At 44.7% G+C, this 59252-nt stretch overlaps 1 protein-coding gene across 1 annotated transcript; it reads right to left on the bottom strand.

Moving 5' to 3' along the window:
• Positions 1 to 15689: 15689 nt before the first annotated feature.
• LOC120977694 (cdc42 effector protein 2-like) lies at positions 15690 to 38191 on the bottom strand. Its single transcript, XM_040405739.1, has 2 exons — positions 38102 to 38191; positions 15690 to 17781 (listed from the first exon to the last, which is right to left on the bottom strand). Exon 2 carries the CDS (start codon positions 17624 to 17626, stop codon positions 16928 to 16930), a length of 699 nt encoding a protein of 232 aa, XP_040261673.1. The 5' UTR covers positions 17627 to 17781; positions 38102 to 38191; the 3' UTR covers positions 15690 to 16927.
• Positions 38192 to 59252: the final 21061 nt, after the last annotated feature.

The following is a 59252-nucleotide window of genomic DNA, read 5'->3' as shown; positions in this document are numbered from 1 at the left end:
CACTCAGTCAGGACAGATGATGCAGAAAGATACAGCTCCCTCTAGTGGCAGCTGCAGGCAGCCAGTACGTTGTGTTTTATATAAATGCCAATGCAGAGGTTTTGGAGCTCGGCATCAGAAAAATGAGGATCGAAGCAACGATAGAAAGATATAGTATTAAATGAATCAGCATAATATGTTAAACATGAAAACAACATTGCTTTAAAACCAGGCATGCTCAACCTGCGGCCCTCCAGCTGTTGTAAAACTACAACTCCCATCATGCTCTAATAGCTGTAGGCTGTGCAGGCATGCTGGGAATTGTAGTTTTGCAACAGCTGGAGGGCCGCAGGTTGAGCATCCTTGTTTTAAAAAATAGGCTTTCAATTTAGGGTTCAGTTCCTTATATATCGGTACCTAATGCTTGTACTGAGCCACATTGCAGCTAGTGTATAAACTGTTATCTGCAGGATATTTCCAAAGAAATCAGAACTAATTTCTTAGTCTATAAAAATCTACTGATTAGGGGTCCGGACTATCTTCCATGAGAATTAGAACTGTTAGTCATGGATTTACGGCCACGATCAGTCCTGGGGAATGTCTGGTTATTAATGATCCTGCAGATGGTTCACAACAGAGGGGTCCATATTTGGTAATGACATTAAACTATGTGGGATTATCGAAGAACAGGACTGAACCTTCCTACAGAAAGTAAGCAAAAAAAATTATTTGACTTCAATTAAAGGGGTTTTCCATACTTTTAATATTGATGACCTATCCTCAGGACAAGTCATCAATATCAGATCCCCGGGGGTCCGACACTCGGTCGGCACCCCTGCCGATCAGCTGTATCAAAATAAGGCACGAGCCGTGTACGCATGCTGCCTCCTGTCTCTCTTCTTAGAGCTGATCAGCAAGGGGGGCCAGGGGTCAGAACTCCGGTGATCCTGTGGATAGGTCATCAATATTAAAAGTCTGGAAAAAAACCTTTAAAGCAAGAGACTGAAACGCAGCAGCACAGTGAATCCTGACATTAAAAAAAGAAATCACATACTGTATGCATTTTTGTCTGATCCCAGCATTTACTGTGAGCTGTAAAATGATGACAATTACCACCAGAATAATCTAGTCAAGCACCGCCAACCTCATAAAAAATTAACGGACGCATCAGTTTTTTTTACACAAACGTAGAAAAAAATTGCCTATTTTTACGCACATGCAACAGGTCAGCCAGTTTCATAGGTACAAATCTGCTAACAGATGGCCTTTAATAGCCACATAAAGGAATCATCTCTAGTCTACTGAGATTTTACACCATACATTCACGCAACCGTATGTATTTTGTGGTCCGCAAAACGCGGATGATGTCCGTGTTGCATCCATTTTTTTTGCAGACGCATTGACTTCGATTGGTCCATGAACAGCATTTTGCGGTCAAGTAGAACATGTTTTATCTTTTGCGGAACGGGCTTACGGATGCGGAAAGCACACAGATGTCCATTCTGCAGAAGATAGAACATATCCTATTCTCGGACCATGGACCCACTGAAGTCAATGGGTCTGCAAGAAATGGATGCAACGCAGACGTTACACAGACTTCATCAGCATTTTGCAGACCACAAAAATACAGTCGTGTGAATGCAGTGTATCACGTTAGGAAGCTATTGCGAGGGTTACATTCTGAATTGGATATCACAATATAGTTTCCATTTCCACACTCCTCTCGTACCCCTTGGGGATGGTTCCTATTGTGCAAATCCCCCCCCCCCCCCCCCCTCACTCTGCAGCCGTTGTCAATGTGTCATTGTTCCTTCTCCAGGGATGGACATGTGGCCTCAATCAGTGTATGGCGGTGACAGCCAGCCCCGGCGCTAATCGGCCTCAGGACAAGTCTTCTACAAGAAGCATTCCTCTATACATGTAAACATCTTGAGTTTGTTTGAGGCAAACATCACATGAGGGGTGCGGGGGTAGACCCCGGTGTGATTACAGCGCTCATCTGCCTATATACACACCCTAATTCCTTGGCTTCTGTTTCAGCTACTCAGCTATTACATAGACAAAGCACGCATGAAGTTCAAATAATGTGTCCAGCGCTACGATGTCTCCAAAAAAACTGAAATTTATTTTAGCGGGGGTAAAATACAAGAAAAACTGACGCGTTTTTAGCCCTTTCGCAAAGCAGTGTAGGCCAAAATGCGTCAGATATAATGTTCTGGTTTTATGGAGACATCGCAGTGCAGGACACACTTTAAACTTTGTCTAGGAGCTCCAACTTGACTTCAAGACAAGAATGGGACTGGCCCACCAGGGTACCCGAGCTTCCTTGAATGAGCCCCAGTGACAACAGGACCTCCATGGTTCGGTGGCACTTGTCACTAGGGTCTCTTTCTTATGGGATGATTTACTAATAACCTACTAGATCTTACTGATAACCCTCCGCTCAGTATGGTGCTCTGAAAGCAGCACCACGCTTTGGGGATATATTTGAACTAAAATGGTAGGTGACTGCATGTCTCGGTCCCTCCTGTGACAGAGGTTAGAAGATCTGAGAGACTGGCTGCATGTTAGGATATCTGACAGCCTATCTGTTTTCACTTGTTGCAGTGTTGTTGGTCATTACTGCTCCTCTATTTAGTCTGGACTCACACTTCATACCATGCGGTTGATATTCTCTGCCTGGAGTTGGAAGAGCTGGTGTGTGGTCCTCATCTGAGTTCCTGCTCCTCCATTTTCTATTGAAGATAAGTGTACTTCCCTTTGTATTTTGTTGTTCCTATTTGCTCGTTGTTTACTAGGCCTCAGAGAGACGCTGGTTCGTTCATCTGGGAAGGAACCAGTGGTCTCGGACCCAGTCACTACTCCTAAGGATATTCATGGTTTCTAGGGCCTAGATTTACAGTGTATGAATACTCCCACCTTAAGGGTCTATTCATACTGACAGGAGTCAGGGCTAGGTTTAGGGTTTCCTAGGTGGTGACCTTTTCCCTTTCCCTAGCCGTGAGGCCTAGTTTTTGGTTTTTTTCCTTCTGTTGTCATTCTATGTACTTCCCCCCCCCCCCCTACATTGTGACACTGCTATTATGTGTGGTTACCTAAAATATTTCTACAGTGCAAGAGCTGAAGGACTTGTGATGATGTCACTGTCATGTGGTCAGTGCAGGTAGGGGTAGAGGTAAGCAGTGTAGAGGAGAAGTGGTAAGGACCTGTGATGACATCAACATCAGGTGTTCAGTGCAGGAGGGGTGGAACTCAGGAGTGGTGAGCCTCAGAAACCTTGGAAGTTGTAGTCCTCTCCTCCTATACTCCCTCTCTGAATTATCCTCTGATATCCCATAATAATGGCCTGGACACATTGAGAGTTGTTCTCTCCTCTCATACCTCATCCCTGTAATGTCCTCTAATATCATATAACTGCCTGGGCATGCTGGGAGTTGTAGTTCTCTCCTCTTATACTCCCTCTCTGAATTGTACTCTGATATCCCATAATAGCGGCATGTACGTGCTGGGAGTTGTAGTCCTTTCCTCTTGCACTCCCACTCTGAATTCTCCTCTGATATACCATAATAACAGACTTGACATACTGGTAGTTGTAATGTCCTCTGATGCTGGCGTATAGATTACTATTTCCATTCTATGTGTTGTGTCATCACCCAATGTCCTGGGTATGGTGTTGCAATGCACAAACACCAACCGTGGGGCAGCCGCAGCGGATCGCTGACCCATTCACTTTAATGGGTCCGCGATCCGACCGTTCCGCAAAAAGATAGGACATGTTCTATCTATTTTTTTGCGGAACGGAAGTACGGGACGAAACCCCATGGAAGCGCTCCGTAGGGTTCCGTTCCGTGCTTCCGTTCCTCACCATTGAAGTGAATGGGTCCGCATCCGTGATGCAGAATGCCCAAGGAACGGCGCCCGTGTATTGCGGATCCACAAATGCGGTCCGCAATACGGCAACGGGCAGCACACTTTTGTGTTCAGGGGGCCTTAAGCAATAAGGTAGATGATGGAGGTAGATGGGGACCCCCTGACCATTACTTATATGGGGTCTAGATACTATATTTTTGATGGTAGCCCTGGTTGGGGGTAGCCAGGCGAATTTGGCCTTACTTCGGAGCAGTCCTGAATCATCTAGCACATGTTCTCGCTTTCAGTATTTATTTGTCTGCTTTTACTTAGACATTTGTATATAATGGTCCAGATGCAGCCGGCCACCACCACATGGAGTCATTACCGTAGAAGGGAGGGGGCTTTATTTTTGTCTAAACAAAACGAGGAAGAATCTGGACTTTCCTCTAAACGGGTGAATGTGGCCCCTACTATTGTGCAAACACGAAAAGGAGGAAAACAAGTTACGGTGTATTCGGAGGGATATCCTTGATTGGTGACATGCCGCTTCTTGGGTGCATCCTCGTGTTTTGTCTCAAAAACTGTCATTTTTGTCATGTTTCCCTATACAGCCACATACCATTCTGCTTGCTAGCGGGGAAATTTGCCTAAAAATTCATAAGTCAGAAGAATATGGTAGATTGCAAAAGTTTCCTCTATTGCTTAATCCGTAGCAACCACCTACCTCCCACCTACCAGATGCAATACATAATACTGGTCTCGTCTTATTCAGTACAGGGACATGGGTGTGACTGCTGCCTCTGCACCTCTGTAGCTCATCCTGACTGTTTAAACCGTTTTCCTCTTTTTGAAATTCCGATAATACAGCAAGGCGGGCTCCCTGCCAGCCCATCAATTAGACAATGGTGGGGGTTAAATTTAATGCACTTTCTGGGTCCCTATTAGTCTCTTCTTCCTAAGCCCAGCTTGACACACAGGAAATAGCAGGGTATGCCCTATCAACCAATCACTGGCTGAGACGGGTCACTGCTATGGCTCATGATTGGTTGAGAAGGCATCTCCTGCCATTTCCTGTGTGTCAAGCTGGGACCAGGAAGTGATGCTCTGCAGGCAATTGGTCAGAAGCTGCAGGGGTCGGAAAAGTTAGTAACACTCTTTAATTTTTTAACATGTTCTGCCCCTTATTTAACAAATGTTGTCTCAACCTCTCCTGACTTGTCTGTTCTTAGCAACTGCTTGCATTCATAGAATAACAATTCTGAAGTAACTTACTGTACAATTCTACTTTGTACCATTCGTCTGTTATTCCAATTGGAACTGTATGAGTTAGGCTACTTTCACACTTGCGTTTTGGGCGGATCCGTTACAACCGCATGCATCCGTCATGAACGGGTCCGTTTGTATTATCTGTAACATAGCCAAGACGGATCCGTCATGAACACCATTTAAAGTCAATAGGAGATGGATCTGTTTTCTATTGTGCCAGATTGTGTCATAGAAAACGGATCCGTCCCTATTGACTTACATTGTGTGCCAGGACGGATCCGTTTGCCTCAGTTTCGTCAAGCAGGCAGCGTTTTGGTGTCCGCCTCCAAAGCGGAATGGAGACTGATCGGAGGCAAACTGATGCATTCTGAGCGGATCCTTATCCATTCAGGATGCATTAGGGCAAAACTGATCTGTTTTGGACCGCTTGTGAGATCCCTGAACGGATCTCGCAAACGGAAAGCCAAAACGCAAGTGTGAAAGTAGCCTAAATTGACGACTGGGTGCTACCATTACCCTTGTCAATAGGGTGTCTCTACACTGCCCAATCAACGCTGTGACACACAGGCGCACACCTGTAACACCGAGTTATCTATTTATTCAAACATTTCCAATAGGAATAACAGAGGAGCAACACAACACAAGGTACTAAAAAATATTCAAAAGCTGTTATTTTATGGGGTACGCAAGTATTTACTAAAACAGACATGGGATGATCTATTTTAGGATCAGTAGATGAAGATGCAATCCTGGGGGCAAGATCGTCCCCATTACTGTCCCCTAATATTCCATCTATCCCAGTAAGTGCATTCTGTTGGATCATATACTGTACATTAATCAACCATTCAGGGGGTATAAGGAAAGCTGGCGGATACCCCTATGGAAGGCAAATAGGGGCAATACTGGTTGTCACCCAACTTTCCAAGACACAGATCTGAATCTAATTTTACCAGAGGAAAGATGACGACTTACATTCACTGCTGGTTGTTTTTGGTTCTGCTGTGGGTTTTTGGGTTGGGAAGGGGTCAAATGAGAATATTTATTTTCTTGGTGAGCCAAAGTCTCGTTTTTTTAGCCTTTGCCTCTCATGTCCTGTTCTCTATTTATAGAACACCTAATAACATTCAGATGTTGGTATGTAAGGAATTCTTACTGGTAGCACTGGTTCTGCTGGAATTTGCCTGTTAATGTGAGGTACAAGATCTGGTGACTACTTTACTGTTTCCCCATATGCGACAATATTTCAAACATCCAATTATCTAGATACAGATATAGATTGCTGGACAATTTCTGAAATATTGCTCGAGTAATATATGGTGGTATTACAGTATATGAGCACTATATGGTAGTATTTTTAACCATTGAGTACTGTATGATGGCTTTTATTTGAGCACTGTATGGTGGTATTATTTGAGCACTGTAAGGTGGTATTATTTGAGCACTGTATGGTGGTATTATTTGAGCACTGTGTGATGGCTTTTATTTGAGCACTGTATGGTGGTATTATTTGAGCACTGTGTGGTGGTATTTACTCGAGTACTGTGCGGTGGTATTATTTGAGTACTTTACAATAGTATTTTTGAGCACTGCGTGGTATTATTTGAGCACGGTATGGTGGTATTTGTTAGCACTATATAGTGGTATTTTTCACCACTGTATGGTATTATTTGAGTACTGTATGATGGCATTTATTTGAGCACTGTATGGCAGTATTGTTTGAGCACTATATTGAGGTATTATTTGAGTACTGTATGATGGTATTGTTTGAGCATTGTATGGTGGCATTATTTGAGTACTGTATGGTGGTATTATTTGAGAACTGTATAATGGTATTATTTGAGAAGTGTATGGTGGCATTATTTGAGTACTGTATAGAGGTATTTTTTGGAACAATCTAAGCACTATTTAGCCATAACCTATTGATGGCGGTACTATGTATGCACTGACTGACATTATCATATAGACTGTTTATATCTTCTTACCATGATACTGAGACTGGTGAATAGTTGACACCTGAAATGGATCCTTAATAAAGAAGGATATCCTCTAGATTTTTAGAGGCGACCCTTTTTTATTCTGGTTCATACTGTTGGCAGTAAGGAAGTTTCCGTGCACCCAGACACATATAAGCCAGGATCTCATCTGTTTGATTTTTGTCATTACACCTTAGAAAACGAGAGTTGCTGACTATTGTTTATGTGGTAAGTAAACTACGTGCCAGGTCCCCGCACTCCACTTTGGGTTCATTTATTTTTTGGGGGGTAACTGCCCTTAAACAGTGTTTCTTCATCTGCTTTTGCTACAAATACAATATTTAAATAATGTCGCCCTCTACTGGATACTTTTGATATTGCAATTGTTGAAATACAGTGTATTCGTAGGCTACATTGAGATTTTGCAGCAATTTTGATGCAGATTTCAGAATCGGCATCATGCCCTAACATCTGCACTGTGAATAGGGATTTGAAAAAGGTATGTTTTTGAGAATGGAGCAATAGGGTTGTTACTACTATCTGTTTAGCAGAGGTCCAACATCCTGTACACCTCATATTGGCAGTTCTGCAGTAGCTCTGATGCTGGAAGTTTGGGACAGAACAACAAAGCTTCATCTATCGTGTAGTGGGCAAACTTGGTTACTGCAGCACTGTTCCCATTCACTTCAGTGGGAGCAGTACTGCAGTAACCAGCTCCATCCACTGTGCAATAGATGAAGTTGTGTGGTTCTGGCACCAATGCTACTACAGAACAACTAATCTGATGAAGGGTGTAGGGTGTCAGACCCCACCGATCAGATAGTAATGGCCTATCCTGAGGATAGGCTATGTTCTGGCAATGGATGTGGAACCACTTGCTAACCAACAGATTTGACTTTGGGCTAAACCTAAGGGCATTACTCTGGCAGGAATCACTGCAAAAAATGCACCAAAATGATACGCAACTGACAATACTAGCTAATTCCTCAGGCCGATGTTAAAACCTGAGAACTTTGCCAATATCTTCCAGTCAGGAACATATCGGAGCCCCTCATGCACCACGTCACGGTGTCTCAGCACGCATGGGGTCCTACCACTCAACTGCCCGTGGTGTGTGAACAGGGTCTGAAGCAACTCACAGCCAGACCCTCACAGGCCTCCATAATGGTATCACCAATGCACTGTGAGGTAGGATAAAGCTGTGAGCCGCACCCACAACAGAACATGAGACACAGAAGCTACCAGGTGCAAAAAAACGGACCCCATGCTTGCTGAGACACCGTGACGTGGTGCATGAGGGGTATGTCCGATATGTTCCTGACTGTAAGATATTGGCAAAGTTCTCCGCTTTTAACATCGGCCTGAGTAATTAGCTAGTATTGTCAGTTACGTATCATTTTGGTGCATTTTTTGCAGTGATTTGTGTATGTATATATTTTTTCATCTGGACAATGTGTCATTTTGTGCAAGATGTCCTTGTGGTGCATGCATCCGGCCCGGTATCCTCCATTGTACGCATTTTTTGCTGGGGATTGCCGTTATCTGCGGACCGCATGCGGAGGAATTGCTCCCCTGGTTATAGACACGCTACAGTGTCTGGGTTTGGAGCATTTCCACCCGTTTAGGCCACTTTTATCATTACTCTGGCAGGCCCTTGGTATTCACCCTTTAGCCCCTCTTTAGGGAACTGGACTTTGCTGCAGGGGAACCACCAGGCTGCTACCTCCTGGAGTAGGCTCTCTGTGGTTTATAGCTGACCCACAGAAGGCAGAGACACCAATATCGGGGCAGTGGGGGTCAGCCAAAACCGCAGTGGAGAACAGTCCGAGGTCAGGGCAGGCAGCGAACGGTCAATACGGAGGTCAGGCAATAGAGGGTAAGAGTCCAGTACACAGGCAGAAGTCCGTACATGGGCAGAAAAATACAGGAACTAGCAAGCTAATGAACATATTGCTCTGGCACCTTCCCACAGGGGAAGGTGCCTAAGGTACCCCAGGGTTTCCAGCCATGGGCTGGTAAAGATTAGAATGCAAGCACGCTGGCCCTTTAAAGAGGACCTTTCACCTGCCAAAAAATTGTGAACTAAGTGTCATGATCTGTACAGCGACGCCCAGGGATCTTACTGCACTTACTATAATCCCTGGGCGCCGCTCTGTTCTCCCGCTATGCCCTCCGGTATGTTCGGTCACTTGGTTATAGTAGGAGGAGACTTAGGGGACTTGGTTATAGTAGGCGGAGACTGCCCTTGTTCTCCTGGGCGTGTCCTTCTCCCAGGCTATGAGCTCTGCGCTGCGATTGGCCAGCGCTACAGCCTGGGAGAAGAAGACGCCCACGAGAACAAGGGCAGTCTCCGCCTACTATAACCAAGTGACCGAACATACCGGAGGGCATAGCAGGAGAAACTGAGCGGCGCCGCTGTACAGATCATGACACTTAGTTCATAATTTTTTGCCAGATGAAAGGTCCTTTTTAAGAGCTGGAGGAAGCACGCATACGGGTAAAGGATGAGGTAAAGAGCAGACCCGGCATGAACAAGACAGCGGGATGCAGGTCTGGGCCGACGGGCAGGGTACGCGAGGCAGCAGCAACTTGTGTCTGCCTCTGTAACAAGCCATCACTTGTAAAAGAGTGGACAACTCCTTAAATGTAGAGGTCCCTATCTCACCTCTGAGACCTCATCTGATTCTACGTTGCAGAGTGCATTCATGACCCTATCTAATGATGTCTACTGGAGTATCAGAGCCAGCCGCTCTCTTGAACTTATATACAGTAGAAGAAATCACATGCACGGCCAGATCTCCATCTCTTCTTGGGGGCATAGGTTTATCATAGAGACATAGAAGATTGACGGCAGAAAAAGACCACCTGGGTCTATCTAGTCTGCCCTTATGTCGAACTTCCAGGTGAACCTTATTAGGGTATTTTCACACTTGCATTGCTAGATTCCGGCAGGCAGTTCTGTTGCAGGAACTGCCTGCCGGATCAGGCAATCTGCATGCAACCGGACAGCATTTGTAGACGGATCCGGATGCAGATCGGTCTCACAAATGCATTGCAAGAACGGATCAGTCTGTCCATTTGATATACCGAAAAACGGATCAGTTTTCATTTTTTTCCCCACATTTTTACCGGTCTGTGTGTGGACGGATCCGGCACTAATACATTCCTATGGAAGAAAATGCCAGATCCGGCATTCAGGCAAGTGTTCAGTTTTTTGGGCCGGAGATTAAACTGTAGCATGCTGCAGTATTATCTCCGTCCTGAACAGTCAAAAAGACTGAACTGAAGACATCCTGATGCATCCTTAACGGATTACTCTCCATTCAGAATGCATGGGGATAAAACTGATCAGTTCTTTTCTGGTATAGAGCCCCTAGGATGGAACTCAGCGCCGGAAAAGAAAAACGCTAGTGTGAAAGTACCCTTACCTGGATTTCTACATTCATTACTGATCTAATGTCTGTCTATCTATGCAGGATACAAAAATAAAAAAGTGGTGTGCCAGCGGCTACGGACCCGACTAAGCCTCCAATAAATAGCAAAAATGATTCCACTGCACTACCAAAAGAAATGTCCATGCATGGGTTATTAAAAGGACACAACTTTGGACATTTCTAATGGGAGTGACGTGGAATCATTTTATCTATCTATATCTATCTCTCATATCTATCTATCCATCAATCAATAAAGCTTTATTGGCAGGTCTAAAATTATACATTAGTATTGCAAAAGCATGTGGGAAATTGGGGACACACCCGGGGTCGGTGTATAGGAGTCCGTGGCGCATTATGACGGGGGAGGCATATCAGGCTCCTCTCAGTCTGTGGCAGGCACTGATATATTGTGCTGCTATGTCCACAGTGTTCTCTTCCTCTTCCAGCATGATGGGCAGCTTCTCTTCCTCCTCCATGGAGCTGAAGTCTGAGCAGAGATCAGACAGTCTCCTAAAGTGGATGTCCCTCACTGCTGAGTATTTGGGACTGTATATCAGGAAGTGGGCCTCATCCTCCACCGCCTCAAGGTGGCGCTGCTGGCACACTCTGCTTTCTCTAGGCATGTAGGCGCTCAGTCAGCTTCTGGGATGCTCTCACCTCCTTCCTTCATTCACTGACGTATTCCTCTTGTCTCTTGTTTACTGTGTTCCCGATCCCGGCTTTTGTGAGGTGATTATCTGGTCGGGCTAGGTTTCTATCTATCTCATATCTCTCTCTCTTATATCTAGCTATCCATCCCATATATATCTATTTCATATCAAAGATTACAATTCAGGGAAAAGAAATACAATCCAAAGTACAAATGTATTTTTTTATTATTAAAACTGACAAACCAATATCTATAAAACACCTGCTATATGTATAGATAGATAGATACTATACAAACATTGTGTGGACAAAAAAAGTTTTTACAAAGAATTTCCTTTTAAAATCATAATAGAAGCGACATCAAATAGATTTAATAAGTGGCGCTCTGCTTTGTTTCATAGTGGACCCTGGAATACAATGTCCCCTTACTCCAGACCCTGACCATGGACTTCAGTCAATGAAGAGCTTATGAAGTAATCTGGAAAATCCAAAATTAAAATCAGACATGGCCTTTGGGAACCAGTTTACAGGTTATGCACCTTTGTCTTACAGTAATGTATATGCACAATTCGTATTCAAGACTCGTAGTCAAAATCTTTGTCTACAACACAATTATTAAAATGCAATATTTGTGGAAGTACCCACTTTGTCCAGAAGAGGGCAGAAGCGTCCACATGAATTCTCCCAGCCAGTAATAAGTGTCTGCGCTGGATTTTATAAGTGTTCTTGTTCCTGTCAGGGGAGGTCGTTATTGTTTTTTAGGTCATGGGATTTAAGTGCTTATCTCTAAAAATAACAAATAACTTTCAACCAGAATTGTGCCTGATGTGGGAGTCAATGACCCAAGCATTCATCAATTGTCATAGCCTTTCTTTTCTTCCAGTAACATCAGAAATAACATGCAGAGTTATCTTTCTAGCAATAAAATGACTTACAGTCTCCTCCTTCACACATCCCAAAACAGATCAGTAGCCTGACAAACCGCTTCCTGGATAATGATATATCACCAATCCTGGGTGGGGGGTTACATGTTAGGCGGGGTCATATAAGAAAACCATGAGACCACATCTAACCACTGCACTCTGGTCCAGTATCCAGTACTGTAAGCAGTGGCATACCTTCAGTGGGGGCAGACTACAGAACACAACTGCTATGGAGCCCCAGGGCTGAACTTCCTCTTTCTATTCCTGATGGAAAAGCATTGTATTTCCTTGCAGCCACCACTAGAGGGAGCTAAGTGCAAACAGTAACTGTATGCAATCTTATGCACTGAGCTCCCCCTAGTGGTGGCTCCAGGCAGCCAGCATTATAATAGTAGGGAAGCAGGAGATTTATCTTTGTATTTATGAATACATGAAGAAAATATGGTGTTCAGAATGAACTTCAAATTCATAAAAGACCTATTCCACTTTACTAGAAGTTGGATAAACCGGGTGAGGCCAGGTGTGACTTTTTTATTCCAATTTTTTAAATTAAAATTTCTTAATAAAAATGTCTTAGTTAATTTGTCAGAAATCTGTGGCGTTGTAGCATTCTGCATTACTTGGGAGTGATTGACGCACATGTACTCGTTTGCTATGGGGCTCTATGAGATGTATGTACACCGGCCCCTGCTGTAATGCGCACCGGATCGTCTATTGATCATGTACCATATAGCGCACAAATATCACAATAATAGGAAGAGGTATGGAGGGGTTTACATCTAGGGCAACAACTGGTTATGTAAGGTCTTTACAGACACTGTGCCAGCAAAGGAGATTTCAGCTCTGAAGTCTGCAGAGTGCAGCTCTGGAGTATAATGCAGGATGTACCTCAGAACTAATAAGTAATGCAATTTATTTACAAAGTCAGGCTACTTTCCGGCAGGGTTCAGCAAAAACGCTTCCGTTACTGATAATACAACCATCTGCATCTGTTATAAACGGATCCGGTTGTATTATCTTTAACATTGCCAAAACGGATCCGTCCCCCATTGACTTTCAATAGAGTTAATGACGGATCAGTTTTCTATAGTGGCAGAGAAAACGGATCCGTCCCTATTGACTTGCATTGGGGGTAATCGGATCAGTCTTGCTCCGCATCCCAGGACAGAAAGCAAATTACAACATGTTGCGTTTTGCTCTCCGGTATGGGAACGCAACTAAACGGAACGGAATGCATTTTGGAGCATTCTGTTCTGTTTAGTTTTGTCCCCATTGACAACGAATAGGGACAAAACTGAAGCGTTTTTTTCCGGTATTGAGCCCTCTATGATGGAACTCAATACCGGAAAACTTAAAAGCTAGTGTGAAAGTAGCCTAACTATTTTTATCTACACTAGTTCTATGTATTTAAAGGTAGACCCACGTCTAGAGCATAGTGCATCATGTGGCCACAAAGGGTTAATGCTGGGAGGTTGCAAGGTAATTACTGTCTTGACCGTAATATGGGACCCAAATTAAAAAACAACCCCAGCTAATAACCGGCATATATAGCGGAGAAGTGGGATAGGAGGAGATAGGAGGGTTATGAGCAGTGATGGCCAGTTCGCATGCGAACATATGCGGGCTGCCATCTTTTGTCACAAGTCCGGCGAGGCGCAGGTAAGTCCTTACCTGTGCCTGTGCGCGAGCCGGTCTGAAAACAAGTGCGGTCAGCGGGAGCAGGCAGTTCCGAGAACAGCCACCGGGGGCCTTTATCGGGCTGTTCTCGGAACTGCCTGCTCCCGGTGACCGCATTTGTTTTCAGACCGGCTCGCGGCACAGGCACAGGTAAGGGCTTATTTGCGCCTCACCGGACTTGTGAAAAAAGATGGCAGCCCGCATATGTTCGCGGGCAAACAATGCGAACTGGTTATAGGTGGTGGGGTCCCACCCAAACACACCTATTCCGAAAACCCAAAACGAGCGCCAGTATCTTGTATATAATCTTTGATTTCTATTAAGTGGTCTATAAAATGGTAAAGACACCTCGTGCAATAGATGTGACGTAGGTAAGTGTCCAGGGGACCGGTGTCCGTGGAACCGTAAAGCCAACAGATAGCAGGTAAGTATAACATAAAGGGTTAAAACATATTTGTAAAGCTGTGCATAAAAGGATACGTGTATAATATAGTATAGAAAAGTATCCTAGACTTTTACTCCCTTCACGAGGGGGGCGGTTTATCAGGATAGGCCGGGATCACTTCTAGGATGTTACAAGATGAAGGCAGCCAGTCACAAGGGGCTTCTGTTCCGTTGCCTTTATTGCTCGGAGCCGGATTTTATACTGCAATGGGGGGTGTAAGGTTTACAGGTGTATTATGCCTATCCTGATAAACCGCCCCCCTCGTGACGGGAGTAAAAGTCTATGATACTTTTGTATACTATATTATACACGTATCCTTTTATGCACAGCTTTACAAATATGTTTTAACCTTTTATGTTATACTTACCTGCTATCGGTTGGCTTTACGGTTCCACGGACACCGGTTCCCTGGACACTTACCTACGTCACATCTATTGCACGAGGTGTCTTTACCATTTTATAGACCACTTAATAGAAATCAAAGATCATATACAAGATACTGGCGCTCCTATCTCCTCCTATCCCACTTGTCCTACACATGCAGACAATTGGGTTCCGCATGATAAACCTCTGAGCAGCCTCTACACTATTCTGTCTCCTTCACTCTTATTCCTGAAGTTTTTCGGGTCTTCTGGATCCACTTCCACTAGATCCGAATCACCCTCAAACTCTCTTATATATAGCGGAGCCCAGTTTGGTGACTTATATGTGTCTCAGCCTACATCGGAACCCTCCGAGTATGATTTTGTGACCAGTCTACAGGACCAATCAGGTCATGTGTATACAAAGCAATGTCCTAACTGGTGACCTGCATCTAAACCCAAAACCCAATCTGGTGACTTCTATCTAAGGCTACTTTCACACTAGCGTTAAAGGTTTCCGGTATTGAGTTCCGTCATAGGGGCTCAATACCGGAAAAAAAACACTTCAGTTTTGTCCCAATTCATTGTCAATGGGGACAAAACTGAACTGAACAGAACCCAAAATGCATTCAGTTCCGTTTAGTTTAGTTTCCAGTCCGGAGAGAAAACCGCAGTATGCTGCTTTTTTCTTTCCATCCCTGGGATGCGGAGCAAAACGGATCCGTAATGACCCCCAATGCAATTCAATGGGGACGTATCAGTTTTCTCTGACACAATAGAAAACTGATCCGTCCTCCATTGACTTTCAATGGAGTTCAAAACGGATACATTTTGGCAATGTTAAAAAAAAGTTAAAGATAATACAACCGGATCCGTTCAAAACAGATGCAGATGGTTGTATTATCAGTAACTGAAGCGTTTTTGCTGAACCCTGCCGGATCCAGCAATAACGCTAGTGTGAAAGTAGCCTAAAGTGGAGCCCAATCTGGTGACCTCTATGGTACATTGAACCCAATCTTGTCACCTCTATGCAAAATTGAGCCCAATCTGGTGATATCTATGGGACATTGAGTCCAATTTGGTCACACCTATGCAGAATTGAGCCCAATCTGGTCACATCTGTGCAAAGTGGAGCGCCATATGGTGACCTCTATGGGAAATTGAGCCCAATCTGGTCAACTCTGTGCAAAATTGAGCCTGATCTGGTTACCTCTATGCAAAATTGAGCCCAATCATGGTGACCTCTGTGGGAAATTAAGCCCAATCTGGTATCCTCTATGCAAAATTAGGCCCAATCTGGACTCTAAGCAAATTGGAGCCAAATCTGTTGATCTTTAAGCAAAGTGGAGCGCAATCTGTTTAAAAGTTTAACCTACTCTGGTGACCTGTATGCAAAATTGAGCTTAATCTGGTGATCAGTATACAGGATTCAATCTGCTGACCAGTATACACAGCATGGTGTAACCTAATGACCATTACATAAAGCAAAGTGCATTCTGATGACCAGCATACAAAGCTGAGTAGAATTTAGCAAGCATTATATAAAACTAAACATAGTCTGGTGGTAGGTTTGAAGGCTAAACCCAGCAGGCTATCAAATGTCTTCCTTCGGTTTCCTCATCTCACTTTCCCTTATATCTCTCGGATACTTTCTGCAATTTATTAAACCTAGTGATCATTCTCTCATACTTGGAGCCATCTGAGAACTTCACCCACATATTAAGATAATTGTAGGACAGTTGCTTTGATTTCTGACAGTTTTGTTGACTACCATTCACATGTTTATGGGATTGCGATGCAGATAGCTCTTGACCAAGGCAACTATAGCATGTCCTTAAGGAAAGGCATAGTAGAGTTTTCTTTTTTATCATGTGGAAACAAAACCGTGGTGAGATCTTTAAGCATAATCACTAGCGCAATCATAAAAACAGAGAAATGTTCCAAAATTTCGGTAGGTTTTGGAGATTGCACAGTAGACAAAAATACACCTAGTTGCACAGAAGTAAAGGAAAATACAAAACTGATATTTTTAGGCATCCAGTATTCGCAATACCTTATGTCAACCGTTCCCAGTAACAAGAGGATTTCCTGAAAAAATTTGTTTCCTTACGGAATTTAATATTTTGTTCTCCTGTAAATTAAATTTTTAACAAAAATAACTTGAAGTTCATGGACCTTTATACCAGCAAAGTAAATTATAAATAAGAGTAAAACATCTAAAATACTGATATAAAAGGGCCTCTTGGTTGAAAAGACCTTATTTATTACTCTGAATGACTAGATTGTCAGTTGTCCTTCTGAGGAGCATTCCTGCCAACAATAAATAGTGTCCATAAATGTCCATGTACAATTTCCCATCTTCATACAATTATGAAGCTTTGTAATCATCCATTATCCTCAGAACATCATCCAGAATTGATGGGCCAAGGTCCAGCTCCAGCCCAAAGAGATATTCAGAAGGAGGATTATCCTGGTTCTGGGAGTCCATGTTGTCAATTTTACTTTGAGATACATCAGTCCCACTTCCTGGGCTGAACATTCCACTTCCAATAATGGAACCTTCAGAGGAACTTGTAGAAGCTGTCAAGAACCTGCTACTTTCTTCTTTAGAAATGGAGGAGAAAGACATATCTTCTTCTCTACGAAAGCATCCTTCCCCGTAGCTAATGGACATAGAACGTTGGCTTGGGACTTCTTCCAGGTGCAGCCTGGGTGGTTTTGGAGGAGCTCTCTCCTTACTCTGTGTTCCAGTGAAGACAGGGAGAGATACTGCATTTTTTAAGAAGGGACGGAAACTTCCATCATTGTCATTAAACTCTGGGTCCAGACTGTTGTCTGTACCTTGGAGGGTCAACTTCCGGCCCAAATTTGGAAGCAGGTCATACTTGCCTTGTAAAAAGGACAACTCCCCAAACATGTCTTCTCCATCTAGTCCTATATGAGCGCTGTGTCTGAAGTCACCTAAAGGAGGGCTAATCATTTCCCTCGATAACACATCTCGAAGTTTGGGCTTTTTACCTCTCTTAGGAGTGGACGTTTTCAAGTATATTGGGGTTTTTGCTGGCATTTTGTAAAATGTGAGGTCCAAGCTTCCAATGCAGGGTCAGTCCTGAAGAAAGGAACCACAAACGGGAACCTTCACTTCAACCTGGAGGACATGATCTCCAAAATGATGCAATACTGAAGACTTGTTTGGGTTTCTTATTCAATCTTCTGTTGGATCTGAAAGAAAAACAACATGTTGAACTTGAAGTATCATGATTATTGGTCATACAGACCACAAATGATCTATTCTGCAGATGAAAGCTGTATTTGATAATTTTTTTGGTGCTACCATGACCCTATAGGCCCTATAGGGTCATGGTAGCACCAAAAAAATTATCAAATACAGCTTTCATCTGCAGAATAGATCATTATAGGGGTTCCCTAGTGAAGGCAGAGGTTGCAGGTCCAATGGCTTGCTATGTAAGGGGACACCAGTATGAAAATTGTGCACGATAGTTGATGGAACTTTTGCATCGGGGCACAGGATATATAACTTCTTGGTCAAAATTTTCCACCAACAAGTTATATTGACCCTGCTTTATAAGAGTTTTAGTATAATCTGGACTAACTAGGGTAAACCAGGATTCCCTTCTGTTTTATGGTTTTATCAAGTACTAGTAAAATGCATCTCCAGTGTACCGGGGAGGATGGGTACCAGGATATAAATATCTCTCCTCTGATCATTAGTACTTGGGATTAATATAAATAGATTTCCTGTGGAAATGAGGGCCTTTGGGATAAGCTTCCTTCCCTCCACACAAACAGGATAGAAGTCCCTCCCGGAGCGGACTGCAGACAGAATCCACTGTCAGTCACCTTCATCCCACGGCCAACTTTCTCTTCTGCAGTGATTACACAGAGATTACATACTGCAGGCTCTACAGGACTAATGACAGAAGAAAAATCACTTAGAGACATGAGACCTTTCTATTTTTACTGACATGTGTGACTGCCACCGTAGATAACTCTATCTATGGTTTGTAATCTGACCAAGGACAACATCTGCATGGAGTTTGTATGTTCTCCCTGTGTTTGCATGGTTTTCTTTCAGGTTCTCCGGTTTCCTTCTACGCTCCAAAGACATACTGATAGGAAACTTAGATTGTGAGCTTGACTGGAGACCGTGTGTGATGATAATGTGTGTAAAGTGCTGCAGAATATTTCAGTATGTGAGTAACAAATAAATAATAATAATATCTATCTCCTATCTATTTATTTATTATCTATCTATCTATCAAATTCAAATCAGCTTTATTGGTAGGACTAAATACATTTTAGAATTGCCAAAGTAAGTGGAAAACAATTGGGTAGGTTTGGGGAATGGGGACACGTCCAGGGTGGGGAGGTGAAGTCTGAGCAGAGATCAGACAGGCTCCAGAAGTGAGTGTCCCTCACTGTTAAGTATTTGGGGCACCGCAGCAGAAAGTGAGCCTCATCCTCCATGGCCTCCTCGTCGCACTGCTGGCACAGTCTACTCTCTCTATCTTCTATCTATATATCAATCAACTCACTATCTATCTATCTGTACTGTAGTTGTTCAAGTTCTGTCAAGTTGACAGAAGTTGGGATATACCAGTAGTTGTTTCTAGAAAAGCTGGTGAACAGTATCCCCCATTATAGCTCCTGTCACTCTTTTTTGTTGCTTTTCCAGACTCTTGACAAAAAAAATCTTCATAATTACTCAATGATACTGGAGCATACAAGCATCCCTGCATAACTAGACAGATTTGCCATTCAGGATTTACCGAAAGCTGGGTTACAGATCTGTAATCGGAGTCAAATCACATTGGGTACGACCTTGCCTTCCCAGCACCATCAGCAACTGAAAATTGGATGGATATGATTCTGTCCAGTCCAGGGAATTCTAGCTATGTCTTGGATGTCTTGTAATAGGAATAAGGAGAAGAATGGGGAATGCACTTTCTTCAGTTCTCCACATTTCTTTACAAATGGTTTGCTGTGGCAGACAGATGGCTGTAAAGCTGATCTGACAGATTATATCCCGTAGCGCTCACATCCCAGCTGGCTGCCTCCATTAATGGGAAACATGGGATCCATTTCAGGACAGTTCTCTGCTGCTCCTTTCTATTGGGAAGTGGCTGGAGAATATGAAACACATGAAATTCAAAGGGTTTCAGATAGTAAAACATGACTACATCTGGTGCGTGTTACATAGACCATCTAGAATGCATATATAGTCCTTCAATTCCGCTCCAGTCCTGTCATTGTTCTGGAAACAGCAAAACAGAACCAGATCCAAACATAACTGGACCGAAAAGACCCACCCTGGCCACAGGTTGTTCCACCAGATTTTACCACCTTGTGATAACCAAGATCTTCTCACTTCTCACAGGAGTATTACATTATAATTGGTCTGCAACAGCCCAGCAACAGACCTATCCATCTGAGATGACCATGTTGGATCTCCACACACCAAGATCTCAATGCTCTTGATACAGAAGTGCTGCTAGCACATGTTGACCCGCCACCAGGACTTTCTACCCGGGGCAGATTGGACATAGATCCCACAGGGAATTTCCCTGGTGGGCTGATGCCCATGGTGTGAGGAGGCCACAGAACTCACAAGAGCTCCACAAATAGCTGAGGATAGGTCATCTATATTTTACTCCTGGAAAACCTCTAACTTTTTAACCCCTTGATGGCAGATGTTGTCTCTAAAGATCCAGAGAGGAGCGGGCGCCATAGCCACCGGGTTTCTGCTGCCAGAGGATTTACTGTTACTCCAATGGGCCAATCCATCCTGGTCTTCTGCATAAGAATACACCAGTGGCACACAATAACTGGGGGCCCTGTTTCATATTTTGCATTGGGGCCCAGGAACTTCAGCATTCGCCCTAGCCAAGATCCATGCCTCTATTTAACCAGCATCACCGTTCTGCCTGACTCCTTGGCTGCACCTTAGCCGTGGCCAGAGATTACACCTGATTACGGGTTACATGACTGCTGAGGCTGGTAAGGCAAGCAGTAGGTGTGTGTGTGTGTGTGTGTGTATATATATATATATACATACAGTACAGACCAAAAGTTTGGACACACCTTCTCATTCAAAGAGTTTTCTTTATTTTCATGACTATGAAAATTGTAGATTCACACTGAAGGCATCAAAACTATGAATTAACACATGTGGAATCATATACATAACAAACAAGTGTGAAACAACTGAAAATATGTCATATTCTAGGTTCTTCAAAGTAGCCACCTTTTGCTTTGATTACTGCTTTGCACACTCTTGGCATTCTCTTGATGAGCTTCAAGAGGTAGTCCCCTGAAATGGTTTTCACTTTACAGGTGTGCCCTGTCAGGTTTAATAAGTGGGATTTCGTGCCTTATAAATGGGGTTGGGACCGTCAGTTGCGCTGAGGAGAAGTCAGGTGGATACACAGCTGATAGTCCTACTGAATAGACTGTTAGAATTTGTATTATGGCAAGAAAAAAGCAGCTAAGTAAAGAAAAACAAGTGGCCATCATTACTTTAAAGAAATGAAGGTCAGTCAGTCAGCCGAAAAATTGGGAAAACTTTGAAAGTAAGGGCTATTTGACCATGAAGGAGAGTGATGGGGTGCTGCGCCAGATGACCTGGCCTCCACAGTCACCGGACCTGAACCCAATCGAGATGGTTTGGGGTGAGCTGGACCGCAGAGTGAAGGCAAAAGGGCCAACAAGTGCTAAGCATCTCTGGGAACTCCTTCAAAACTGTTGGAAGACCATTTCAGGGGACTACCTCTTGAAGCTCATCAAGAGAATGCCAAGAGTGTGCAAAGCAGTAATCAAAGCAAAAGGTGGCTACTTGAAGAACCTAGAATATGACATATTTTCAGTTGTTTCACACTTGTTTGTTATGTATATGATTCCACATGTGTTAATTCATAGTTTTGATGCCTTCATAGTCATGAAAATAAAGAAAACTCTTTGAATGAGAAGGTGTGTCCAAACTTTTGGTCTGTACTGTATATATATATATATATATATATATATACATATACACTCACCTAAAGAATTATTAGGAACACCTGTTCTATTTCTCATTAATGCAATTCTCTAGTCAACCAATCACATGGCAGTTGCTTCAATGCATTTAAGGGGGTGCTCCTGGTCAAGACAATCTCCTGAACTCCAAACTGAATGTCAGAATGGGAAAGAAAGGTGATTTAAGCAATTTTGAGCGTGGCATGGTTGTTGGTGCCAGACGGGCCGGTCTGAGTATTTCACAATCTGCTCAGTTACTGGGATTTTCACGCACAACCATTTCTAGGGTTTACAAAGAATGGTGTGAAAAGGGAAAAACATCCAGTATGCGGCAGTCCTGTGGGCGAAAATGCCTTGTGGATTCTAGAGGTCAGAGGAGAATGGGCCGACTGATTCAAGCTGATAGAAGAGCAACGTTGACTGAAATAACCCCTCGTTACAACCGAGGTATGCAGCAAAGCATTTGTGAAGCCACAACACGCACAACCTTGAGGCGGATGGGCTACAACAGCAGAAGACCCCACCGGGTACCACTCATCTCCACTACAAATAGGAAAAAGAGGCTACAATTTGCACGAGCTCACCAAAATTGGACTGTTGAAGACTGGAAAAATGTTGCCTGGTCTGATGAGTTTCGATTTCTGTTGAGACATTCAAATGGTAGAGTCCGAATTTGGCGTAAACAGAATGAGAACATGTATCCATCCTCTGATGGCTACTTCCAGCAGGATAATGCTCCATGTCACAAAGCTCGAATCATTTCAAATTGGTTTCTTGAACATGACAATGAGTTCACTGTACTAAAATGGCCCCCACAGTCACCAGATCTCAACCCAATAGAGCATCTTTGGGATGTGGTGGAACGGGAGCTTCGTGCCCTGGATGTGCATCCCTCAAATCTCCATCAACTGCAAGATGCTATCCTATCAATATGGGCCAACATTTCTAAAGAATGCTATCAACACCTTGTGGAATCAATGCCACGTAGAATTAAGGCAGTTCTGAAGGCAAAAGTGGGTCCAACACCGTATTAGTATGGTGTTCCTAATAATTCTTTAGGTGAGTATATATAGCAGGGATTATCTGCAGTGCTATATCAGCAGAATCTATGGCAGGAAGCAAATCAAGTCAGTCTGCATAGTATGTATGTATATATATATATATATATATATAATGCTCTAATCCCCACAGAACTGCACCATCGTGTTATCCATAAGGTCTGAGGCAAATAAGAGTTTAATATGTGAGCAACTGAGTGTGACCACATCATAGTACTGCCAAAATGGTTTTTTACTGGGTATACACTAATACATACATAATGAATGGTTCGGTCATCTTGTAATTTCCTTTGTAACCAATTTGTGAACTATATTGATGCCAGTGCAGAGATTTAGAGGGGCTGTCCAGGGCTAGTAAACGGGTCTGCTTGTTTTCTAGACACAGCTTCCCATGGGTTCTGTCTTATATTAATGATTGGGGATGAGCTACAATACACAACACATCCACAAGGGTGATTTATAATTACAGATGCAAGCTCCTTAATGTGGCCGCACTCATTTTAACCTCTTTTCGGTTTTATCTGATTGTCATGAGCGTTGGATAGTTTGGCCCCGTGGATAGCAGATTCAAGTAATTTATCTGTGTAGCTCTCATGTAATAGAAATTGTGTTACTAGCTGAAGCTTTCATTGCTGACTCTTCCATGATGTACCCCCAGGTAAGGCCCATAGAGAAAAATGTGCCTGCTCCTCTGGGTCAGGAGTAAATTACAATTCATTACTCTGTATGTTAGTGAGAAGTAGGGGACCGATGGAAGGTAGTATTACTGCAGAATCAGACTACACACAAGGTTTGTTTGTAGTCTGTTACCGTCGAAATACAGATCATTTTGTAGTTAATTTTTAGCTTTGCTTCTTAGGTAAGTATATTGCATTGATTGGACTGAGGGGGTTGTCCTCCTATTAAATATTAACCTTCATGCAAAGTATGGAACCTCTGATGGAGACGCCAAAATGCAAATGTGAACAGAGGCTAAAGACTGTCATACAGGGGATCTTTCAGTTGACTATCTCTCCCGACTACCCCATATGCATACACTTTTGCTTCGATCAAACATATATGTATATACAATGTGGACAGAGGAGAAAGCCGCTGTCAGACACTTCTGGAGGGGGCTTATCTCCTGGAAGAACAAAGGGTTGGGTGAAAATATTCCCATCACCCGATCCTTCTCTCTCCTGACATCTGTGGGGTAAAATCGGAGCTCTCCATATACATTAGCGTGTTGGCCGAAGCTGCCGTTCTTGGTAGGTTCGGCTGTCAGTACACTAATGTGTACAGGAACCTTAAGAATCAAGCCGGACCTTATCTCCTGCCCCTGAACTTGCCCTATAAGAACTTCCAGGATCAGCAGGCTGTAGGAGCAGACAGTGAAATCATGTCCTTCTAATCAAAGCCCGGCGAGTGGAGTCAGCATTTCCCAGCAGGAAGATGGTTAAATTACACATATCAGTGTTCCGTCTCCTGTCCAGATCCCTCAGCCAAGAATGTGTCAGTACAGAGGCGTGGACCACCATCTGTCCGTCCATCCCTGGTGCTAAACTCTCACTGACTCTGCAGGGATAGTCCGGGTACAGAATGGAAACCCATTAGAAAGGTGCTCCAGAAAACTCACCCCCCCCCCCCCCCAATAACACACATTGTATTCTACACCCCAATAACACAATAGATCCAGTTAAGCAAAAGCCAAATCTAAATTATTTCATTTTAAAGCAGAAATTTCTAAATGTCCTGTGATTTTTCTAAAGTCCCAGCATACAATCCAAACATGCGATGCTTCTAAGCCAGCGACAGCTGAAGTGCCACAGTCTTTCCAAACATGCCGTGGATGTGTAAGGGGGGTCACCCTATACGCTCGCTTTCTAGCACGTGAGCAGCAGTTGTATCCTTCATTGTTGGTTGCCTGTTTCTTTAAATGGACTTATTATTTGATAGACTGCTCTATGCCCTGTACATATGTATATATATATATATATATATATATATATATATATATATATAACTGTACATATGTTGCTTTTACTTTCCAGGTTGGGTCTCCATACCCTTTGGCGCCGCCATTACAGGTTACTGTGGCTTGCAGGGATGACAGTCCTCTTGATTGGCAGCTATAGGGGAAGGTGATTACTGATGACCAGCCAACAGAATGTGACTAACTCTTCTCACACAGGAGGGGCACAGTTACTTGGTTCAATGACCAGCCTGTATAAGGGGTGAAATGGTGGTGCCCGTTTGTGGCAGTCAGCTTTCTGCAGTCCTGATCCCACGGGATGCCTCTCTCAGGGCCTTCCTCTGCTTGCCTAGCACACACACTGCGTCACAGTTCTGGAGTTCACAAAGAGGTATCTCCCAAGAGAGAGAACCATCTTGCCAGCTCCACCTCTTGGAAGTGGCTCCCTATGAGTCAAGATCTGACTTTCCAACAAGCCATTGGGATTTGACAAGGGAATATAGCCAAGCCAGATATCCATCCATAGACAGTAAGATGGTTCTCTTTCCTGGGAGATACCTGTTTGCATATTCGTTTCCCATGAAGTATTGCCAATAAGTGTCCATGCCATGAAACACTTCCAGTAAATCTCCATACAGGACTGGTCTCTTTAAGTAGATTCTGCGCCCTGCCTAAGTAAGTTCTGGAGGTCTTCTGTCAAAATTCACATTGCCTTCACTCAACCAGGGTTCTCAGACTCTATGTCCTAATCTCCTCCCAGATGGGTTATATGGTACCACACGGCATGCGCCCATTCTGGTGGAAACAGGGCCATAGCACATCCCCCTCTTCCAATCAGGTGCTCTCTCTACCAAAATAGCAGCTGACCTTCACTCTCTATATCACCCACCACACTGAACTCCTGCAATAAAAATATTCTTAAATAAACAGTTATATCACGGGTGTACATTTTCCTACCTGTACACCACCTCACAGTGACAAATAGCTGCTGAGAGGAGCAGATAGGAAGATATAAAATTGAATTTGAAGGTATGAAACCAATAGAGGAGCGTGAGGCTGGTTTGTGTTGTATTGGGACTGAGGTTGTCTTGCGAGATTGTTAGGCTTGGGACTTGTACCACCTGACTGTGGTGTGGCGGAAACCGATGTTGGCCTGGACATTGGTTGCAGTGGTGGACTGGAGGCTGGGAGCGGGTTGTCCATTAGAGAGACTGGTAGTGAGTTAGAGGCTAGAACGTATGACACAAAGACTAAGGAGAGTTGTGCAGAAGATCGCCAGGGGTGTGGCAATGCCTGGTATGTTAGAGCATGTCTCTGGAGGGGTGCAGTTCAGTTGCTTAGCTGAGCAAGGCCTGGTTCTCACAGGAGTGGATAGTGACCAATAGGTTCTAAGGCAGGCTGTCTGTGGAGGAAGGTTGTTTGAGTGTGCTGTCAGTCTGCTTGGGGTTAGCTCTGGGGGAGTATGCTGAAACTGTGGAAAAAATGTCAGCCTAGAAAAACCATGGTAGAATGAGAGATGCTGAGTTTATATCCTGGGGAGGGTATAGTTGGCTCTGGTAAAGGCTGCGATACATCAGCTCTGTGGGGACTAGAGAGCTATAGCGGATGTCTGGTTACCAGAAGGCCTGAAGTGCAGCCTTATGTGTTCAGTTTTATGGTGTTCCAGACTAAATGGGCTTGTTTCTTCCTAAAGAGGAGTAAGGCCTTTGAGAGCATAGTCTGGGTAATGAGGTACTGAGCTCTGGAGAGTAGGGCCTGAGACTGGAGGAATAGAGTCTAGAAGAAAGAGCCTTGGCTGAGGCATATCTACCTGATTTTTGGTCAAAAGTGAATTGTCAGTGGAGACCTGTATGAAGTAATACAGTCCTAGTTGTGGTTCCTGTGGAATAAACAGTACAGTCGTGGCCAAAAGTTTTGAGAATTACATAAATATTGGAAATTGGAAAAGTTGCTGCTTAAGTTTTTATAATAGCAATTTGCATATACTCCAGAATGTTATAAAGAGTGATCAGATGAATTGCATAGTCCTTCTTTGCCATGAAAATTAACTTAATCCCCCAAAAACTTTCCACTGCATTTCATTGCTGTCATTAAAGGACTTGCTGAGATCATTTCAGTAATCGTCTTGTTAACTCAGGTGAGAATGTTGACGAGCACAAGGCTGGAGATCATGTCAGGCTGATTGGGTTAAAATGGCAGACTTGACATGTTAAAAGGAGGGTGATGCTTGAAATCATTGTTCTTCCATTGTTAACCATGGTGACCTGCAAAGAAACGCGTGCAGCCATCATTGCGTTGCAAAAAAATGCCTTCACAGGCAAGGATATTGTGGCTACTAAGATTGCACCTCAATCAACAATTTATAGGATCATCAAGAACTTCAAGGAAAGAGGTTCAATTCTTGTTAAGAAGGCTTCAGGGCGTCCAAGAAAGTCCAGCAAGCGCCAGGATCTTCTTCTAAAGAGAATTCAGCTGCGGGATCGGAGTGCCCCCAGTGCAGAGCTTGCTCAGGAATGGCAGCAGGCAGGTGTGAGCGCATCTGCACGCACAGTGAGGCGAAGACTTTTGGAAGATGGCCTGGTGTCAAGAAGGGCAGCAAAGAAGCCACTTCTCTCCAAAAAAAACATCAGGGACAGATTGATCTTCTGCAGAAAGTATAGTGAATGGACTGCTGAGGACTGGGGCAAAGTCATATTCTCCGATGAAGCCTCTTTCCGATTGTTTGGGGCATCTGGAAAAAGGCTTGTCCGGAGAAGAAAAGTTGAGCGCTACCATCAGTCCTGTGTCATGCCAACAGTAAAGCATCCTGAGACCATTCATGTGTGGGGTTGCTTCTCATCCAAGGGAGTGGGCTCACTCACAATTTTGCCCAAAAACACAGCCATGAATAAAGAATGGTACCAAAACACCCTCCAACAGCAACTTCTTCCAACAATAGTTTAGTGAAGAACAATGCATTTTCCAGCACGATGGAGCACCGTGCCATAAGGCAAAAGTGATAACTAAGTGGCTCGGGGACCAAAACGTTGACATTTTGGGTCCATGGCCTGGAAACTCCCCAGATCTTAATCCCATTGAGAACTTGTGGTCAATCCTCAAGAGGCGGGTGAACAAACAAAAACCCACTAATTCTGACAAACTCCAAGAAGTGATTATGAAAGAATGGGTTGCTATCAGTCAGGAATTGGCCCAGAAGTTGATTGAGAGCATGCCCAGTCGAATTGCAGAGGTCCTGAAAAAGAAGGGCCAACACTGCAAATACTGACTCTTTGCATAAATGTCATGTAATTGTCGATAAAAGCCTTTGAAACGTATGAAGTGCGTGTAATTATATTTCACTACATCACAGAAACAACTGAAACAAAGATCTAAAAGCGGTTTAGCAGCAAACTTTGTGAAAACTAATATTTGTGTCATTCTCAAAACTTTTGGCCACGACTGTACTTTGGATACAGGCTTACACAATTGTTACGCAAAGGAATGCTAGGAAACTCTGTACTGCTTCAGTGCTTACCTCAGCTATTTCGAAGCCCCCCCCCCCCCCCCCCCCAGGATGGGAGATGATTGATTGGTGGTCTAACTGATGGGACCCTGATCCTGAGAACGAGGGTCCTGTTCCCCCACCCTGATCTCCCATGACATCACAGGACTTTCATGAGGCAACATCAAGTGATGACATCACATAATGGTCATGGCGAGATTTCTAGAGGATAGTCCAAATGTAATGTCACTGTCAGAGTAGTGGTAACTTTCATATGACAACATGACACCTGTTTTAGAGATTTTGGATGCTGGGTAGACTCAAGGACTCCTAGACATGATCTAATGGGAACCCCATCTTGGTAATACAAAAAAAAACAGCATGTGTGAACCCTGACAAACTCCCACAAAATATATTACTACGGAAACTTTCCATTGTTACATATCTGCTCTTGACCTTATTGATACCTGCTCCTTGTTAACTAATTCATTAATTTCCACATTGCTCAGATTCTTTGAAAAACTGAGAATGCTTCCAGTCAGCCATTTATTTTCATCTGAAGGTATAATTTGTCAATATGCTTGTCATTGACTTTACTGGCCAGGACATTCCCAATTACACTGGACTGGCAAGCAGCTTGATTGATGAACCCTATTTGCACACAAGCCATCATTAGTCCCAATCACCGATCTGTAGTTGCAAATGGCACAAGTTACCTCAGACGTAGTTGGTAAGGTTGAAGTCCACATGGAGGGAAGGAACAAGTACATTCAATTTCAGCACCCAATCCTTTTGCGCATGCGCCGGATCTTGTGAAGTCGGGGACAGTAAGCGCCGCCCAGCGAAGTGAATATTGATGAGCTGGGCGGCGCTTACTGTACCGGACTTCACAAGATCCGGCGCATGCGCCGGGCACTGTTAAGCGCAGCGCTTCAGAGCGGGGACCGCAGAAGCCGCCCAGCAAACTGAATATTCATGAGCTGGGCGGCGCTTCAAAGCGGCAGTTGGGGGAGGCTGGCTGGGCGCAAGAGAGGTGAAACGCCACCCCTTGGGCAGATTGAAGACCGTTGGAGCAGGTTATAAAACTTAAGTTTACTGTATGTATAATGTGGACAGGGGGGATACTTAGATGATTGTAATACCCATTATAAGACCTGTACTGCCATATATATACCTCAATATGCTTATTGGCCCTGTCAGTGTCCCTTTAAGTTTACTGTATGTATAATGTGGACAGGGGGGATACTTAGATGAGTGTAATACCCATTATAAGACCTGTACTGCCATATATATACCTCAATATGCTTATTGGCCCTGTCAGTGTCCCTTTAAATGTACATACACATAAATGCTCGACTTGGCCGAGTGTGCTATGTTCTGAATGAGGAGACATCTGGGGAGATGTTTATTCCCTTGTCTGCTGCTGTTGGATAGAATCGTCAGGCTCCCCGACAGATTATATGGATATTGGGCCCTGACAAAATCTGTGGGTACGGCCGACATTAATCTAATATGCATATCGTGCTTATAAATCAAGGACAGGTAAAACATGAGGGTATGGCCACATGGTCAGGTTTCCTGATGCAGTTTTAGAAACCAAAACCAGGAGTGAATTTAAAAAACAAAGTCGTATCTGTCCTTTATACTTTTTCAGCTTTTATGATTCACTCCCAATTTTGGCTTTCAAAACTACATGGAGAAACCTGACCGTGTGGCCATACCCTTGGACTGTTCTTAGTGCTTTCAGTCAACTGCACGTGTATGTAGCCATCAGTAGGAGAATATTTTCTTTCCAGAAGGACAAGTAGTCACGACCAGCATCGTATACACAATATATCCTCATGCAGTGTTGGACTGGCCCACCAGAGTACCAGAGGATCCTCTGGTGGTCCCAGGCTGTCATACTACAGTGTGCCCCAAAGGTCCAGGAGAAAAATACCATTTGTAGCTGCCTTTGGTACCAGTCACTTGCCACTAGGGTCCACTGCTTTGATACAAAACCTCTTAGACTTTATTGATAATATAGGGTTTGGGCCTTAACAATAATTTCATATGGTGGGCCCAAGAAACCCCAGTCTGACCCTGTCTCCGTATTTTAGATATAGTATAGAATACCACATCAATAGATGACATGTTCTCCAGTACCAATGTTTTTTAATCTCTGTTGATACGTTGCACATTGCTTGTCACGTCAGGAATGTAATTCAAAGGTCAGCAGTGGAAGGGTTAAGGTTCCTAGCCTCTTGCATCTGCTGCATCCTCCATATGGGACCATGATGGGGCTGCAAGGGGGTCTGAGGTGAGAGTTCACGGACTTCTCACAGTCCAGATTCTCTATTAACCCTTCCAGAAGCTCATAACAGAAGACTTGAGCAGTTCTAGTAAGGTTCCTGTGCTGGAAACTTCTGCTATGTCCTGTTCTCCTGAAGCCGGAAGTGGTTGTTTACATCTTCGATATTATTGTGCTGGGTACAGAAGAACAGGCAATTTTTGTACTTTTTGTGGATACACACTATTTTTCAATGTGGCACGAAAGTAGTATTTATTTATACAGGGATACGATCCACATGTATGTGTAGTGTCAGATATTGGGATGGTTCCAACATTTCTGTGCATGACCCAGATCAAGCATATGAGTATGAAGGACCTAAAGCTGGCCATACATACAGATACTTCTTGAAAGTCATCTATGGTGATGATGTTACCACTCTAATCTTTCAGCTGAGCAAGGGGAAACAATAGGACTGATCTTCAAAACCAAACATGGCCACTGAGAGCGAAACCCAAGAGTTTCTTAGCAGACCATTGTCTACAGTAGATCAGCAGCAGATGGTTCCAAAATGGTTGAATTCACCAAATGGTCTCTAATGTGTACGTTGGCTTCTCACGAGAACATAGGATGAGATGTGTGTCCTACTGCTATGGTATGCCCTTATAGCTTTTTTAAGACCGTGGGGAGAAGGCTTATTTTAGGTTGGTTCCATCCTTGTTTTTAATAGGTGGTGGAAACATGCCCAGAGATGTGGTCTCCATGAGTAGTGCAATGTTAGAACATAGCAGAAAATGTATTACAGTCATGGAAAGAGGATGGGGGCAGCAGGACCTCCTGTTACATGTGGTTGACAGTGTGGTGGCTTCAGGCTCCACCAGAAAGGAGTCTTATTTACATCTTTGCCAGTAGGCAACCATCTTCAACATGTTGTACTTCTGACCTCTACAGAAGGATGACTCAATTTGCCAGATTCAGCATTTGCAGAAAATTGGAGTAATTAGCAATTGCTGGACCCAACAGAGAATAGAATTTGATAATCTCTGCTAACGACCATATGCTGAATAAATCGCTGACAGAAAAGACATATACTTCAATAGGACTTCTTCTTTTAATGCCGCCTAAAGTGGTATGGCATCTGATGGAGCAAGCCACATATGAAACTGGAGGTACTCTAGGGGTCCCTATAGACTTCTGTGAGTGACATTTTATGGCTCCATACATCTCTATTGCTCGGAGCTGTAATAAAGCCTGGTTTATGAGGTCTTCTGCTGGATCTACTACTTTGAGTTGTATCCTCAGGCTACAAATATAAAAGCTGTGATCAGATAAAAGCAGAATGCTCTACATCTACAGAGAGGAACATGGAAGGTGATGAATGGATGACATCTGGAAGAGGAAAGCCCTGTGGGTTACATTGTGTAATGCTGGGGGGAATCCAGATAGAGCGGCTTCTCGGACATGACATCACTAACAGCTCATTACAGGTTACTAATGACTCACAATAGGAAATAAATCACAATATCAGAGAATTTCCAAGTGATGTGATGTAAGTATTAAAAAATGTCCCATCCCCCCCACTACCACCACCTCACATCCCAGTCCAGTCTGCCCAGTGCAACATGACATCACAGCTATACTTACTGTACAAGAGGACAACCTACAGGAGGGTTATCCTACAGTCACAAAATGTAGATATGATTTACTCTATCTATAAATCTATCTAGAAAAGGAAAAATCTGCAGTACATCCAGAATTCTGTGAAAAAGTGTCCTTCATTTACCCCTATAGCGACGTACTAGTCCTGAAGGACTATTCTTGGAGAACCTAGTAACGGTCCCAGCAAGAGGACTGAAACATTGCTATATGGGTAAATAAAGGACACTACTTTTTTTCACTGAATTCTGGATGTGCTGCCGCTTTTTCCTTTTCTATTGTTAGATGGTTTGTCACATCTTAACCGCTCCAACATTGACAGTGCTGTCCTGATTCTGGCATCTATCTATCTATCCATCTGCCTATTATCTATGATCTATCTATTATCTATTGAGCCTATCTATCTATCTATCTAATATCTATCTATCTCCTATCTATCTATCTATCTATCTATCCCATATCTATCTATCTCATATCTATCTATCTATCTATCTATCTGTAAACAAGGCAGACATAGCAGAGCTAGAGAGGGTTCAGAGGAGGGCAACTAAAGTAATAACTGGAATGGGGCAACTACAGTACCCTGAAAGATTATCAAAATTAGGGTTATTCACTTTATAAAAAAGACGACTGAGGGGAGATCTAATTACTATGTATAAATATATCAGGGGTCAGTACAGAGATCTCTCCCATCATCTATTTATCCCCAGGACTGTGACGAGGGGACATCCTCCGCGTCTGGAGGAAAGAAGGTTTGTACACAAACATAGAAGAGGATTCTTTACGGTAAGAGCAGTGAGACTATGGAGCTCTCTGCCTGAGGAGGTGGTGATGGTGAGTACAATAAAAGAGTTCAAGAGGGGCCTGGATGTATTCTTCCACAGTTAGGCCTCATGCACACGACCATTGTGTGCATCCGCGGCCGTTGTTCCGTTTTTTTCCGCTGACCCATTGACTTTCAATGGGTCCGTGGAAAAATCGGAAAATGCACCGTTTTGCAGCCGCATCCGTGATCCGTGTTTCCTGTCCGTCAAAAAAATATTTTTTTGACGGACAACGGTTCACGGACCCATTCAAGTCAATGAGTCCGTGAAAAAACACAGATGCACACAAGATTGCCATCCGCGTCCGTCATCCTTGTCCGTAGGCTACTTTCACACAGACGGATCTCCCTTGTATTTAACACATTGGTGGCCAGTGCGGCCGGCCCCCCCTCCCTCCCTCCCCCCACTAATTAAAATGACCAACCCCCCATCATTGGTGGCAGCAGAGAGTTCCGATCGGAGTCCCAGTTTAATCGCTGGGGCTCCGATCGGTTGCCATGGCAGCCAAGACGCTACTGCAGTCCTGGCTGCCATGGTTACTTAGCAATTTTAGAAGCATTATACTTACCTGCGATGTCTGTGACCGGCCGGGCGCTCCTCCTACTGGTAAGTGAAAGGTCTGTGCGGCGCATTGCTTATAGCACAGACCTTTCACTTACCAGTAGGAGAAGCGCCCAGCCGGTCACAGACATCACAGGTAAGTATAATGCTTCTTAAATTGCTAAGCAACCATGGCAGCCAGGACTGCAGTAGCATCCTGGTTGCCATGGTTACCGATCGGAGTCCCAGTGATTAAACTGGGACTCCGATCGGAACTCTCCGCTGCCACCAATGATGGGGGGTCGGTCATTTTAATGAGGGGGGGAGGGAGGGGGGGGCGGCCGCACTGGCCCCCAATGTGTTAAATACAAGGGAGGGGGGGGGGCCGCACTGGCCACCAATGAGTTAAATACAGGGGGGGGGGGGGGGGGTCTGCCCTCTGCTGCCTGGCAGCACCTGCCAGGCAGCAGGGGGCAGTCATGTACACAGTTCTTTTAGTATATTCAAACCTGAAGCGTCCCCATCACCATGGGAACGCCTCTGTGTTAGAATATACTGTCGGATCCGAGTTTCACGATCTAACTCAAATCCGATGGTATATTCTAACATAGAGGCGTTCCCATGGTGATGGGGACGCTTCAAGTTAAAATATACCATCAGATTGGAGAAAACTCCGATCCGATGGTATAATAGGGACTCCTGACTTTAAATTGAAAGTCAATGGGGGACGGATCCGTTTGCAATTGCACCATATTGTGTCAACGTCAAACGCATCCGTCCCAATTGACTTGCATTGTAAGTCAGGACGGATCCGTTTGGCCCCACATGGCCAAGGAAGACCCACGGACGAAAAAACGGTCACGGATCACGGAAATCCGTTTTGCGGACCGCAAAAAAAAACGTCCGTGTGCATGAGGCCTTATGATACTTTTTATTAACATGCAAATTAGGCCTTTGGTGCAACAAGGGCGTCATCATTGCTCTTGTTTCACCCAAGCTCCACTCCTTTCTGTGGTCACCCCCTCCCTGGCTGCTTACATTGACAGGTGCAGGAAGTGTCAAAGCAGCCAGGGAGGGGGTGACCACAGAAAGGAGCGGAGCTTGGGCGCAACAAGAGCAATGGTGACGCCCTTGTTGCACCAAAGGCCTAATTTGCATGTTAAGAAATGTGTCTATGCCGGTGACAGATTCACTTTAAAGAGGAGGTGTCACCTCTTCTGATGTATATTGTAGTAACTACCTGCATTCGGCATGTAATAACAATTCTGGAGCATCTATTCTTATTGCTCTATGTTGTGCCGTTCTTTTATCATTCCTGCTAAAAGTTTACAATTAAATTGCCAGCAGCCTGCAGTAAAGGTTCAGATGGGAGTGACCAGTTGGGGGTGTGTCCCTGCACAGTCTGACAATGGCAGCACTGATTGGACAGAGTAAGACACACCCGCTACTGGTAACACCCAGCAGTACTTTTAGGGCTCATGCACACGACCGTATGCCCTCCGAGACATACGGTTCGTGAGCGGGCAATATGTCCAGGAGCGGCATACATCGTGCGCACGGGAGCCCACAGCATCATAGGTTACTATTATACTGTGCGCATCGGGCCGCCTGCGGGACTATTGTCCCACACTCATATCTATCATATTATAAGTTCGGGACAATAGTCCCGCAGGCGGCCCGATGCGCACAGTATCATAGTAACCTATGATGCGGTGCGCTCCCGTGCGCTCGATGTATGCCGCTCCGGGACATATGGCCCGCTCACGAACCGTATGTCTCGGAGGGCATGCGGTCGTGTGCATCAGCCCTTACTAAAATAGACATGTCAGGAGAGGTGACAGGTCTTCTTTAAGTGCCTAGCGTTCATGTAAGCCTCTTATGTGCTTTTCACATTAAAACAAAACACAGTACACCTAAGGCTACTTTCACACTTGCGTTTGGTGCGGATCCGTCATGGATCTGCACAGACGGATCCGCACCGATAATACAACCGTCTGCATCCGTTCAGAACGGATCCGTTTGTATTATCTTTAACATTGCCAAGACGGATCCGTCTTGAACACTACTGAAAGTCAATGGAGGGCGGATCCGCTTTGCATTGTGTCAGTGAAAACGGATCCGTCCCCATTGACTTACATTGTGTGTCAGGACGGATCCGTTTGCCTCCGCATCGTCAGGCTGCAGGCAGCGTTTTGGTGTCCACCTCCAGAGCGGAATGGAGACGGAACGGAGGCAAACTGATGCATTCTGAGCGGATCCTTATCCATTCAGAATGCATTAGGGCAAAACTGATCCGTTTTGGACCGCTTGTGGGAGCCCTGAACGGATCTCACAAACGGAAACCAAAACGCCAGTGTGAAAGTAGCCTAGGATACACTGTGCATACATGGTGTCCCAGAGATCCCTAAACAGAAAGTCCAGTTACAATCTAGAAGGCTGGTCCATATACAGGAAGATGTCTTACAGATGTTTGCTGACACATGTGGGAAGCCTTGGGGATTGATCCTTGTTTTGTAAAATGGTTTTCAATAATTAACGTTTAAAAGGGATTTTCCGAGATTTTCTGGTTAGGTCATCAGTATATGACACTTGGGCCCCCCGCCGATCAGCAGTTTAGGAAGGCACCTCTCTGTTTTCTCCAACTTTCCCTAGACCATTGACGTTACGGTCATCTGTCACGTGGCCTAGGGGCAGCTCAGCCCCATTCAAGAGACAGGTCCTGAGCTGCAATACCAAGTCCAGCCACATACAATGGACGGCGCTGTGCTTGGTGAGCTGCAGAAGGCCGTGGTGCTACTACAAGCGCCGATGTCTTCTTAAACAGCTGATCAGTATAAAGATCTCAGAAAAACCCTTTAATCATTACATAATGACAAGTTCAGCAGCTTTCCAATCAAGATCTCTGCTGGCAGTATGTGAATGGAAACATTCTAGTCCAACCTCATACATTGCAATCCGGACGCAAATGGATGGCATTTGTCAGGCGGATCCGTCTGACAAATGCATTGAAATACCGGATCCGTCTCTACGGTGTCATCCGGAAAAAACGGATCCGGTATTAATTTTTTTTTTTGCATTTTTAAAGGTCTGCGCATGTGCAGACCGGAAAGCCAGATCCGGCACTAATACACTTCAATGTAAATTATTGCCCTATCCGGCATTCCGGCAAGTGTTTAGTATTTTTGGCCGGAGAGAAAACTGCAGCACGCTGCGGTATTTTCTCCGTCCAAAAAACGTAAGAGGGACTGAACTGATGCATACTGGACGGATTGCTCTCCATTCAGAATGCATTAAGATAGAACTGATCAGTTTTTTTCCGGAATTGAGCCCTAAGGACGGAACTCAATACCGGAAAAGAAAAACACTAGTGTGAAAGTACCCTAACACCGCTATCTTTTTATGTGGAAGGCGATGTGAGCTCATTACATCAGCGTCACAGATCTCTCCCCCCGGCCCTGAGGGTTCGTAAGCAATATACCAGTCTAGGTATCATATCTCAAAGGTCACTGTCTACACAGGGTGCCTTTTATCCACCTCTTGGGAGTTTGGGTAGGACTAGATCTGTACAATGTCAGCACCTGGATGTACAGAGGTATATTCCTATTTAGTGACAGCAAGCAGAGATCTTGAAAGCAGCAGGGAATTGAAGCGCATTGATATACATAAAATCAACCCCCCCTCCCCTACCCTGCCTGTGACAGTTTTCACTGTTTGTCTGGCATTCAGTTTGTGAACCAGGAGGATCAGGATGAACAAAGCTATAGGTCCTAGATAGGAACCAGTTGGCTGACGTTTTTAGTTTTGCAGCAGAGTAAAAGCAGAAAATAAATATCCAAACGATCGTATTATTGTCAGATTCCAGATAACTCGTTGCTCCGTAAGCACATGCAAGACATACAATGTGCACAGTAATGGAGAATCCTAGAATATAGGCGTCCCATGGCATAAATCACATAAAGGGTCCACAACATGAAACATAAATAAACAGCGTGGCATAAATCCAATAAAACTCTTTAAGATATAGCAGTGCCAGGTGTGTCGCTGTACTAGAGCTGAGTTTGTCACTTGGCACAACTCCACCACCCACAATGTGTTATCAATGGTTTTCTAAAGGAGTATAGGCAGGCTCAGGGAACAGGTCAATCCCCAGGTGGGCCCCTGAGCAAGGGTGGGTCCTCAGTCCCCCCCCACCGCTTGCAGCCAACCGACACAATCTCAACCATCCTATGCGTCCATAGAAGAAACTGGGTCGATTATTTAGGAGACTGCCCAGTTTATTATTATAGATACATTTGGCGCTGGAAACGACTTCTAGACACCTGGAGCGTCTTGCTGCTGTCTGAGCAGGTAGTATTTGCATGTAGCTGTACATCTGACCCCCAGAATGAATTTTACTGGTGGGCACCCCAGTCTGACACTGAGTGCAGGTACACTTACCGCATTATCCAGATTACGCAGAAATGATACCAGTTCGGCTCTGCTACATCTACATGCCATTCTTATATGTAAACCGTTTTATGAGCAGCGTATGGGAGTAACATGACACAGTACATGGATCTACTGAGACCCTCGTATCATGACAGCCACCGCCCCCCTTATATCGTATCAGTCCCTAGCCTAATACAATAAATGACAGCCAGTCCTCGTATTAGTCCACTGAGCCATAGGAATTCACTGTGCTGGCCATTGACCCATGCCAGGGTGCTGGTACCTGCCATGGAGGATCCTTACCTGTGGTGTCCAGGCTGCACACAAGCGCTCTCCTCCTGGTCACAGGGCTGCAGTCTGGGATCTGTGGATCCTGCAGAAAGGGAGTAGAGAGTCAGGGAGGAGCCAGAACACATTCACCTTCCCTTGCCCTGACTATGGAATCCCTAAAGACCCTGACGTCAGGCTCATCGTATTAACCCCTCCAGGACTGGACGCGGCAACGTAGCACCGGCTGCCAGGAATAGCATCCTTCCTGTATATTGTGTTATCACTGGGACAGGATCAGATAGTGGCCGCTCTCTACATCTACTACAGATCCTCTGATATCATTAACCGGGCGCAATCATAGAGTCAAGGGTGTCTGTATATAATATCTGATCCCATCAATTGCGAGCAATAATTGAACCCTCTGGGGCAGGGCTCAGCAACCTTCCGCACTCCAGCTGTTGTGAAACTACAATTCCCAGCATGCTCCATTCATGTCTATGACATTTCTGAGAAAAACAGAGGATGTATGCATGCTGGGAGTTGTAGTTTTACAACAGCTAGAGTGCCTGAGGTTGCCTACCTCTGATCTACGGTAGGAAAATCAACGGCACATTACCCAGCAGCACTAGGGCACATCATCGCTGAGGCCCGCCATTGACCCTGTCCGTCTGGAAGTTGACAGGCGGGGATCAGAAGTCCAGGGGAGACAACTCAGAAGCCAGGGAGCAGGAATGTATGGATTTCTCCATAGGTACCACTGGCTGAGGGGCAAATAAAAAAAAAAAACCTGGACAACCCCTTTAAAGCTAGGTTAATGGTGCACTGTGGCACATTTTACATTTTTCGGCATTTTTTTTTAGTCAGTCAACCCCACTGACTATAATGGGGTACATTGGGTTTATGTTATTTTGTCCTGCCTTTTTTGCCTGAATCTGTGAGGCAGACCCTTAAAGCTGAACACGGACATATCGCCATCTTTACCTCTCCGACCCCCTTGATATGAGCATCAGAGCATTCCATGCTCCGATGCTCTCCCTTGCCCTGCGCTGAATTGCACACGGCAAGGGCTTTTTTGTTTATATTTTTCTGGTGACGTTTAGCGCTGCCCTAGCCTGTAAAATGATGCTAAAGCCCACACATTAGTGCCGGTGACGTCACCAGGCGCACTGCTAGACAGAAGCCTCCGCCTAGCAGTCCCCATGGGGAGCCCAGTACGTCACCAGATCCTCCAAAAAGGCCTTTTCCCTGCGGGGTTCAGCGCAGGGTAAAGGGAGAGCACTGGAGCATGAAATGGGGCCGGAGGGGTGAACCCGGACAACCCCTTTAAGGTACAACCACACGCTCAGGTTTTTTATGATCCACTCCTGATTTTGGGTTCCAAAACTGCATCAGGAAAACTGATCGTATGGCCGTACCCTTAAAGGGGTTGTTTCACTTCAGCAGATGGCATTTATTATGTAGAGAAAGTTAATACAAGGCACTTACTAATGTATTGTGATTGTCCATATTGCCTCCTTTGCTGGCTGGATTCATTTTTCCATTGCATTATACACTGCTCGTTTCCATGGTTATGACCACCCTGCAATCCAGCACCAGTGGTGGTCGTGCTTGCACACTATAGGAAAAAGTGCCAGCCTCTCTGGTGGCCGGGACCATGGGAGCGCATGTATGCATCTGGTATGTGTGCCCCTGAAAACTTGAGAAGTGTATAGTGTGATGGAAAAATGAATCCAGCCAGCAAAGGAGGCAATATGGATAATCACAATACATTAGGAAGTGTATTAACTTTGTCTGCATAATAAATGCAATTTGCTGAAGTGAGACAAACCCTTTAATGAAACCTCTGCCGCAGATGTGAACTTCAAAGCAACTGCTGTCCATATGTCCTATTTGAGGGGATCCTCCGCTAGGGACACCCCTTTATGATAGTAAAGAGTATCAGAATGACCAAACAGTTAAAGGGGTTGTCCCACAAAAAAATATTCTACAGTTTTCAATCCAGCCCCTGTATCTGAATACTTTTGTAATTGCATGTAATAAAAATTTTTGCATAGCCACGGAGTTATTCAATAAAATGTGTCTGTATAGCGACACCTGCTGTTTGTTTTTTTCTTATTTCTTTGACCTGCTCACTGAGATGGCCGCACATGCTCAGTTTCATCCTGAGTGCCTCCTCAGCTGTGATAGGGAGAGCTGAGACACTCCTCCTTAGCTGTGATAGGCAGAGCATGGGCACGCCCCTTTAGCTGCAGCAGAAAGGACACTCCCCTCGAGCTGTCAGCTTGATATAAATCTAGCAGAGCAATGAATAGGTAGATGTCTGGACCCATGTGAGGTACAGGGCTAGAAAGAGATTGTCGTGTACTATATGATGTCTGATTTGAATTTTTCACATTGGTCACGGTATAACCCCTTTAACCACCTCAGCCCCCAGTGCTTAAACACCCTGAAAGACCAGGCCACTTTTTACACTTCTGACCTACACTACTTTCACCATTTATTGCTCGGTCATGCAACTTACCACCCAAATGAATTTTGCCTCCTTTTCTTCTCACTAATAGAGCTTTCATTTGGTGGTATTTCATTGCTGCTGACATTTTTACTTTTTTTGTTATTAATCGAAATTTAACGATTTTTTTGCAAAAAAATGACATTTTTCACTTTCAGTTGTAAAATTTTGCAAAAAAAACAAGATCCATATATAAATTTTGCTCTAAATTTATTGTCCTACATGTCTTTGATAAAAAAAAAATGTTTGGGTAAAAAAAAAATGGTTTGGGTAAAAGTTATAGCGTTTACAAACTATGGTACAAAAATGTGAATTTCCGCTTTTTGAAGCAGCTCTGACTTTCTGAGCACCTGTCATGTTTCCTGAGGTTCTACAATGGCCAGACAGTACAAACACCCCACAAATGACCCCATTTCGGAAAGTACACACCCTAAGGTATTCACTGATGGGCATAGTGAGTTCATAGAACTTTTTATTTTTTGTCACAAGTTAGCGGAAAATGATGATTTTTTTTTTTTTTTTTTTTTATTACAAAGTCTCATATTCCACTAACTTGTGACAAAAAATAAAAAGTTCTATGAACTCACTATGCCCATCAGCGAATACCTTGGGGTCTCTTCTTTCCAAAATGGGGTCACTTGTGGGGTAGTTATACTGCCCTGGCATTCTAGGGGCCCAAATGTGTGGTAAGGAGTTTGAAATCAAATTCTGTAAAAAATGACGAGTGAAATCCGAAAGGTGCTCTTTGGAATATGGGCCCCTTTGCCCACCTAGGCTGCAAAAAAGTGTCACACATCTGGTATCTCTGTATTCAGGAGAAGTTGGGGAATGTGTTTTGGGGTGTCTTTTTACATATACCCATGCTGGGTGAGATAAATATCTTGGTCAAATGCCAACTTTGTATAAAAAAATGGGAAAAGTTGTCTTTTGCCAAGATATTTCTCTCACCCAGCATGGGTATATATAAAATGACACCCCAAAACACATTCCCCACCTTCTCCTGAGTACGGAGATACCAGATGTGTGACACTTTTTTGCAGCCTAGGTGGGCAAAGGGGCCCATATTCCAAAGAGCACCTTTCGGATTTCACTCGTCATTTTTTACAGAATTTGATTTCAAACTCCTTACCACACATTTGGGCCCCTAGAATGCCAGGGCAGTATAACTACCCCGCAAGTGACCCCATTTTGGAAAGAAGACACCCCAAGGTATTCCGTGAGGGGTATGGCGAGTTCCTAGAATTTTTTATTTTATGTCACAAGTTAGTGGAAAATGATGATTTTTTTTTTTTTTTTTTTTCATACAAAGTCTCATATTTCACTAACTTGTGACAAAAAATAAAAACTTCCATGAACTCGCCATGCCCATCAGCGAATACCTTGGGGTCTCTTCTTTCCAAAATGGGGTCACTTGTGGGGTAGTTATACTGCCCTGGCATTCTAGGGGCCCAAATGTGTGGTAAGGAGTTTGAAATCAAATTCTGTAAAAAATGACGAGTGAAATCCGAAAGGTGCTCTTTGGAATATGGGCCCCTTTGCCCACCTAGGCTTCAAAAAAGTGTCACACATCTGGTATCTCCGTATTCAGTAGAAGTTGGGGAATGTGTTTTGGGGTGTCATTTTACATATACCCATGCTGGGTGAGAGAAATATCTTGGCAAAAGACAACATTTCCCATTTTTTGATACAAAGTTGGCATTTGACCAAGATATTTCTCTCACCCAGCATGGGTATATGTAAAAAGACACCCTAAAACACATTCCCCAACTTCTACTGAATACGGAGATACCAGATGTGTGACACTTTTTTGCAGCCTAGGTGGGCAAAGGGGCCCATATTCCAAAGAGCACCTTTCGGATTTCACTCGTCATTTTTTACAGAATTTGATTTCAAACTCCTTACCACACATTTGGGCCCCTAGAATGCCAGGGCAGTATAACTACCCCAAAAGTGACCCCATTTTGGAAAGAAGAGACCCCAAGGTATTCGCTGATGGGCATAGTGAGTTCATGGAAGTTTTTATTTTTTGTCACAAGTTAGTGGAATATGAGACTTTGTATGTAAAAAAAAAAAAAAAAAAAAATCATAATTTTCCACTAACTTGTGACAAAAAATAAAAAATTCTAGGAACTCGCCATGCCCCTCACGGAATACCTTGGGGTGTCTTCTTTCCAAAATAGGGTCACTTGTGGGGTAGTTATACTGCCCTGGCATTTTCCAGGGGCCCTAATGTGTGGTAAGTAGGTAAATGACCTGTGAAATCCGAAAGGTGCTCTTTGGAATGTGGGCCCCTTTGCCCACCTAGGCTGCAAAAAAGTGTCACAAGAGTTGGTATCTCCGTACTCGGGAGAAGTTGGGGAATGTGTTTTGTGGTGTCATTTTACATATACCCATGCTGGGTGAGAGAAATATCTTGGCAAAAGACAACTTTTCCCATTTTTTTATACAAAGTTGGCATTTGACCAAGATATTTATCTCACCCAGCATGGGTATATGTAAAATGACACCCCAAAACACATTCACCAACTTCTACTGAATACGGAGATACCACATGTGTGACACTTTTTTGCAGCCTAGGTGGGCAAAGGGGCCCAAATTCCTTTTAGGAGGGCATTTTTAGACATTTGGATACCAGACTTCTCCTCACGCTTTGGGGCCCCTAAAATGCCAGGGCAGTATAAATACCCCACATGTGACCCCATTTTGGAAAGAAGACACCCCAAGGTATTCAATGAGGGGCATGGCGAGTTCATAGAAAAAAAAAAAATTTGGCACAAGTTAGCGGAAATTGATTTTTTTATTTTTTTTTCTCACAAAGTCTCCCTTTCCGCTAACTTGGGACAAAAATTTCAATCTTTCATGGACTCAATATGCCCCTCAGCGAATACCTTGGGGTGTCTTCTTTCCAAAATGGTGTTATTTGTGAGGTGTTTGTACTGCCCTGGCATTTGAGGGTCTCCGCAATCATTACATGTATGCCCAGCATTAGGAGTTTCTGCTATTCTCCTTATATTGAGCATACAGGTAATGAGATTTTTTTTTTCCGTTCAGCCGCTGGGCTGAAAGAAAAAAATGAACGGCACAGATTTCTTCATTCGCATCAATCAATGTGGATGAAAAAATCTCTGCCAAAAAAAGAAAAAGGAGGGGAAAGGCGTCTGCCAGGACATAGGAGCTCCGCCCAACATCCATACCCACTTCAGCTCGTATGCCCTGGCAAACCAGATTTCTCCATTCACATCAATCGATGTGGATGAATAAATCATTGCCGGGATTTTTTTTTTTATATATACAAAGTGTTTGCCAAAGTATATGAACACCGCCACCTCCTCAGCTCATATGCCTCGGCAAACGTATCTTTTACTGCAGAGGAGAAATCTCGTCTTGCAGCGCCGCATACACCGACTTGCGTGTAATCTGACAGCAGCGCAATGCTTCTGTCCGAATGCACATCAGTGCTGCAGCTAGTCGATCGGTTGGTCCACCTGAAAGGTAAAAAAAACAAAACAAAAAAGAAAAAACCAGGCCGCAAAGCAATAACTTTATTAACTTTAGAACAGAACATATTAACTTTTTTTAACTTTTGTAACTTTTTTACTTACCGGTAATTTTTTTTTTGTTTAGTTTTTTTTACCTTTATAGAACAAACCTCTCCTTCCCCATGGGACAATGTGCAAAGCGCAAATCGCCCAAAGATGTGGCGAAGTACGTTATGCACTTTATCCCAGGTGAAAGGAGAGGTTTGCAGCAGCTGTGAGTAAAAGGGCCCTAATAGCCCTGTGTGCCTGTCCTGTGAGATGCAATCCCTATGCTAGCTGTACCTGTGTGTGGTACTTCCGGAAACACTCACCATAGCATAGGGCAGGGTGGTCAGGGCAGTCAGGACAGAAATAGCGGGTGTCACGCCTTATTCCACTCCTGCTACAGACACGACATTTTTTTCGGGGTGACGGTTGGGTTGAGGTACCAGCAACGACACTGGGGAAATGTCGCTCGTGTAGACGGCTAACTACACTGGTGGATGGGGCCACGGAACCTCCTGGGTAAAGGAGGTTCGCGATGATCTCTTCCTGGAATTTGAGGAAGGATCCTGTTCTCCCAGCCTTACTGTAGAGAACAAAACTATTGTACAGCGCCAATTGAATTAAATATACAGACACCTTCTTATACCAGCGTCTGGTTCTGCGGGAAACTAAATAGGGAGCCAACATCTGGTCATTGAAGTCCACCCCTCCCATGAGCGCATTATAGTCGTGGACTGAGAGGGGCTTTTCAATGACACGGGTTGCCCTTTCAATTTGGATTGTCGTGTCTGCGTGAATGGAGGAGAGCATGTAAACGTCACGCTTGTCTCTCCATTTCACCGCGAGCAGTTCTTCGTTACACAAGGCAGCCCTCTCCCCCCTTGCAAGACGGGTGGTTACAAGCCGTTGGGGGAAGCCCACGCGACTAGTTCGCGCGGTGCCACAGGCGCAAATCCGTTCTAGAAACAAATGCCTAAAGAGGGCCACACTTGTGTAAAAATTGTCCACATAAAGATGGTACCCCTTGCCGAATAAGGGTGACACCAAGTCCCAGACTGTCTTCCCACTGCTCCCCAGGTAGTCAGGGCAACCGACCGGCTCCAGGGTCTGATCTTTTCCCTCATAGATCCGAAATTTGTGGGTATAGCCTGTGGCCCTTTCACAGAGCTTATACAATTTGACCCCATACCGGGCACGCTTGCTTGGGATGTATTGTTTGAAGCCAAGGCGCCCGGTAAAATGTATTAGGGACTCGTCTACGCAGATGTTTTGCTCAGGGGTATACAAATCTGCAAATTTCTGGTTGAAATGGTCTATGAGGGGCCGAATTTTGTGGAGCCGGTCAAAAGCTGGGTGGCCTCTGGGACGGGAGGTGGTGTTGTCGCTAAAATGCAGAAAACGCAGGATGGTCTCAAATCGTGTCCTGGACATAGCAGCAGAGAACATGGGCATGTGATGAATTGGGTTCGTGGACCAATATGACCGCAATTCATGCTTTTTTGTCAGGCCCATGTTGAGGAGAAGGCCCAGAAAAATTTTAAGTTCGGAAACTTGGACTGGTTTCCACCGGAAAGGCTGGGCATAATAGCTTTCCGGGTTTGCGGTTATAAATTGTGTGGCATATTGGTTGGTCTCTGCCACGACTAAGTCCAAGAGCTCCGCAGTCAAGAACAGCTCAAAAAATCCCAGGGCCGAAGCGATTTGAGCCGTCTCAACCCGAACTCCAGACTGGGCGGTGAAAGGGGGAACTACAGGTGCGGCTGAAGTTGGTGACTGCCAATCAGGGTTTGCCAGCACCTCAGGGACTCTAGGGGGTCTACGGGCCTGTCTGCGCGGTGGCTGCGACGGGGTAACTACTGCACGTGCCACCGTACCAGCTTCAACTGCCCTTCTGGTGCTCGCTACTTCACCAGGTTGTACGGCAGTGCTGGTACTAGGTCCAGGAAGGGCTGCGCTGCTGGTGTATGCCTCACCACGTGATCCGGCAGCGACAGCCCCACTCTGCTGCTCTTGAAGCGGATCCTGCGTAACCTGTGGTCTAGCGACACGGGGCCGGGTACGCCTGGTGCTGCCAGGGACCTCAACCTCCTCGTCCGAACTTTGGGTCAGAGAGCCACTGCTTTCCACAGGTTCATATTCTGACCCGCTAGATTCGTCAGATGAGGGTTCCCACTCCTCATCCGACTGGGTCAGAATCCTGTAGGCCTCTTCAGAAGAATACCCCCTGTTTGACATTTTGGACTACTAAATTTAGGGGTATTCCCTGAGACTACCCAAGAAAAAAAGCAAGCCTGTCTTACAAAGGGGAGGCTAGCGAAGTACCGGAGGCCGCTGCGGTTGATAAAAAATATCAAAACTGATTTTTTTATCGCCGCAGTGCGTGTAAAGTGAATGTGCAGTGATCAAAAAATAATAATTTTTTGTCACTGCGGTGGGGCGGGCGTGGGTGAACGCACGTGTGGGCGACCGATCAGGCCTGATCGGGCAAACACTGCGTTTTGGGTGGAGGGCGAACTAAAGTGACACTAATACTATTATAGATCTGTCCGTGATCAGTTTTGATCACTTACAGATACTATAAAAGTACAAATGCTGATTAGCGATACGCTAATCAGCGAATAAAAGTGACTGCGGTGCGGTGGGGTGGGCGCTAACTGACGCTAACTACCTAACCAAGGGGCCTAAACTATCCCTAAAACCTAACAGCCAATACCAGTGAAAAAAAAAAAGTGACAGTTTACACTGATCACTTTTTTTCCTTTCACTAGTGATTGACAGGGGCGATCAAAGGGGTGATCAAAGGGTTAATTGGGGTGCAGGGGGGTGATCTGGGGCTACAGTGAAGTGTTTGGTGGGTACTCACTGTGAAGTCTGCTCCTGTGCTGGATCCAACCGACGAAAAGGACCAGCACAGGAGCAGAGAAGCCATATAACAGATCATATTTACTAATATGATCTGTTATCTGGTTTGTGATTCGATTTTTTAAAAATCAGCAACCTGCCAGCGACGATCATTGGCTGGCAGGTTGCTGATGCAACTCTCCTCGAACTTTTGCTGGCCCGCGATGCGCATGCGCAGGCCGGCTGTGACCGAAATCTCGCGTCTCGCGAGAAGACGCGCCGGCGCGTCCACTCGGAATGAAACAACCACCTCCAGGACGCGTCTGTGCGTACAGCGGTCCGGAGGTGGTTAATAGATATTATTATTATTATTATTTTATGCACTTATTCCGCAGCACTTTACTTTATGCACTTATTCCGCAGTCCCAATGGGGCTCACAATCTCTATTCCCTATCAGCAGGGTTGCACCTAGACTTTCTGCTGCCTGAGGCCAAAAAACCTGAAACGGTGCGCCGCTCCCCATGCCAATATCCTAACCTAACCCTTTTGCCATAATGAAAGTGCTCATTGCTCATGGCCCTTCTTCTGCCCCCCGAGGCGATCGCCTCACCTGGCCTCATTGGTGATGCACCCCTGCTTATCAGTATGTCTTTAGAGTGTGGGAGGAAAGCCACGCAAACACGGGGAGAACATACAAACTCCATGCAGATGTTGTCCTTGGTCAGATTCAAACCCATGACCCCTGCGCTGCGAGGCAACAGTGCTAACCAGTATGCATCTACAAAAAATACAAAAAACTAAATAACTATATTGATAAATCTGCCCCAATGTGTCTTTGTTTGTGGTGTTTGTGCCCCTGTGACATTTTACCAAACAGCAGAATACCCTAGTTTTTAGGGTGTTTTTGCCCTCTAAACCTCAATTTGCTCACAATTGACATTTATCACCCCTCTAAGGCCTCATGCACACGACCGTATTTTTTTCACAGTCCGCAAAACGGGGTTCCGTTTTTCCGTGATCCGTGGGTCTTCCTTGATTTTTGGAGGATCCACGGACATGAAAAAAAAAGTCGTTTTGGTGTCCGCCTGGCCGTGCGGAGCCAAACGGATCTGTCCTGAATTACAATGCAAGTCAATGGGGACGGACACTGGCCACCAATGATATTAATACAATAGAGGGGGGGGGGGCCGGGGGGGCGCACACTGGCCACCAATGATAATACAATATAGGAGGGGGCCGGGGGGGGGGGGGGGGGCGCACACTGTGCCACCAATGAAAATAATACAATAGAGGGAGGGAGGGCTGCACTGGCCACCAATGAAATTAAAACTGGGGAGGGAGGGGGGTCTGCCCCCTGCTGCCTGGCAGCCCCTGATCTCTTATAGAGGGCTATGATATGCACAATTAACCCCTTCAGGTGCAGCACCTGAGGGGTTAATTGTGCGGATCACAGCCCCCTGTAAGAGATCGGGTGCTGCCAGGCAGCAGAGGGCAGTCATGTACACAGTTCTCAGTATATTCTAACTAGAAGCGTCCCCATCACTATGGGAACGCCTCTGTGTTAGAATATACTGTCGGATTTGAGTTTTCACGGCCACGGATCAAGGACGCGGATGCCAATCTTATGTGCATGTGTGTTCTTTCACGGATCCATTGACTTGAATGGGTCCGTGAACCGTTGTCTGTCAAAAAAATAGGACAGGTCATATTTTTTTGACGGACAGGAAACACGGATGCGGCTGCAAAACGGTGCATTTTTCGATTTTTCCACGGACCCATTGAAAGTCAATGGGTCCGCGAAAAAAAATTGAAAACGGCACAACGGCCACGGATGCACACAACGGTCGTGTGCATGAGGCCTAAAGGATAAGTAACAATAGTATGATGGCCCCCAGAGATCACTAGAAATGGGGATGTGAACCCCCCATTCCACTTCACTGCAGTGAGGAGGCGGTTGAATTCAGCAGTGGTCAAGCATGTGTGGCACTGATGGGAGCGCTTGGCTATGTCCGTCAGCCCCTAGACATTGAATGGAGTGGCAAGGTGCATGCTCCACCGTTGCTCCATTTAAACTCCTCACTGCACAACGAGAGGTTCAGGACTGCTTTTCTAGCGATTGTGGGGGACCCAGGGTTGGAACTAGGGCGAATAGAAACACCTAGTTGTCAATTTATTTACACATTTTCAGGAGGAACAAATAAAGTATTTAAGAAAACAGACTATCCCGCAGGTGCTCTTTAAAGATCATCTGTCAGCATGAACAACCCTATTAAACAGGCACAATGCCTGGTAGGACTGTTCCTGCTGATTAAAATGATACCTGTCTTGTGAAAATCAGTTGCGGCGTTCCAGAGAAAAAATACTTTACTTCTTTATGCACGTGAGGACTTCAGTGCACGGGGAGGCGGAGCCTAGCCCCTCAGTGCACCTAGGATTTCCAGTGCTGGTCCCGCCCCTCAGTGCACTGGAGCTCTCATTTGCATAAAGAAGTAAGTCCTTTTTTCTCAGGAACCCTGCAACCGATTTTCACAAGACAGGTATAATTTTAATATGCAGGAACAACCCCATTGGACAGCCTGGTTTACTAGGGTTGATCCTGCTGGCAGGTGCTCTTTACAGTTGATGTTTTCTGCTTTGTTCACTTCCAAAGCTAAATTTAGAATTTTGATGGATTCTTTTTTGGAAAATGCAGGGCGTTGTAGGGGTCTTAAGAAATTACGCCTAATCTGTATAGATTGGGTGTCAATGGAATAAGAAAAATAAGAAAAATAATGTAAGTCAAACTAATGACAACAAAATATAAGCCAAGTTACTCCATCTTTTCCATTGATATAAACAGTGACATGCTGTGAATGATCACATTCGTTGTTGGTCTCTTAGGTTTTCAGATGGGACTTTTTTAGCTGATCTTGTAGGACTGAGCAGCTCCTTAAGGGGCCACACATTGTGATTTTGGCGCAGTGTGTGGCCGGACTTATTGGGAACACATTTGGAATCCCCGACACTTTCCATATTGCTTGGGTGGGAAACAAAAATACTTTACTGAATAATTCCCATCATGGAAGGCTAGTGGAGAATAGACATCAATCCATGGATGATGTTATCACCATTTATAAATCATTCACCATTCATCCCCTACTTTACCACACCCAGATAAAACTGCCGGTTCTCACAGACTTGAAGAGCACATCTGCCAAACAATGACCACCTTGTAGAAGTCTTCAGAACATACTCACTTTCGTTGGGAGGAACATACTGTTCACACAATTCCACGTTCTTCGTTCGGGGTATGTAAAAGATGGGCTTCCCAGAATTACACAGGTGTTGGAGCTAAATAAACAAGTTGACTTTGCTGACTTTCCTTAACACCTGGGCCCAGGACCTCAGCCTGTCCTACCATGCCCTCTACTCTGTACCACAGCCTGCTCCAGCTAAACACCACTCACAGGGTTGCACGCACCTCTATGGGTTCTTGTGGCTGCTAGTCCACTACTCTTTGCATACTACCGAGTTGCAAGGATGCACCTCACGGGAGAACGATCACACACCACAGGGTGGCAAATATAGTTCTAGTCAAAGTCCTCTAGAAGGTTACCACCACTTTGGAAGACTGCTTGATATATGTTGCAGTAACAGTAAAGCTTGAATGCAGCTTTACAGGAGGAGTACATTTATGAATCTTCTCTTTTATCCAGCAGTCTACCCTCTATGCCAAACTCTGAGGATAAGCCCTACAGAAGGCTTCAAAGCATATAGACACTCTGGTCACTGTTCTGTCCAAGTCTTGGCAGGAATATTCATAGCCAATCAGGCAATAGGTCCTGATGGCCTTCAGTCTCTTCCACCAGCCTACCAGTTTGTCTCGTGATGGTTGGGGGGTGGTCGAAAAATAGAGGGGACCTCGCAGACTTTTGGAAGAGTTTGGCAAATCTCTCAGGTGTCTCTGAAGCCTCCCAGCACCTCTTGGAGAGCAGGATTAATTGTGTGTAGAGCCTGGATGTTGCGTCATCAGGCAAAGCCCTGGCGTCAAAACACACAGCAGAGGAAAAAATAGGCAGGAAAAATGGTGGTCGCGCGAGAAGTGCACCACAATCTCAGCCCTTCTAGAGCAGTTTTCAGACATTTTGGCAAGTACAGTATGCTGTACAAAGGCTTGATGCCCTTAGGCTCCACTTAATATGTCCTTCTATTGTTGCAATGCTGTGCACCAACACATTTGCAGCGAGCCCCTGTGGAGCTGGTGCAGGGGATGGGAGTGGTAGTAGTCCTGATGAGATGTTGTGTCACGGTATACTCAGGCCATCGCTTCCTGGGGTTCGGTGCAGTGAAAATGTTGTTTGAAGAATCAGGCCAGAAGTAAACGTATAACAGTTAATTCGTGATAGGAGCATCAGGTACTTATGCACTTGGCCAATGGCCACAGGTGTGCTCCTGAACTCAACTGTATTGCCGTCCTCAGGATGATGATACAGTTGAATGCTATGGTGAGGATGGTAGTATTATGTGCAGCACTGTGGTATTTGCTTCTGTTGAGGCAATATTTTGTGCTGCACTGTGGTATTTGGTTCTGCTGGGGTGATATTTTGTGCTGCACTTTTGTGCTGTTGCCTTGTCTTCTGTGAATTTTGACCCACCTTCAAATGGAGCCACTTTAAGATTTTTTCCAGGGCCTTCTTAAGTTCCCAGTCTGCCCATGACTAGCAGGCACTTGTGGGTATAGGTGCCCACTGTAAAGCAGGCTTGATGTTATTCTGGCCTAGTGACGGTTTAGGTAGGTGGAGGTGTCTGAGCTGTTGTCCCTCACCTTGCAGCAGTGTCTGAAAAGCTGTATTTCACTGATCACTCTGCTGTCCTGTCGCACTGATGCTTTTATTGAAGCTATGTTCTTGGATTTTGCTGATTTCTCTGAAGTGTTGGTCTCTCAGGAGAACTGAATCTGGTTCCTGAGTTTCCCTCTGGAGAGTTGGTCTTACAAGGGAATAAGATATGATTCCTGGGAGCAGGAGCTCCGACATGGGCTTCCTCACTCCCCCACTATCAGAACAGGAACTCTCCTCTCTCACAAGACTAGAACTCTCCCTCCCGGCAGGAAGCAGGACCAGCCATCTCCTACCAAGAGGTGAGCAACAGGGTGGTTAGCCCTGTCCCTGCCAACCTTACCTTTCTGTAGCTGGAATGAATAGTCAAAATATAAGAAAATACACAACAAATCATTATAATACATAACAATTGCAAATACTGTGTCTGGGGTATTGCACATTGCCCAAAACTCAACACAGCACCTGAATCTTCCTCCTTATCTATTTTTCAGAGTGAAAACTGGATAAAAAAAATGTCTCTTGCACTTGATGACCCAGCATGTCTGTGTATTACATGACTTTCTAACCAAAATGCATTGAAATCTTTTACATCATGTCTGATTTTGACATGATGTTCCTTTTAGATGTTTTAGGAAGCATTAACATTATTTTAGGTTGGTATCATCACATACTGATAGAGCATGTGCTATGGACATTCTAAACAGGCTCATCTTGGTGTTCTCACTCTATAGTTCCTACAGTAGATGATCTTATTAAAGGGTTTCTCAAGAAATTTTCTTTACGAATGTTTCCTCCATATAATATCATCTGCTGTCTTGTGCATCAAGGATTTGATCATCCTTTTTATCAAAACAGATGTACGAGAAATACCAAACATGTACGTCAAGGGCCTAGGAGCTGAGGGACCTAACTGCAACAGAACCTATCCTCCTCCAGTACGACACAAAATAATTCAATTTTGCTAGTGGATAACCGTCCTGAGAGTCAAGTTTAATCTACGTTAACATGTAAATGCCCATCAATAAACAGAAGTGTGAAAGATCTGAAGGATGAATCAGGTAGAACAGGAAAAGAAGTGTTCAAGGTGCAGCACAAGAAACGATTTTCAGCCACTGAAAGCTCTAAGCAATACAAGAGGTTAATAAGGATCTCTATAAAGTCAATCTCTAAAGGCACAAGATGAAATCTGACCATCTTAGATCCTCCTTCTAGAAGATTCGTTTATGGAGAGGGGGGGGGGGGGGGGGGCTGCAGGGGAATTCGCCCAGACTGATCTTCTATATGTGGGAAATGCTGCTATGACCTTTTACCACGACTGACTAAATGGAGTCTGTCACTTAGTGATCCGTTGCTTCATTCTGCAGAAAAAGCATTTTTAATCTATATGCAAATGAGCAGTTGTGTGCACTGAGGGCGGGCCCAAGTTGCTCTGTGCACCCTTGCAGGTCCTACTTTCTCTGTCAGTCCCTCCCTCATCTTCATGATTGACAGGGCCAAGTCAGATGTCTATGCAGGAACCTTGCCCTGTCAGCAGGAGAGGGAAGGGTTTGCAGAAGTGGCTTGGGCCCTCCCTTGGTGCACATTACTGCTCATTTGCATATGGACTAAAAGTACTTTTTCTCCAGAATGAAGCAATGGATCCCTAAGTGGAACGTATCATCACATTCAGCTGAGCTAGCCCTTCAAGGCAATGTGCCTGGTTAACCAGTGAATTTCCTGGTGATGGACATTTAATCAGTCATGGTAAAAGGTCATAAACCTCATTTCACAGAATTTTCCACATATATCTATGATAGAAGGTCAGTCTGAGTGAATCCCCCCACCCCCTCAATAAATAACCCTCTGTATGGTATTCAATAAGCACGACGTTTAGGAGGAAGACCTATGATGGTCAGACGTTGTCCTGTGCCCTTAGAGATGGACGCTGCTGCCTTGCACTCATTAGCTCTTAGAGCATTTGACATGTACTAATAACATAGCTGACAGATAATGGCAGCACATCAGAGAAAGGAGCGTGCGGTCCCTGTCATAGTAATCCGGGGACTTACACGCCTATTTAAAGCCTAAGAGGATAAGTGACTCTTGTGAGATTAATATGCAGGCAGACAATCGCATTAATGAGACCATTTCCTAGGCAACTTCGTCCAGTGTAGAAAACCTAATTTCATAGGCATTTTTAGAGAATTCTGAGTTAATAAAGGGGGGTCCCGTGTACAGGTTACTCATCGATTCACCAGAGTACAGAGGGGTGACAAAGAACGTCTCTCTCGCTTTGGTGGACCTGGCCTGTTCTGCATTACACAGACAATCCAATGGTTGGAATGGATATTGTGTAATACATTATTCTGGCTGTGGTGGCGCTGCAGGAAAGTTAAAGATTTACTGCTGGGTTTTCCCACAGATTACACTAATCACGAGAGATCCAGGAGGATCTACAAAACAAAAAAGTCAATATTGGGACTAATAAAGAAATCCTCAAATGCATTTTTCATCAACAACCCAATCCCTTTTCATGCAGAAGTCCAAATGGATGCAATGCCTGCAGGGAACAGTAAAGGAAGTTGACCACTTTTTTTTTAAATGATAATCTGACAATAAAGTATCCTGCTGTTAGGTATAGAGTTATATTCTCTGGCGGAGTCTGGAAGCAAGTGTTCATTTTCCCTACAGCGACACCACAGGAGAAGCAAAGATTTACACAGTTTCTATTGATGTCATTAGGCTCTCTGAAATGTAAGGAAATGTTGGGTCCTCCAGAGAGAGAGAGAGAGAGAGAGATACTCTTTATAGTCCACTCTGGCTAATAGATTCTTCTATGGGAGACCTTCCTCTATTGAAGGCGTTCTCTGGAATTTTGATATTAATGGCCTATCCTTAGGATAGGTCATCAATATCTGATCGTTGGTGGTCCGACTCTTGACACTCCCGCCGCTCAGCAGCATGAAGAGACCATGGTGCTCTGTGAGTGCTTAGGCTTCTCCTAGATGCCACGTTCATTGGTCACATGGCCTAGAAGCAGCTAAGCTTGGTAAGCTATGAGGAGGCTGTGGCCTCCTGCACTGTGGCATGGGTACCGGGAGTCATATATTCTAGCATATCAAGGCATAGCCCGGATTAACCACCTGCCCCAGCCATCTCTGGAACTTAGGGTGTGATCTGGCCCCACCTCCTAGTTCCAGAGTTTTTTAGTCAGTCTAGCTGTAGAGAGGGAGGAGGTAGGGAGCAGTGTCCATGTGGTCTTCTCCCACAGACTCCAGCTTCAAGCCCAGGAGCCTTCAGTACCTCCATGAGCTCCAGGGGATGAAAGAGAGAAAAATCTGAAGGTTAATTTGTATGGCTACAGCATGAGAGTCAGCAAGGTAACCCAGCATTAAGCATTCTATACCCTGCTGCTGGAGAGGGGTAACCTGTTAAGACACCCTCTACACTACAAAATAGTGGACAATACAGCCAAAGTTGCCAAATTGTAGTTGCTAGCCAGAGATACCAGTCCAAGATATTTTAGAAAGAGAAAAATGAATCAGAGGGCCATTGCTGCCAATTAACTTGCTTAGCTCATGCTTTGACATCTGGGAAGAATTTGCACTGTGTTCAGATAATTGCTGGATGTACTACAACCTATTTTTTGTACACAGTAAAGAGAGAGTTTGGCTGAGTTCAATCTGGCCTGGTTACTGACTCTTCTAACACCCTATGCTGGCCATTGCACCATTTCAAGCCCCATCTTGCACCGACATGAACATGTAACATCAAGGGCACCCCCTACAGCCCTAGCTACAGGGAGTGATGGCCTGAGGGAGTAAGCTGTCACACATTCTCCAGTCGGGGGCCATTACTATTCTTATCCTCCACTCCCGCCCCTCAGGGGCTCGCTGCAATAGAACATAGTATAGTACATTGGGGGATATAGACCTGTCGGACAAAGTAACTTGAAAAAGGGTAGATAGGTTTAGTACTATAAGTATGAGGAACGGTCTATGAAACCATGTCATAGTTGAGCACCAACAATTTCGGACACACTCTAGAAGACAACATCTTGGCACAACAGTATTTGGATGGCAGGGTTGGGGAACTTGTGTTGAGGGTGTTGTAGCTGTGGAGCAGAGATGCAGTAGCTCTTGATCAAGTAGCTCAGGATAAACAAAAAAACAACAGCCCATGACATGAATGATTGATCTGATGTAGACTAAAAGGTCACTTTGGCTGCAAGCAACATGGTCTACCAAATATAGATCGTTTTATCTGTAACGTTTGATGGTTCCAGTGCGATGCAGAAGGTCAGTAACATGGTCGATGTGTCCTGTAGACCAGAAGGTCAGGCTAAAATGGCCCATGGAATGAAGGTTAAGCTATTTGGAGTCTTACTGAGAGGGTCACTCTATGTACTCTCCTAAAGGACATTAGTTGAGGGTGCTTCTCATTTTATTCTGTACCACTGTAAAGGCTTTAGCTATCCAGTCTCGAGAACAAGAAGTTAATTTAAGAGGCAGAGCTGGATAATCCCCAGTGTCAGAGGTCGGAAGCCAAAATTAAACTCTTTTCCATGAGAGGAACATTTTGTACTGTGAAAAAAAAAATCTCATTATTTCAGTAAAAACGATAGTCAAGGTGATCTTTCTCTGTGTATTTCTCCTTCCTCAGCCAACGTTCACCCCCACCCCAGTTGCCCCCTCCGCACTCTATTCATCATTTACTATCAGCTCCCCAATCTCTGACTCCTTCAAACCATTTTTGGTGATCTCAGCTGCAGTTGACAGCAATTTTTCTCCCAACAAATTCCCAACCCTCCCAGTACGAGATAGCGCCGTGATGTTATTGTTTTTGCTGTAGATAGAACAGACATTTATGAGTGCCTGGTATGGGGAGAGCCTCGCTCAGTTATACAACTCATGGTAATAAACTGGGGAATGATGATATTATATTAAGCTGGGTAATGAGGCGCTATGTAGAACATCCAGTACTCCGGTTTTATAATCATATAAAAAAAAAAAAAAGATATAACGAGCCAGCCCTGGAACTGAAGATTATTACACTCCAGTCATAATCCAGTTTATGTATCACGTACCTGTTATAAAGTTTTGCAATTTAAAGCATATCAGTGTATGAAGAAGTGATTTAAAGGGGCTTTCCATTTTTTTTATAATAACTCATATCATAAGAACAGGGGGCTTCTGTGGACTGGGAACCCCACCAATGCCCTGTACAATCGGAATTAACATATGGTTAGCAGCCAGACCTCTTATGGCATGCAAGTTCTACACCCACCCATAGACCAATGCCAAATGTGTTTCAACTATTGATCTACATGGTTTTTCTTTCTACCAAAATTATAATGCGGAGTATCTACTCATATCTATCTCTCTACTGATTATCTATATACTTCTATCTAACTATCTATCTATCTATCTATCTATCTATCTATCATACATTCATATGCCTATTGATTTATCTATCTACTCCCCCCAAACAGAGGATCCTATTCACTTAAAGGACATTTGGAAAGGGTTTCTCCTGGTTTAATAATAATAGATCAGATTTACGAATCCTGTCTAGTACGGAGACTGTCTAAACTTGCACAGAAGTTATCAGATTGGGTCAGGCCAGAAGATAAATCTGGTGGATCCTTGGACACTGTTGTCTACCTTTACACCACCTATTGGTTGGCTCTCTTTGCACAAAAATGTTTGCACCTCCTTTGAGCAGATTCATACCTCTTTCTCTCTAAGCCATGCCCCGTTTGAGCAGAGTCACTCCCAAGGGGTGCACCTAGCCTTTCTGCTGCGTGAGGCGAAAACTGAAATGACGCCCCCCCCCACCCCCATGCCAAATTCTAAACCTAACCTCTCCCCTCCTAACATTACATACAGAACCTTATAATGTGTGCCAGTGCAAGACATTTTCCCTTATAATGTGTGCTAGTACAAAAATGCCCCCATGTGTGCCAGTACAAAATTACCCCACACCCTTATTAGGACCCCTATAATGTTTGCCAGTTTTAAATACCCCTATATAGTGCCACAGTAGATGCCCCATAGTGCTCTCCATGATGTGTGCCAGTATATAATGGCCCTATATAGTGCCCCCAGTAAAAGCCCCCATAGTGCTCCTCTCTCCCTTCCCCATAGTGTCCCCATAATGTCTGCCAGTATATAATGCCCCCAAAGGGCTCCTCTCCCCTTCCCCATAGTGCCCATCAAAATATGTGCCAGTATATAATGCCCCTATATGCTTCCCCCAGTATTAGTCCCCATGGTGCTCCTCTCCCCTCTTCACCATAGTGCCCTCCATATGTGTGCCAGTATATGAAAGCCCCATAGTGCTCCTCTTCCCCCTCCCCCATATTGGCCAACAGCATGGTGTCAAATGAAAAAAAAAAAGAAACACATATACTTACCTCTATGAGGCTGTCAGCAATGTGGTGCCGCGCCATCCACGGCCCGGCTCAGGTGGTGCAATGATTATGACATCATCGTGCCGCCTGTGCCGGCCTCTGATAGGCTACATGCACTAGACTTAAAGCCCCTCGGAGGGAACAGCGGGGTAGGGAGATGTTGCTCCCGTGCCCCGCTGCAGCATCTGACTGTATAGAGGGAATACAGAGAAATGAGCTCTTCCACAATGGAAGCGTGCATTTCCTTCATCCCTGCCACCACCCCCAACTCCTCTGCAGGGCCACGCCGCCTGAGGCGATTGCCTCACCTCGCATAATTGGCGGTGCGGCCCTGGTGACGCCTCATTCTCTCTAAGCCATGCCCCTTTGAGCAGAGTCATGCCTCTTTCTGCATCAGCCATGTCTCATTTTCTGGCAAGGTGCATAAATTCAGGGCCGTCTTTAATATTGATTGGAGCCTGGGCAAAAATTTACTTGGGCCCCCTGGATCCCGCCTTCCCACACCTTAGGCAATCACGCCCTCCACCACAACACACACAAAAAAAATCCACACACCTGGTAGAGTACAGTGAATGACTGTAAATACTTCCAGTTCTGAAGACTCCAGCGGCTCAGGATCAGTGCTCTGGGCAGCTGGGCTCAGGCTGGAAGTGGGCACCGCTCTGCAGGAAGGAGACCAGGGCTCGGCTCACCCTAGTGTTACAGTGCACCTCAGCACCCCACAGTATGCAGTATAGCACCCTATAGTATACAGCAACCCACAGTATGCAGTATAGCACCCTATAGTATACAGCACCACACAGTATGCAGTTTAGCACCCCACACTATACAGTACCCCACAGTATATAGTAGAGCAGTATAGCAGCCCACAGTATACAGCACCTCACAGTATACAGCACCTCACAGTATACAACACCTCACTGTATACAGCACCCCAAACTATACACGATACAGCCCCCCACACTATACAGTACAGCAGTATAGCACTCCACACTATACCGCACCCACAGTATACAGTATACAGACCCCCACAGTATACAGTACAGCAGTATAGCCCCCCACACTATACAGCCCCCCCACAGTATACAGGCCCCCCCA

Source organism: Bufo bufo, chromosome 8 (genome assembly GCF_905171765.1).
Source record: "Bufo bufo chromosome 8, aBufBuf1.1, whole genome shotgun sequence".
NCBI lineage: Eukaryota > Metazoa > Chordata > Amphibia > Anura > Bufonidae > Bufo > Bufo bufo.
Note: the sequence above shows the minus strand (reverse complement) of the source record. Positions and strands in the feature narration are given on the sequence as shown.

Coding starts and splice junctions, on each gene's coding strand:
- LOC120977694 (XM_040405739.1), bottom strand. CDS start 17,626: ATGCCAGCAAAAACCCCAATATACTTGAAAACGTCCACTCCTAAGAGA.